The sequence below is a fragment of the Euphorbia lathyris genome, chromosome 6, assembly GCF_963576675.1.
Source record: "Euphorbia lathyris chromosome 6, ddEupLath1.1, whole genome shotgun sequence".
NCBI lineage: Eukaryota > Viridiplantae > Streptophyta > Magnoliopsida > Malpighiales > Euphorbiaceae > Euphorbia > Euphorbia lathyris.
This window is the reverse complement of record NC_088915.1, coordinates 34,457,837-34,529,925: the sequence shown is the minus strand read 5'-3', so window position 1 is coordinate 34,529,925 and position 72,089 is coordinate 34,457,837. Positions and strand designations below refer to the sequence as shown.

The window sequence follows — 72,089 nt, the reverse complement described above, 5'->3', positions numbered from 1 at the left end:
TTTGCATTAAGCAAAGAAAACAACTTTAAACTTTGTATAAATTATAAAAATGAAATAACGTAAATTCCTCTAATTAAAAGGCTTTGAACTGCAGTCAATCCTCCTACGGTCGGGTTAGATTGCTACCTTAACCAAATTAATACTCTACCGAGATATCAATTTGTCTAAATGTTCAACAAAGTTTCCTTGTAAAGATTTTGAATTCAACTACGTTTTAATGAAAACACCAGAACTCACTTCGGATCATTTACCAAAGTCATACATAAAAATCTATCGAATAGAATGAACTTTATTAGATGAAATGTGAATTTGATACAAGTTTACAGAGAACAAGAAGCATGGAAACTTTCGACGACTTGCAAGTGAACGGGTTGTCAATCCTTTCCTTGGGTTTCGTTAGAGTTTATCAGACTCCGGGGCGGATCCTCTACTAAATCTTCTCGCTGAATCTTCGGAATAGAGACTGGTCTATCTACTACCAAAATGTAAACTAATATGTGTTGAAACACCTTTCCACATGATTTTGATTCGACAAAATTATTTAAGTAAATGATAAAAAATATTCTAAACACATTAAATTTAAATGCTTTGATTTATTCACACTAATGTGTTTGTTCAATGTTGAGTTTATTGATTTATAAGACATTAAGATAAAAAGCCTAAAGGCCCATAAGTGGAAGTCAAGCCCAAGTCAACAGATCAAGACCACACGACCCAAGAGATAAAACGCAGTCATTCTAGGCAAAGCTCAAGCTCAGCATGCAGAAGGATCGAGAAGCCTTCTATCAATTGCTTCAAGATGAAGCTGCTGAGTCGAACAACAAGTACTAGTCAGCGGCAGAACAGAATCAACTTGGAGACAAAGTATTTCTACTTTGGGTAAAGTTCATAAGGCGCAGGAAGCTGTCTGGAAGACTTTGCCATAAATGTCGAAACATTATGTTTATCTGAAGAAAAACTGCCGAGCACTGCCATAGACAGAAGATGCAAGAATCTCATTGGCCAACGACACTGAGCACGTCCTGAGTGACAAAGACAGGAAGCCGTTAGCCTCCAACGGTTATTTTGAAATTCGAAATAACCGGTGCTTGAAGTGTCACTATATAAAGGCCTCTCAATTGCTTCATTCGATGCAGATCTTCAACTAGTAAAACGCTGACCAAATTCACACTTGAAGTTCTGTGAGAAAATCAAAGCAAAAATCTTACACCAATTTCCAATCACTGTGTAAAAGTCTAGAGTGATTTCAATTCATCTAAAGTGTCTTAGCAATTGTTGTTTAGGACAAACACTTTATCATTTCTAGAAGAATAGAAAGGAGAAGTTGAGTACTCGGTTATAGTACTCAGCGTTAGTTATAGGAGTGAGTAGACGTATAGAGGAAGGTACTCTTGTATACTCAGCTTCTATTGTAAAAGGTTTCGTGCTCTACCTTTAAAGAGCTCGGTAGAGAATTTAAAAAGCTCGGAACGCATTCCGGGGATTGGACGTAGGCGGAGAGGCCGAACCAGGATATGTCTGCTGAGTAACATATTTCCAACCCTTAAACTCCTTTATATATTGCTTGCTATAAAACTAACTAAGTAACGAACTCACGCTGAGTTGAGTGCACTAAGAAGCTGAGCTCAGGAATAGACTCTAAGTGCTATCTCCTGACTCAAGGAAAGAAACAAACTTAGTCATAAGTTGACTAAGCTTGTGTCTTAAAACTACTTAGCGCCGCTGTGTAAACCTTTTCTTAAGAAAAGAAGTCAGCCTTAACGGACAAAATTTTAAATAGTTCCTATCCCCCCCCCCTTGGAACTAACCTTGTCACGTTATACGGGACCAACAAGTGGTATCAGAGCTTTAAAAGCTCACTGAGCAAGATATAACTATCTTGAGCTGATCCCCACAATGGCTGAGAACAGCACTCGTTTCCTCCCAGGAAATCAGACAACTCAGATTTTACCTGAGGGACTGTCCATTACTCGGCCTCCTCTGTTCTTCGGGTCTAACTATACCTTTTGGAAGAACAGAATGAAAAATTTCATTCAGGCAACAAATATGAGTGCATGGCTATCGATAGTCCAAGGCCCATTTGTTCCTGTTGAAACTATTGACGGCCAAACGGTTGTTAAAGCTGAGACTAAATGGACAGAAGATGATCTCAAGAAGCTACAAAATCATGCTTCGGCTATAAACATGCTTCACTGTGCGTTAGATGCTGTAGAGTACAATAAAATTTCAGGTTGTGAGTCAGCACAGGAGATCTGGAAGAAACTAGAGGTCACCTACGAAGGAACCAACGAAGTTAAGGAGTCCAAGGTGAACCAGCACATGAGGTTATACGAGCTCTTTAAAATGAACGATGATGAGGGAATCTCTCTAACATGAACTCAAGATTCACAAACATAATCAATGAGCTCAAGAGACTTGGCAAGATCTTTACTGAGGAAGAGCAAGTCAAGAAGATACTGAGGAGTCTTCCTAAAAGTTGGCAAGCTAAGAAAACTGCTGTTGAGGAAGCTCAAGACTTGACCACCTACAAGTATAATGAACTCATTGGCTCACTGCTGACCCATGAGATCTCGATGAAGAACTTTGAGGTGAAGGAGAAGTCTGAGGACAAGAAGCAAAAGTCTCTTGTCATGAAAGCTGACTCCACTGATGGGAGCTCAACAGACGATGAAGAAATGGCCATGTTCACTAGAAAAATGAAAAGGCTGTTTAGAAAGAATGATAAGTATTCAAGAAAGCCTTACAATAAGTTTGACAAGTACAAAGCTGAGTCCAGCGACAACAAGTACAAAAAGGACAGCTCAAATCCCATCACATGCTTTGAATGTCATCAAACTGGCCATATCAAATCAAGTTGTCCCACGCTGAGGAAAGAAAAGAAGAACGGTAAGAAGGCAATGGTGGCAACCTGGAGCGACAGTGATGAGTCATCATCATCAGAAGCTGATGCCACTGAGTCAGCAAAGATCTGCTTCATGGCTGACGAGCTTGCTGAGCCTTGTGTTTCTGAGCATGCTGACCCCTCCATTGCATCTGACGATGAGGCACACTCAACTGAGGTAATATCACTACCCTGCTCAGAAATGAAATGATTAATGCCCTGAGTGACCTCTACACACTTGTCAAAAAGTGTAACAAGAAGGTTAGAGCACTCAGCAGGCGATGTGATGAGATTGAAGAGGTCAAGCTGAGTGACCTTCGATATCTTCTCCAAGACAACTCAACTTTGCATAGCAACGTAGAAACTATGCATAATTTTGTCTCTGAGGTCCAATCAGATTCTAAGAAACTAAGAAAGGACATCACATCTATTCAGAACCAACTTAAAGTTCCGAATAAAAGAAATATTCCTCTGAACACTCAGTACCGAAGTACTAGTCAGCAGAGATGGAATCCTCAGTGGAATGTCCAGTGTGACTTCTGTGGGAAGAAAGGACACACCACAAAGGTGTGCTGGCATGCTCAGCACTGGGGTGCTGACTAGTCAGTGAGATATCCTAAACGGAAGGTCAGATGTGACTTCTGTGGGAAAAATGGACACACTGTCCAAGTGTGTCGTCATAAGATTAAGTATGATGCTTTACCTGTTGAGCCTAACAAACAAGGACCCAAAAAGACTTGGGTACTTAAAAATAACTAGCTATATTGCAGGTAAGCCTGAGGTGCACTGAGAAGTCAAAGATGTGGTACATTGACAGCGCATGCTCGAGGCATATGACTGGTGATGAAACTCAGTTCATCACACTTGTGCGTAAACGAGGTGGAAGCGTAAGTTTCAGAGACAATAAAAAGGGTAAGATAGTAGGGTCAGGAACCGTTGGTGGTAATCCTACTATTGAGTCAGTCTCCCTAGTCAGCGGACTCAAATATAACTAGCTCAGCTATGTGATAATGGGAGAAAAGTTATATTTGATGACACTGGATGTAAAATACTCGAGGGTAAAACAAATGAGTTAATTTTAACTGCCCCTCATATTGATAATGTCTTTATGCTGAATTTGGAAAACAAATTTTCAAAAAACGTATGCTTAGTGTCAAAGGAAGAAAATTCCTGGCTATGGCACAGGAGACTTGGTCATGTGAGCATGGATCTCCTGGCCAAATTATCAAGAAAGCAATTAGTTGAGGGACTGCCAGAACTTAAGTTCAAAAAGGATCAATTATGCAATGCTTGTCAGGCTGGAAAGCAAACCAAACAATCTTTTCATAGTAAAAACATCGTCTCAACTAAGCGTCCATTAGAGTTGCTACACTTGGATCTCTTCGGACCAGTCCAGCCGCTGAGCTTGGGTGGTAGAAGATTTTCCTTGGTCATTGTAGATGACTTTTCTCAGTACACTTGGATCATCTTGCTGAGTAGCAAGGATGAAACCTTTGTGACGTTTTCAACTTTAGTAAGAAAACTTGAAAATGATAAAGACCTAAAGTTGGCTCACATCCGAAGTGATAATGGTGGAGAATTCAAAAACCAATAGTTTGTTGAATTCTGTGAAGCCAGCGGCATTGACCATAATTTTTCTGCTCCTAGAACGCCTCAACAAAATGGGGTTGTTGAAAGGAAAAACAGAACCTTGGTTGAAATAGCCAGGACAATGCTGAGTGAGCATAGGCTTCCAAAGTACTTTTGGGGAGAAGCTGTCAACACAGCTTGCTACATACTCAATAGGGCTCTAGTCAGACCCATATTGAAGAAAACTCCCTACGAACTTTGGAAAGGACGAAAGCCCAACATTGGATACTTTCGTGCCTTCGGCTGTAAATGTTTCATTTTAAATACTAAAGACAGCCTTGCTAAGTTTGATTCAAAAGCTGATGAAGCTATCTTTTTGGGCTACTCAACAAACAGCAAAGCATACAGAGTTTTCAATAAACGAACTCAGGTCTTAGAAGAGTCAGTACACGTTGAGTTCGATGAAACTAACCCTGTAGGAAAAGATAAGCAGCTGACTGAGGATGATCCATACTCAGCACTCGCTGACCAAGAAACAGCCGCTGAGTCACTGCCTCAAGGGCTGACCAAAGGTAAAAGCGAAACTCAAATTGTTTTCACTGACCAATCTACACCTGTAGAGATTGTTGAAACACAACCAGCTCAAGACATCACTCTACCAAAAGAGATCAGAATACCAAGAGGACACTCAGAGAGTGCCATTCTTGATGCTGCTGATAACACCCTGATGACAAGAAATCAACTCAGGAGATACCTCAGCAATGTAGCATTCGTCTCAGTTCAGGAACCAAAGAACTTCGCTGAAGCTGAGCACGATGAGTTCTGGATGAGTGCAAGGCAAGAAGAACTTGGTCAATTCAGAAGAAATGAAGTATGGGACTTAGTGCCAAATCCAAGAAGTCAAAATACCATAGGAACAAGATGGGTCTTCCGCAACAAGCTGGATGAACAAGGGAACGTGGTCAGGAACAAAGCAAGACTTGTAGCTCAGGGCTACAATCAGCAAGAATGTATTGACTACGGTGAGACCTTTGCCCCAGTGGTAAGGCTAGAGGCTATAAGAATTTTATGTGCATATGCAAGTTATATGAATTTTAAATTATTCCAAATGGATGTTAAGAGTGCATTCCTTAATGGAGTTATAAACGAGGAAGTTTATGTTAATCAGCCTCCAGGGTTTAAGGATCCCAAGTTCCCAAACCACGTTTATAAACTCAAAAAGGCTCTGTATGGTCTCAAGCAAGCACCACGTGCTTGGTATGAGAGGCTGACCAGTTTCCTGCTGACTAGAAATTATGTCAGAGGTAAAGCTGATACAACCTTATTCATTAAGAGGAAGGGTAAAGATACCTTACTGGCTCAGATATATGTTGATGACATTATTTTTGATGCCACTAACGAGTCAATGTGCAAGGAATTTAGTAAGCAGATGCAGACTGAGTTTGAAATGTCAATGATGGGAGAACTCAACTTCTTCCTTGGACTTCAAATCAAACAAGGGAAAAATGGCATCTTCATCAGTCAAACTAAGTATGCCAAGGAGATATTGAAGAAGTATGAACTTGATAATTGCAAGCCAATATCTACCCTTATGGGCACTGACACTGTCCTCTGTGCTGACGAGAATGGTAAGTCAGTAGACAGCAAATTGTACCGAGGTATGATCGGCTCTCTACTTTACTTAACTGCTAGTAGATCGGACATTCAGTTCTCAGTATGTTATTGTGCTAGATATCAATCTAACCCTAAGGAATCTCATTACATAGCTGTAAAAAGAATCCTTAGATATTTGCAAGGCTCAGTGAATGTAGGTTTATGGTATCGCAACACTTATGATTTCACACTCATTGGATACACAGACGCTGACTACGGACGAGACAAACTTGAACGAAAAAGCACCTCAGGAGGATGTCATTTTCTTGGGAGTTGTCTTGTATCTTAGTTCAGTAAGAAGTAGTCGTCAGTAGCCCTATCAACCACTGAAGCTGAGTACATTGCTGCTGGAAGCTGTGTTGCTCAAGTCCTCTAGATTAAGCAACGGCTAGATGATTATGGTGTTCAGACTAAAACAATTGAAGTCAAATGTGACAACAAAAGTTCCATTGACCTATCAAAGAACCCAATCCAGCACAGCAGGATGAAGCATGTCAGCGTAAGACATCACTTCATCAGAGACCATGTACTCAAGGGAGAGATCAAGCTGACCTATGTCCCAACGGATGAGCAGCTTGCAGATATCTTCACTGATGCTCGTAAAGTATATAGCATTTAATAGGACAAGTGTATCCTATCGCAACAAGTAATATTGTGCTAAGCACGAGATCGAACCACAAAGACTATTCGTTATAACTAGTAAATCTACCTAGAATGATCTAATTGTTTAGAGGGTTGGATAAAGATTTGAGTTTTTAATAACTAACTAATTGAATTAAAGGAAATAAACATAACAAAATAAAGTGAACAATTGACAGGGTAGAAGGTGAATTGACGGATGGCACAATATAGGTTGAGGATTCCTTTGATTAAATCCTAGGTATGGGTTTAGGGAGTTCAGATTTGTGTTTTACTAATGATTGAAGGTAATTGTCCTAAGTGAAAGACAAATTTGTACGGGATTTGTCTAACCTATTCACATGCATTCGGGTGACGGCTTGATTAGGCATATACCCTAGGTCATGCAAAGCATTAGGTTTATTGACAACTAAGGCTAAAGTCGTAGCCCAGCCACAAAGCCTCATTCCTAGTGCTCTCTAGCGAAGTCAGATTTACACAAGTTCGGTATAGACGATTTCGTGGTCAGGTTCTCATCTATCTATAATCCTATTTAATGTTAGGGCCACAGGCATTAAGCACATTATATACATAAACAGGCTAGTTGAGCATTATCAATGTCCATTCTATCATAAATCATGTTCCTAACAATTTCTAGGCATTAAGCATGCATAAACTGATCAATCAAAGGCCCTAAATCCCTAATCATACATATTCTTACAATCAATTTCATCCCCATCCCAAATTGGATGGGGATTAATTCATAGACAAATTAATCATAGCAATAGGCATATAAGAATAATGGGAAAAGCTTCAATTAAATATAAAAGGAAAAGATAAGAGAGAGAGATAGAAATCCAAAACCCGCTTGTCGATTCTGATTACAAAAATAGAAGATCTGGAGCTTCTTCCATCAATTGTTCTTGAACAGAAATAACAAAATAGAAAATAAATCTAATCTAGAAACAGAGAAATAAAACTGAAATAAAAGCTAAATCTACATTGTGGAGGAGAGAAAGCCCTAGCGGCTCTCCAATTTATTAAGTGGCTAATCCTCCCTCAAGGATTAGGTTTAGCTCCCTATTTATAGAGTTAGGGAGGAAACCCTAATGCCTCAAGGGTAAAAATGGGCTTTTACAAAGTGTTTTTGGTGGGCTTCAGGCCCAAATCCGCGCATTCCAGCAAAGGGGAAGGCGCTAGTGCGCCTTTCCCCGCCTCGTCTCGTCGAGACAAGGAGTGTCTCGACGAGACGAGGGCCTGTCTCGACGAGACAGGTATTGTCTCGACGAGATAGGTCCTAAATAGGGTGATTTTGCTCCTGCTTTTATCCGTTTAGGTCCCTGGATTTCCGAAAAGTGCTCTAATGGTCCCTGATGAATCCCAAAAGTGCTCTGACGGTCCCTGAATGATCCGGAAATGCTCCAATAGGCTTGGGTCTGGTTCGGAAATGCTCAAATAGGCCTAAAAACACATGAAAACACAGAAAACGCCATAAATAATGGAAAATACTAAATTTAACTAAAAACTAACAAATTAATACAGAAACTTAACTAAAAGCTAATTAAAACAAACTAAATTAATCCTAAAAACCCTATATAAATGGGAGCTATCATTCACAAAGCCACTGGCTCGTGAGCAATTCAACATACTTAGAGAAGCCATTGGTATGTTTAATCCTCTTCAGTAAATTTCAAGTATAATATGTGATATATGCATGGTGAGTTGATTACCATGCTGAGTGATTTATGCTAAATCAATATCTATTACATGCTGAGTAGATATACACACTGAATGGTTAGCTTAAACTGAGTGATTAAACACACGAATTATTCTTTACGTAGAACTGACTACTCAGAACATTAAACGTTTGGAATCCCTAACACTGAGTAAAGATCCATTGCAAAATTTAATGCAAAACACGCGAATTAAATAGCCACCTAGGATGACGTAAGCGCAATAATTAGAAAATACATGCGCCGAATGTGTCATAAATGCCAGAATCTTTGTCGATTGAGTATCTCGAGGTCAAACGGCCACCTCAACTCTTCAAATCAACTCAACACCTCTATAAATAGTGGACGAATTCCCACTTTTACCTCTTTACGCTTAGAAATTTCTGGTATTCAATTACTTTCTTCTCTAAAAATTCCCAAACTTCTCAAATCTCTCTAAGAATCATGTCTAACGATTCTCAGAACATCTCCGGAGGTGGTTACGACGACAACCACTCCGATGAAAATCCTCCATCTCCTGCTCAGCAGGAGACTCCCACCAAGTCTCAAGAAACTAGTCAGCGTGACCACTCTAAGGTCACTACACCGAGCAAGAAAACCAAGGCTGACCATGCTACCTCCTCGAAAGGGAAACCAAAGCAGGACAAGGCAAAGAAACCGGTGGAACGCACCTACTCCCTAGTCTACGAGAGCGTAAGGGGGTATAAGGTTGACCACTCTCGGTGGTTTTTGAAGGGATTTGTGGAAGCTGAGCAACCCTTCTGTGAGTGGATCTCAAAGAACGGCTGGACCGAGCTGTTCTCGATTCGAGATGCCACATATCCTGAGTTAGTGAAGGAATTCTACGATAACCTTCGAGCCGCTGATGACAACCGGGACTATATGGTCACCAAGGTTAAAGGGAAAGATATCTTCATCAACCCTTCTTACCTTGCCTCCCTGTTAAAACTGAAAAACGAAGGAGCAAAACTTCACAAGTCATGTGACCAATATAAGATCGAGTATCCCACTGAGTTCTGTAAACCTGCCGGTCATGTCAGGGAATTCTCGAGTACCTTCATGGGTCAACACCAAAAGATGGCCCACTACATACTGACGGGTAAATTACATACGTGGTATACAACTTTTACCTATAATCATACTTTGGTGTACAACCAAAATTTTGTCACACTAAACTGTACAACCTTTTAGTGACCTCTCACTAAAGTGTACAGCCGGTAAATTTAACCGATCAACATCTGGTCAACGCGCCACCTCATCACTTTTATCCAAATAATTAATAAAGTGGGACCCATAAATTATAAAAAAAATCACTTTTTATCTTTTCCCTCTTTTACCCTTATCCATCTATCTCTTTATCTTCTTATCTCTATTTCTTTCTCACTCTTCAAACTCTCTCTTTAGATTTTTTTTGCTCTCTCTCACCTCTCTTTTTAAATTTCTTTAAATTGGAGATGAAAAATATGTATAAAGCATTATTGATACAACTGAGAAGAAAGAAAAGGTTGATCAGGAAAAATAGATTTGATTTCTAACAGATCCAATAACTCCAAATTAAAATAAAAAATTACAAATCAAGGTAAAAATAATAAACAAATAGTTAAATGCAGAAAAATGAAAAATCAGCAAAACAACAATCTGAAAGAAACCAGTGCTCTCCAATTGTATTAAAAAATGTCTACCATATTCACTGTTGTCCATCTCCAAAGGAAACCAGCTTGAATCCTCTCCATTCTCTCCGTCAACTGTCGTTCCTCTCTTCTTGTCACAGCTCCCAAACAAAATCTCCCCCTTTTCGTTATCTCCGCTGATCTCTTCTTATCACAGCTCCCAAACAAAATCTCCCAATCAGAATTTTGCTTTGGTTTCCTCATCTCCTCCGACGACTCGTTCAATTCCTTCTGACCCGTACCCTAATGATCCTGGAAATTTGAATTCGAATTCGTCGTCGGAATGTGTTTTTGACGTTACGTTGTACGGTGCTGTCGGCAACGGAGAAACTGACGACACCGCCCCATTTGTTACGGCCTGGAAAGAAGCTTGTAGTGTTGAATCTAGAGTTGTTCTTGCTCCTTTTGGTTATGTTTTTATGATAACTTCTTTTATTTGCTATGGTCCTTGCAAGTCTGGATTTGTCTTACAGTTAAAAGAAAAAAAAACATTCCACCTTTTTTCAAACATTTATGAATACATTACAGTATGTGTATAAATGGTAGAGAGAGAGAGAGGAGTGAGAGAGAAATGGTAGAGAGAGGAGTGAGAAAGAAATGGGAGAGAGGGGTTGAAGGAAGAAGATGAGGGTATTTTAGTAATTTTATGAGTGGGTCCCATTTTTTTCAATTTTATAACTGAAAATTGCTGATGTGGCATAGTTGACCAGCGTTGACCGGTCACAAAAACCGGTTGTACACTTTAGTGGGAGGTCGCTTGAAGTTCGTACGGTTTAGTGTGACAAAATTTTGGTTGTACACCAAAGTGTGATTTGGGGTAAAAGTTGTACACCATGTATGTAATTTACCCACATACTGACCAATTTTCTCTTTCCAAAGGTCAACTCCACCAACTCAACGTCGAATTTCGAGCAGTGCTTCATCTGGCACATGCTGACCTACCAGCCGATCAACATGCCAGTCTTTATAATCGGTGGTTTTCAAAGAAGCACTGGAACCCTTAGGTTAGGCTCCATCATTACCAGAATCCTCAAAGACCATCGAGTTAGACTGGTTGAGGAAATCCACACCTGGGGTACAAAAATTACTGCAGCCACATTGTTCGGCTTGGTCTACGACCAACCGATTGTGCCCAAGAAAGGAAAAGGGGCCGCTGTTCAGGAAACCGGGGGAATGGTGACCCGAAAAGGAAAGAAAGAAAAGAGAGCTCAAGCTGACAAGAAGGACAGAAAGAGGAAAGCTGTTTAAAGCCCCTCCAAATACACTAAGTCTCCACCGAAAAAGATTAAGTTTATGACCAAAGGAACTAAGCCTCAAGTTCAACAAGGTCAGGTCAGACCTAAGTCAGCAAAAACCCTAAAAAGGCAAGCTGAGCCTGAGGAAGAAGAAAAAGAGGACACTGATGAGTAACCACTGAGAAAGAAGAAGAAGATCTCTTCTGAGTTAAGTCCTATCAATGCACCTCCCACTGACTTCGTCATTCCTGCTGACTCACACTTTGCACGAAGTTTTGGCATTGATATTGAGGAACCACCAGTTGAACAGGAAGAAGAAGAATTGGGTGGTCAGGTTGACACTGAGGAGACAGTGGATGTTGAGCAACATGAGACAGTGGATGTTGAGCAACATGAACCAACCAACACTGAGCAGGTTGATGAAGACGTTGAGCCAACAGCAAATGATCACGCTGATCAAGGGGCAACTTCACCTACTGACTCAATTGAGTCCATCCCTGCTGGCCCCACTCCTCAAAAGACTAAGAGATTAAGGAGACTTAAGAAGAAGGCACATAAATCCCCTGTCATTGATCTTATGGATGACTCACCTCTGCGGGATCCGATCACTGATCTCTCAGATATGCAGTTCAAATTCTTCTCAAATCCCACTGAGTCTCCACCAGAGCAATAGGAAAAGCAAGCCTCTATTTCTCAGCCAATGGAACATGCCGACTCAATTGCTACTCAAAGCCAACATAATACCGAGCAAGTGCTCGAAGTTCTTGCTCCTCGACATACTGAGCTAGCTAAGGAAACACCTGCTCAGGTCAGTGCTGAAATTTCTCAACTTCCTAAATCCAGTCAGCTTCAGCCTGACTCTGAGTAAGTACAGAATTCTGCCGATCAACCACTTCCACAACCACAAGTGCAGAATACCAATTCAAGACCAGCCACTGATAATGCTGGCACTTCCAACATTGAGCAGAACCAAACACCTCCACGATCCGGTTCTACTCGTCCTCCGGCATTTGGGCCACACATTGATGGATCCTACAACTACTTACACGCAACTGAGTTTGGTCGAAGAATTATTGACTCAGCTCAAGCTTTGCTCTAGGACCTCCATCAAACCAATGCCGATGCCGCTGGGTCAGTTTCTGTTGAGCCAACTCAGCTTTCGTCTGTCACTCAGCTTCTCACAGAAATCAAAGGTCTTAAGGATCTTCTGAGTGTCATGACTTCCTTACAGTCTCAACAACCCAGGCAGGAATCAATAACAAAACTGGCCGAACTCTAGCTGACTATGGTCAATCACTTGAACTCTCTATAGGGTCAATTTCATACTATGTCAGCTGCGAACACTATGTATGCAACTTCGGCTGAAGTTCATCAACTCTTCAACCAGCTTCACACTGAGCAAGCCAAAACCAATCACCAACTCTCTTCCTCCTCCCAATGCTCCATTGAGCAAATTAGTGAGGTTGTACGTCTATTCAACTTGAGTAAGGAAGATATGGAGACTGACCAACTCAAGACGAATGAGCTTCTCCAATACTCTCAAAACATCTTCAAACATGTGCGTCATTTGAATGCTCAACGTCAGTATTATGACTCGACTCTACTTAAGATGTTTCATCAAGCCTATGCCATGCTGACTGACAGCATAACCTGGGTTGGAAAGTCTCAAGAATACATCCTAAGTATGCTCAGTGGCTCGGCTATCAGGGTTCCCCATGAAATCTTGGATGATGGTGTGCCTGTTTTTGATGGTATAAATGAAAGCACGCGCAAGCTTAAGGCATTTTCTGCACGATTAACTCATGCTGCTATTCATGACACCTTCATTCCTCCTCGACCTGATGATGGAAAAACGGGGGAGAAAGAACAAGCTAGAAGAACTCAGCATACATGGGAAGCATCAGGAAGTCAGCAGAAATCTAAGGGAAAGGGAAAAGCTAAATAGCATCCTGTCCAGATCAACTACAAGAAAAAATAGCTTGACTAGGATAGCTAGATTTTGCCTTTAATACTTGTATTCTTTTCCTTATGTATTTTTGTTGTGCTGACTTTAATCCAAAACTATGCATGCATCTCTTATTCATACTGACCAATCTCATGTGATGCTTACTTATGTTTTGTGATAAATTTTTAATGCATCTTCATTAAATCAACTATGTCAATTGTCTACATTGCTTTATGATTGTCTGCTGTGTTGATCAATATTATGTTGATTTTTTTTATATATGTCCTATTAACTAAAACTCATTGAACAAAGATATACTCAGCACTCTCTGATATCTAAATCTTCCGCTTAAACTGAGTTAAAAAGAATATGTTCCATGAGCTGACCTTTTTCTGAAAACTGACATTAGACTTACTTGATTAAACCTTGAAATGTTTAAAGTAAAACTAAGTCAGTAGCTCAACCCTTACGGGGGAGTATCTTAAGTAATATAAGGTTAACTATCATGGGGGAGCTCAACACTGAGTTCTTCACTGAATATTTTTGCCAACATCAAAATGGGGGAGTTTGTTGAAATACCTTTCCACATGATTTTGATTTGACAAAATTATTTAAGTAAATGATAAAAAAATTCTAAACACATTAAATTTAAATGCTTTGATTTATTCACACTAATGTGTTTGTTCAATGTTGAGTTTATTAATTTATAAGACATTAAGATAAAAAAGCCTAAAGGCCCATAAGTGGAAGTCAAGCCCAAGTCAACAGATCAAGACCACACGGCCCAAGAGGATAAAACGCAGTCATTCTAGGCAAAGCTCAAGCTCAGCATGAAGAAGGATCAATAAACCTTCTATCAATTGCTTCAAGATGAAGCTGCTGAGTCGAATGACAAGAAGTATGATAACTTATGGAAAAATCCTTGATCGGAGCACTTCCCTGTGAGGCGCCGTTGGGATCGGCCGGGGACACTCCGATGCCAAAGTCAGTAATATTTCTGAGAATAAACTGTAAGCACAAAAGTAGAGAATCAGTAAGTGTACCTTTGATCCTAGGAAGCTGGGGTATTTATATAGGTTTTTGTAACCTTCAGCATTAATGGGGAAGCAGGTGATGAGTCGTGTCATTACTCATCTTTAATTGCTATCAATTCTCCATTAATCCCAGTATTTAGCATTGAAACCCTCAGAGTTTAGGTATTTGAACAGTCAAGCCTTTATTCCCCTTTAATGGATATTAATTGCCATTTAATTGTATTTATTCCCATTCATGGATGGTAATAAAGGTGCCTTTTCGTATTCTTTGATCCGTGAAGGCGTATGTACGCTCTCCTTGAGAGCTATGGCGGGTCTCCACTACTCGCTCTCATCGGGCGTATCTCATTATGGCGTATCTCGCCATGGTCCACGTGATGTGGCATAATGCTAGAAACTCCTTCCTTTTCTTCATTATTTATATATTCACCCCTGCATTAATCCTGTAATAATTGTCATTAATTCCATATTAATCATGCATAAATATCTCTTTTAGAAGGAATAATGGTTTGCCATTATTTCTATTAATTTTCCCTTATTCCTTATTCAAGAATAATTTGGGTTGTTATCAAAGTACTAGTCAGCGGCAGAACAGAATCAACTTGGAGACAAAGTATTTCTACTTTGGGTAAAGTTCAGAAGGCGTAGGAAGCTGTCTGGAAGACTTTGCCATAAATGTCGAAACATTCTGTTTATCTGAAGAAAAGATGTTGAGCACTGCCGTAGACAGAAGATGCAAGAATCTCATTGGCCAACGACACTGAGCACGTCTTGAGTGACAACGACAGGAATCCGTTAGCCTCCAACGGTTATTTTGAAATTCAAAATAACCGGTGCTTGAAGTGTCACTATATAAAGGCCTCTCAATTGCTTCATTCGATGCAGATCTTCAACTAGTCAAAACGGTGACCAAATTCACACTTGAAGTTCTGTGAGAAAAGCAAAGCAAAAATCTTACACCAATTTCCAATCATTGTGTAAAAGTCTAGAGTGATTTCAATTCATCTAAAGTGTCTTAGCAATTGTTGTTTAGGACAAACACTTTATCATTTCTAGAATAATAGAAAGGAGAAGCTGAGTACTCGGTTATAGTACTCAGCGTTAGTTATAGGAGTGAGTAGAGGTATAGAGGAAGGTACTCTTATATACTCAGCTTCTATTGTAAAAGGTTTCGTGCTCTACCTTTAAAGAGCTCAGTAGAGAATTCAAAAGGCTCGGAACGCATTTCGGGGACTGGACGTAGGCAGAGAGGCCGAACCAGGATATGTCTGCTGAGTAACATATTTCTAACCCTTAAACTCCTTTATATATTGCTTGCTATAAAACTGACTAAGTAACGAACTCACACTGAGTTGAGTGCACTAAGAAGCTGAGCTCAGGAATAGACTCTAAGTGCTATCTCCTGACTCAAGGAAAGAAACAGACTTAGTCACAAGTTGACTAAGCTTGTGTCTTAAAACTACTTAGCGCCGCTGTGTAAACCTTTTCTTAAGAAAAGAAGTCAGCCTTAACGGACAAAATTTTAAATAGTTCCTATCCCCCCCTTGGAACTAACCTTGTCACGTTATACGGGACCAACAATATGAACAAATCTAAATGCTACTGTGTTTGTAATTATTTAATAAACAATGGGTGTACATCATATTGCTTTTTACAGAACCGAACTTCTAACTCTGAATCGCTTGACTCAGAATTTCTGCATTAATTCTATACTAATCTTCTCTTCAATTTTCTATATATCTTCAACTCTGAAATCAACTCTTTATTTATAGATGTTGAAGAGTCGAGTTTAAGGAACGTGTCTGCTACGAAGAGGCGTTCTTATCCAATCGAACGGACGCGTTTCTTTGTGAACGAACGTGTATGAATAGTCTATCCAGAAATTCTGATCTTACCGAGAATAATTAATTCTCAGCCGAGAATGGGGGAGCAAATATTTAGCCTTCGAAATGTCAAGGGGAGAATCTGGCATCGCGTGTCACGACCGAGAATGGAGGATTCTCGATCGCAACACGGAGTAATTTCCACTGTCTTGACTTCGTCCTCGTCCTCGTTTCGGTGTGTTTGATCTTCGTCGTCTTTGACTCCTTTTGTAGGGTTTTTATTCTGTTTTTAACCTCTTTTCGTTCCTAATTGGATTTTACCAAATATTTAGGTACCTTACAAGAAAGAAACATATTCGAAAGTAAAAGTATTCTAAACAGGTATAAATAGTATAAACTTGAAGCAAAACTGATGTGAATACTAATGATATTTTAGGAATATTTTGGGCTTAACAACTGTCCAACGTTCCAAAGTAAAGTCGACGACTTGATGTGAGGTCGATGACCTCATATGCTCGTATCGAAAAATAATTGGGCTTCAGTCACCAACACAAGCCCTTGTTCGGTGACATGAGCCCCTAAAATGTGGTTCATACACGTGTTTAGCTCTCCGACGCTCCCTGATGCATTCCAATCACCCCTGCATCATTTAACATGTAGTGAACACTTAGATTTTCCTGTTTAGTGCCATTTTCCAAGGTTAATAAACTCATAACGATATCTAATACTCCCACATTGCTTCAAATTGAACTTTTTTTGACACGATTTCTCCCGATTACCCATTTTAGCATTTTTGGTCAACTTGATACTTTCATCATACACTGTCCCTTGAAAATAACTTAACCCCAAGTTGTTTGTTAAGTATGGTAGAAGCTCGTCTATCTTGAATGGACTTAAAGCTTTCTTATCAAACAATAAGGTCGTCATTTCCAACCACTTCGCAATAATCACTTGATAAGCATTCATCTTAGAAAACTTCTTCCACTCTTCAGCAACATAGAAGAAATCTTTCGGTGGAGGTCGCCAAACCACTCTTTGCAATCCCATAAACACTCTTCAAAGCCCCAATATTATTTTCAGTGGACCAACCCTGGACTTTCCTATCCTCCATTTCCCTAACCTGAATACTACTCACAACCTTTTTCCGCTCGTAACCGACATCAAAAGAAATATCTCGATGACACTTGTCAACCCACTTAGTAGTGATCCTATGAGCACTCTTAGAAGCTCCTTCATTGTTTTGAGTTAACCACAAAGCTTCTCTATCTTTCTCTTCACTAACCATGACACTATTCTGCAACTTATGAATTTTTCTCATCTTCTATTTATCTATTCAGATACCATTCACTTTCACCACACCACGAACTCAAATTGAAAAATCTTGTTTCTCCTCCTCAACCTAATCTCGCTTCCCACAAGTTGTTTTCTCATTATCCATCTCTTCAAGCACGTTGTTACCCTTTTGGGACATAAACACATTCGGCACATAACATTTGAAAGACTCGACTCTCACATGATTCTCCACCATTTAATTGTCCGAAGAATTGCTCAAAAATCTCTTCTCATCTCTTTCATTCCATTTTCCATTTCTTATCTAAAAGCTAGGTTGATTCTTCAATTAAGAGCTTTATCTCTTGGCTCAAACCACTCATCTTTTGATCCAAATACTCCACTATTGTACTTCAAACTTTGATGGAATCAAGTACTCGAAGAAGTCTCATCTTAGAATTGTTGTGCTCAAAGCCCCTGGTCGGCGATCTAGCCTCCCAAAATGTGGTGTCTACACCCGATTAGCTCCTCAGACGCTTCCCCAATGCATTCCAATCACTCCTGTATCGACATGTCCCGAACATTCAGATTGTCTGGTTTAGTAATTTTTCCTCAAGTTAATAAATTCATAACGATGTCCAATGCTTCCATGTTGTTTCAAGTTGAATTTCTTTGACCAGATTTCTCCGATCACCCATTTTAGCATTTTTTTTTTTTAACTTTTGTTTGTCAACTAATGCCCTCATCATAGATTTTTTTTTTTACTTTGTATCACATTAAATAATTGTAAACATTAAGATGAGACTTATTGATGTTTGAATTGTGCTAAGATGGATTTTGATGAATAAACCACTCATGCGTAGCTCACTTCCTGAGGTTGTGCCTGAGTCTAAATTATAATTATTTTTTTAGCCAAAGTTTTTTTTTTTTTTTTTTGAAAGATTAGCCAAAGTTATTTAATAATTCAATTTTTAAACTATTTTATTACATATAGAATTTTATTAATAGTTACAAAATCGTGTAGAATTTGATTAACGTTTAATTCCTGATTTTTCTGTCTCACTTCTGATTTCGTGCATCCCCTCTCTCCACTTTCTCCCTCTTATAAATTTTTTCTTATGTAAAATATAAAGGCTTGCTAAATATTTTGGCAATTCGATTTTATAGTGTTTGATAAAATTATATTGAACTGTTGCTGTTCGGATTTAAAATATCTAAAATAGACATGTTTTAAATTAATCAACGATGAAATTATAAAAGGAAAAATATGAAAAAATGTCCACAATGTTTACAAGTAGAAATAATTTTACACTTAACGTCTAAAATGGTGCAATTTTACCCATAACACTGGCAGTTAAGAGCAATTTTACTTCTAAAATTGGCAAGTTGGATCGATTTCAGATATTATTAGAAAATATAGATATTTTATTTCTTATTATACACCAATTGCACACATCAGTAGTTTTAAAAAAGAGATTTTATATTTTTTTTTTGTGATTTAATAATAAAGTTAAAAATTAATATCTATAAATTCGGCGAAATATTTGATTTTTTTTGTACGACTCATACAAAAAGAAAATATATTTTTTTATTTTCTTAAAAAAAATCATGTCTAATCATTTGTTTGCGATCTGTTACTAACGATGATAAAATGGTACACATGTGAAGTGTAGATGATAATATTCATGACCAAGAAGGAAGTTTGATAAATTATTTCTCAAATTGATACAACTTGTCAATGTTATAGGTAAAATTGATTTTGACTGCCAACATTAGGAGTATAATTGCATCATTTTAGACATTAAAAGTAAAATTGCTCCTAGTTATAAATGTTAGGGATATTTTTACACATTATCCTATTATAAAAAAAACATGTTACACAAATTAATAAAAATAATCTATATAAAAAATAAAAAAATTATTGAACGCAACAAAACCTTGTTCCTCCCGTAATTATGTTGTAGAAATATAAATAATGTTAAAGAATAAACATATTTTGTGGAAATAAGAAGGATAATTTTGTCAATAACAAATAACTACAAACAGTTGTTTATGAAAAGCTCAAATAGGAGCTTTTCGTGAAACGCTCCAGAACGCTGCAGTTTCAAAAAAATGATAAACGTTGCGGTTATATAAATCTAACCAGACGCTATATTTTCTACGTTCGGAGTAAAACACTAAACGCTCTTCCGAAAAGCTAAATAAAAAACCTTATATATATATAAGAGATCAGGTGTGACAGATTTCTTATAGTGTGACAAAGAAGGAAGGTTGTGACAATTTCGTAAATAAATGAAGATTCTAAAAAAACGTGTGGGGGCATCATGGAACAATGTATATATCTTGTTGGAACAATGAATGTATTCCGTTGGAACAATATGTGATTCCTGGTAGAAGAATGTATGTATTCTATTGGATTGTACAATATAAGAATAATATTGGAACAGAAAATAATATTAGTGTTTTTGTTAGAACAATATAAGGTTCCTTTTTTAACAACATAAGTATTCTGTTGGAACAAGAAGAGCAGTAATTAAAAAAATTCTTACTTTTATATAAATACAAAGAAAATAAAAGTTAATGAGATTCATACATGTCTAATGTAGCATAAGAATATGTATGAGAACAATGTAAATATTCTTTTCAATGTAAGGATTATTTTGGAACAAGTAAATTTTTTTTAAAAACATACTATATATTAAAGAATTTAAGTATTTCCTTTTGAACAATATGAAATTCTAGTTGGAACAATACATGCTTTCTTCTGGAATAATGGATCAGTATTTCCCGACTTGAACCTTCTATTGCCTTTCCCCATTGGAGAGAATCAACTGACCAATCAGTGCATGAGAGCACATCGCAATTCTTCTATCATAAGTCCCCTGTGAAATTTTAATTGATTTAATTCCCCCAAAATCAGTAACCTTTGCGAAGATACATGAGTTTCAAGCAAGGACTTCATCAAAATAACAGAAAATGAGGCTTTGAAACAGAGCGTGGACAATCGAAGGACCGGTAGATCCGACAAATCGCAGGTTAGCGTTGAAGAGGACCCCGATTCCGACATAGTCCTCCAGCAGAAAAGCAGCACAAGAAACCCCAGTCATGGTGGTTGGCATAGAAACAGGTTTTACTTAATCACCATGGACGCCGCGAGATCGTCGCTTGATGAAATCACACAGAAAGAGCAGCCGCAGGAGGGAGGATTTGACGCAATACGACTGAATTTATAGGAAATTGAATCGGATGAGATCATAATTGAACAGCCGAGCCATCAAGGTTGAGGCGAAGGAGAAGAAGTCTCAAAATCCCGATCAAACGCAACAGCTGTTTCCATGAGAGAGAAACGCCTAAGCCATCGATTTCAAAATCCTTCAATTATAGCTGATTTTATAGGAAAAGGAAGAGCAGCGAGTCGAAACGGTGGAGAAAGGTTGAGGAGGCGATGGAGAAGAAGCCAATCAATCTACATATTAAGTTGAGATTCCTTACCAAAACTATGTATTTTTATTATATCACACTATAAGGTCTTTTCCATACCATAAGCCATTGTCACACCAGATCTCACCCATATATATATATATATGGATGAGATCTGGTGTGACAAGGGCTTATGGTGTGGCAAAGACCTTATAGTGTGATATAATAAAAATACATAGTTTTGGTAAGGAGAGAGAAAATTGTTTTATTTTTTTTCTTTAAAATACATTTTCCCGGTCTTTCTAACCTCGTTTTTCAAAAAAATTTATATTGTTAGACTCGTCTAAATTAGACGGTCATTTTGAGATCCCTGAAGCTCAGGTAAAAAAAATTACGGTGAACGGAATCCGGCAATTAGGTGGGCATTTTCGGACGAGAAACAAATTGCCCAGAAAATTCTCAAAAAAATATAAAACATTATTATGAGAAACTTTAATTATTGGGTCAAAGCAGGATTTCTTACGGTTTAGTCCCAATAAAACTTTTTCCTTAATTTTATCAATTTTACATGCTTTAACAATTTATTGGGTTAAAACCGTAAGGAATATCATTTTGAGCCAAAAATTAAAGTTTCTTAAAATGATGTTTTATATATTTAGGAATTTTTTGATAATTTTCTGAATACGTTTTTTATCCTACCTTTTAGCACTATGTGTTGGAAAAACCAGCACATACTGCTGGATGTCAGCACGTTGTTCTAAATCAGTGTACAAGTTGTTCTAATTAGTGTATCAATTATTTCAAATCATTGTATCAATTGTTCCAAAAAAATAATTATATTGTTCCAACATAATTTTTAAATTATTCCAACAAAATACTTATATTGTTCCGACAGTGTATGAAATTGTTCCAAATCAGTGTATCATTTGTTCCAACATAATACTTATCTTGTTCCAATAGAATAAATCAATGTACCAATCATCCCAAATCAGTGTACCAATTGCTCCAACTCAGTATACCAATTGTTCCAACAGAATTAATTCTTATATTCTTCCAACATAATAAATCTGTATACAAAATTGTTTCAAATCAGTGAACCAATTTTTCCAACAGAAGAGTTACATTGTTCCAACAGAATACTTGTATTGTTTCAACAGAATTGTTATATTGTTCCAACAAAATACTTATATTGTTGGGTCGTAGAGAGATTCCTTACAGTTTAGTCCCAATAAATCATTTTCCTTAATTTTATCCAGTTTACATATTTCAATAATTTATTGGGACTAACCCGTAAGAAAACTCACTTTTAGTCAAGAATTAAAGTTTCTTAGAATTATGTTTTATATTTTTTGGAATTTTTTGGGTATTTTTTTCTCACAGAAAAACAGCCACAGGATCACCGGATTCCGTTCATCGGAAATTTTTTTACCTGAGCTTCTGGGATCTTAAAATGACCGTCTAATTAAGACGAGTCCAACAGTATAAAAAATTTCAAAAAACGAGGTTGGGAAAGTCGGGAAAATACATTTTGAATAAAAAAAAATAAAACAATTTTCTCTCTCCTGCGATGACATCAGGACTGACATCATCTTCCTCCTCCATTCTCTTATTTTTATTTGCAAGTTTGTCACTTTTCCCTACTTAATTACAAAATTGATCATTGTCACACCATAACCTCTGTCACACCATAAGATTTTTGCCACACCTGATCTCTTTTATATATATATATATATATATATATATATATGAGATCCAGTGAGACAATGGGTTCTGATGTAGCAAGAAGCTTATTGTGTGATATAACAAAACTATGTAGTTTTGATGATAATTGAAAAGTGCAATGTGACAAATTTGTAAATAAAAGGAAAGAGATGATAGAGAAAATTGTTTTATTTCTTTTCTTTAAAATACATTTTCCCGATCTTTCTAACCTCGTTTTTCGAAAAATTTTATACTATTAGACTCATCTAAATTAGACGGTCATTTTGAGATCCCTGAAGCTCAGGTAAAAAAAAATTCCGGTGGACGGAATCCGGGTGGGTGTTTTCTGACGAGATAAAAAAATGTCCAGAAAATTCTTAAAAAATTTCAGAAAATGTAAAACATTATTCGGAGAAACTTTAATTCTTGGGTAGAAGCGAGATTTCTTACAGTGTAGTCCCAATAAAAATTTTTCCTTACTTTTATCCAATTTAAATGATTCTATAATTTGTTAGGTCAAAACCGTAAGGAATATTGCTAGGCGAATTCCGCAAGTGCACGGTTTCGCTTGTAGTAATAAAAAGATATCGATCCCACAGAGAACGTATGATAATTTGATTAGAAATTATTGTCTTGATTACATTCGTTTTCTCAAGGTTTATAGGAAATCGTTAATGGTTTAAATTGGTTTCTAATCCTAATTTTGGTTATAGTTAAGAGTACAATTTATAGCAATTATGTTTAGGTTAAAATAGAATTCAAGACTTGTTTACGCAAAGCAAGAAAGCAACTTATAACTTTGATCAGATTATTAAGATGTAACAATCTTTCTACGGTCGGAACAGATTGCTACCTTAATCAAATTAGTGTTCTATGTTTGATAAGTCGAGCAATCGATCATATCAACCATAAATCCTAATTCTTTTAAGTGTTCAACAAAGTTTCCATTGAAATATATTTTGTGTAAAAAGGTTTTATTGAAAACACAAGTTTATTATTTTGAAGAACATTTGTTAGAACAGACTTCAAAATAACAACAGTAAACATAAATTGAATTGAAAAGATATATTATTAATGAACTGTGAATCATCACAAGTTAACAGAGAATAAGAAACATAGATAGCATTTTAACTAATCTGAGTTCCAGGCTGTCAATCCTTTCCTCAAACTTCGTAGGTTTGTCAGACCCTGGGGCGCTTCAGCCGTTAATTCTTCTCGCTGAATCCTCGAAATAGAGATCGTTGAATCCACTATCAGAATGTAAACTCATCTTCGAACAATACTCAAACTCTAAACGACAATATAATAACTATATATTGTATCTCAAACTATTTACACAACTTGTAACTTTATAACAAGTTTGTGTAACAAAACTATGAACTAGAACAACCATCGAACAACATTAGTTCTGAATTTCTACATCTATTTATAATGTTCCAAAAGGTGTGTTTGAAGGGTCGTATCTGTTGGTGAAGAGTCGCTTCTATCCGAATGAACAGACGCGTTGTTTCGAATTAAAACATGTGAAATCTCTGCAGGAAAGTTGTTGTTTCTGTCGAGATCCTTGGAATCTCGGTCACGGCTTTGGGTTGAGGGAGAATTATGCACGAACGTGCATTTTCATGTCTGAAAAACTCGTGTCGCGATCGAGATATTGGGAATCTCGGTCGCGACAGAGACTTTTGTCTCCGTTCGTAGATCGTTTCCCAACTCTTTGTTTCGGTCTCTGAATTGTACGTGTCTTTTACCTTGTAAATGTGATTTCTCTCTCGTTTTTGCTCCGTTTTAGCTCCTATTTGGATTTTTTCAAATAATTAAGTACCTTGCACAATAGAAACAAATATAGACGTAAAAGTATTCTAAATGAATATAAGGGTAAATTCCAAAAACAACCCATGTGGTTTCATGTATTTCACAAAAAAAAACCCATGTGGTTTGTTTTTACCAAAAAAAAGGACCGTGTTATACGTCGTTACCTGAAAAACAGAAAATGGCTTAACACCGTTAAATTGGCTGACGTGGCAAAGGGTAAATCTGGAAAAATTAATTTTTTTATTTTTTTATTCTTCTTCTTCTTCTTCTCTCAAAATCATCCCCAAAATCAAAAATCAAATCACCACCATTAATATGCATAAAATTCCAGATCATTATACTCTACTCCTTGGCCTAACCTAAAACCTATCTTCGTCGTTTTCTCCAGATCGGTCCTTTCTGTCTCCGGCTGAAAAAAAAAACATAACTAGCTCACTCACTCACTGTGCTTTTCTAGTAGGGGGGAGAATTGCTTTTGTTTTCATTCATCTTTAATTTTGTATTGCTTTTACTAAGGAGGAGGAATCGATTAGAGAAAATAATGGAGAGGACCACTCCGGTGAGGAAACCACACACTTCTACTGCAGATCTGCTTGTCTGGTCTGAGAATCTGTCTGCTGATTCTCCTGCCGTCGGCTCCGCTCCTCGCTCTGTTGCCCGTTCTCACCAGGTATTTCTATTTTCAGGTACTAGTTCATTTTGATTCCCCGTTGAATTGAATCGTAGTAACTCGTTTAATTGTTCTTTTTGTCTATTTTGATTAGCCGTCCGATGGGATCAGTAAGGTAGTCTTTGGAGGTCAAGTTACTGATGAGGAGGTTGAGATCTTGAACAAAAGGTAAGATCTGCTTCTGCTATTTTTCACTTATTTTCTTAAAAATAAAAAAATAAATAATGTTTTTGTATTTTTTGGTTTAAATTGTATAAACAAACGGACAAATAAACTGATTTTGTTTTCTTATCGCGGTTTTTTTTCTCTCCATGTTTTTTTTTCATATCAGTCTAGCATGTGAAGAAGAAGAAAAAGAAGAAAGAGAGAGAAGAAGAAAAATTAAAAAAATAAAAAAATAATAATTTTTCCTGGTTTTACCCTTTGCCACGTCAGCCAATTTAACGGTGTTAAGCCATTTTCCGTTTTTCAGGTAACGGCATATAACACGGTCCTTTTTTTGGTAAAAACAAACCACATGGGTTTTTTGTGAAATACGTGAAACCAGAGGGGTTGTTTTTTGAATTTACCCTAAATATAATTAACATGATTTTAATACAAAACTAACGTAATTATTAATGATATTTTAGGTATATTTTGGGCTTATCAAATAGCGCTTTGAGCCAAGAATTAAAGTTTCTTAAAAAATGACGTTTTACATGTTTTGGAATTTTTTGATAATTTTGTGGGCACGTTTTTTGTCCTACCTTTCAGCACTATGTGTTGGAAAAACCAGCACATACTGCTAGACGCCAGCATTTTGTTCTAAATCAGTGCACAAATTAGTCTAATTAGTATATTAATCGTTTCAAATCAGTGTATCAATTGTTCCAACAAAATATTTATATTGTTCCAACAGAATTCTTAAATTATTCCAACAGAATATTACATTGTTCCGACAGTGTTCGAAATTGTTTCAAATCAGTGTACCATTTGTTCCAACATAATACTTATATTGTTCCAACAGAATAAACCAGCGTACCAATTGTTCTAACAAAATAGTTATGTTATTCCAGCATAATACTTATATTATCCCAACATAATAAATCAGTTTACCAATTGTTCCAAATCAATTTTATTATCTATCTTCTTCAATTTCATTTTTGTTTTTTAGTATTTAATATAGTATCTTCAAATTTATATTACTTATATTATTTAGAAAATAATTCTAATTCTTATATTCTTCCAACATAATAAATTTGAGTACTAATTGTTTCAAATTAATTTACCAATTTTTCCAACAGAATAGTTATATTATTCCAATAGAATACTTATATTATTCCAACATAATTGTTATATTGTTCCAACAAAATATTCCAACACAGAGTGCGGAAAGGTAGGATCAAAATGTGTCTAGAAAATTATCAAAAAAATTTAAAAACATGTAAAACATCATTTTAAGAAACTTTAATTCTTGGCTCAAAACGAGATTCCTTACGGTTTTGATCCAATAAATTGTTGAAGCATGTAAAATGATAAAATTAAGGAAAAAGTTTTATTGGGATTAAACCGTAAGAAATCCTGCTTCGACCCAAGAATTAAAGTTTCTCAGAATAATGTTGTACATTTCCAATATTTTGAGAATTTTCTAGGCACTTTTTTTTCCCGCCGGAAAACACCCACCTAATCACCGGATTCCGTTGATTTGGGACTAAATCGTAAGGAATCTCACTTGAAGTCAAGAATTAAATTTCTCAGAATGATGTTTTACATTTTCTTGAAATTTTTTGAAAATTTTCTGGACATTGTTTTCTCATAGAAAAACAGATCGCCGGATTCCGTTCACCGGAAATTTTTTTACCCGAGCTTCTGGGATCTTAAAATGACCGTCTAATTAAGACGAGCCCAACGGTATAAAATTTTTTGAAAAACGAGGTTGGAAAAGTCGGAAAATGCATTTTAAAGAAAAAAAAATAAAACAATTTTCTCTTTTCTTTTATTTACAAATTTGCCACATTCTCCTACTTAATTACAAAATTGGTCATTGTCCACACCATAACAAAAGTTGTCACAATAAGTTTGCGTGATTAATGAATAAACTAGTTTTTGACCCGTGCGATCCACGGATTCATCTTAATATATAAATATTAGCAAAAATATAATTAATAATTACAATTAATGATATAAAAAAGGAGGAAGTGACACATCAGCTCCATCGTTACTGTTTTATATTATATATAGATATAGATATGCAAAAAATTGAGAGATTTTAGGGACTAATTTAAATTATGTAGAACTTTTAGATATAGATATGCAGAGAATTAGAGAGATTTTAGAGATTAATTTAAATTCTGTAGAACTCTTAGATATAATACGGATAAAATAATCTTTTTATAAATAAATATAATAATATAACAAAAGTTAATATATTATATTTTTTATTAGTAAAAAAGGAGGAAGTGACACCTCAGCTCCATCGTTACTGTTTTATATTATATATAGAATATAGATATGCAGAGAATTAGAGGGATTTTAGGGATTAATTTAAATTATGCAGAACTTTTAGATATAGATATACAGAAAATTAGAGAGATTTTAGGGATTAATTTAAATTATGTAGAACTTTTAGATATAGATATACAGAGAATTAGAGAGATTTTAGGGATTAATTTAAATTCTGTAGAACTCTTAGATATAGTACAGATAAAATAATCTTTTTATAAATAAATATAATAATATAACTCAAGTTAATATATTATATTTTTTATTATATTTTTTATCGGTAAAAAAGGAGGGAGTGACATCTCAGCTCCATCGTTACTGTTTTATATTATATATAGATATGCAGAGAATTAGAGAGATTTTAGGGATTAATTTAAATTCTGTAGAACTCTTAGATATAATACGGATAAAATAATCTTTTTATAAATAAATATAATAATATAACTAAAGTTAATATATTATATTTTTTATTATATTTTTTATCAGTAAAAAAGGAGGAAGTGACACCTCAGCTCCATCGTTACTGTTTTATATTATATATAGATATAGGTATGCAGAGAATTAGAGAGATTTTAGGGATTAATTTAAATTCTGTAGAACTCTTAGATATAGTACGGATAAAATAATCTTTTTATAAATAAATATAATAATATAACTAAAGTTAATATATTATATTTTTTATCAGTAAAAAAGGAGGAAGTGACACCTCAGCTCCATCGTTACTGTTTTATATAGAATATAGATATGCAGAGAATTAGAGAGATTTTAGGGATTAATTTAAATTATGTAGAACTTTTAGATATAGATATGCAGGGAATTAGAGATATTTTAGAGATTAATTTAAATTATGTAGAACTTTTAGATATAGATATGCAGAGAATTAGAGAGATTTTATGGATTAATTTAAATTATATAGATCTCTTAGATATAGTACAGATAAAATAATCTTTTTATAAATAAATATAATAATATAACTAAAGTTAATATATTATATTTTATATTATATTTTTTATCAGTAAAAAAGGAGGAAGTGACACCTCAGCTCCATCGTTACTGTTTTTTAGAGAGATTTTAGGGATTAATTTAAATTATGTAGATCTCTTAGATATAGTACAGATAAAATAATCTTTTTATAAATAAATATAATAATATAACTAAAGTTAATATATTATATTTTATATTATATTTTTTATCAGTAAAAAAGGAGGAAGTGACACCTCAGCTCCATCGTTACTGTTTTATATTATATATAGATATTTAAAGAGAATTGGAGGGATTTTAGGGACTAATTTAAATTATGTAGAACTTTTAGATATAGATATGCAGAGAATTAGAGAGATTTTAGGGATTAATTTAAATTCTGTAGAACTCTTAGATATAATACGGATAAAATAATCTTTTTATAAATAAATATAATATTATAACTAAAGTTAATATATTATATTTTTTATTAGTAAAAAAGGAGGAAGTGACACCTCAGCTCCATCGTTACTGTTTTATATTATATATAGAATATAGATATGCAGAGAATTAGAGGGATTTTAGGGATTAATTTAAATTATGCAAAACTTTTAGATATAGATATACAGAAAATTAGAGAGATTTTAGGGATTAATTTAAATTATGTAGAACTTTTAGATATAGATATGCAGAGAATTAGAGAGATTTTAGGGATTAATTTAAATTCTGTAGAACTCTTAGATATAGTACAGATAAAATAATCTTTTTATAAATAAATATAATAATATAACTCAAGTTAATATATTATATTTTATATTATATTTTTTATCAGTAAAAAAGGAGGGAGTGACACCTCAGCTCCATCGTTACTGTTTTATATTATATATAGATATGCAGAGAATTAGAGAGATTTTAGGGATTAATTTAAATTCTGTAGAACTCTTAGATATAATACGGATAAAATAATCTTTTTATAAATAAATATAATAATATAACTAAAGTTAATATATTATATTTTTTATCAGTAAAAAAGGAGGAAGTGACACATCAGCTCCATCGTTACTGTTTTATATAGAATATAGATATGCAGAGAATTAGAGGGATTTTAGGGATTAATTTAAATTATGTAGGACTTTTAGATATAGATATGCAGGGAATTAGAGATATTTTAGGGATTAATTTAAATTATGTATAACTTTTAGATATAGATATGCAGAGAATTAGAGAGATTTTAGGGATTAATTTAAATTCTGTAGAACTCTTAGATATAGTACGGATAAAATAATCTTTTTATAAATAAATATAATAATATAACTAAAGTTAATATATTATATTTTTTATCAGTAAAAAAGAAGGAAGTGACACCTCAGCTCCATCGTTATTGTTTTATATTATATATAGATATGCAGAGAATTAGAGGGATTTTAGGGACTAATTTAAATTATGTAGAACTTTTAGATATAGATATGCAGAGAATTAGAGAGATTTTAGGGATTAATTTAAATTCTGTAGAACTCTTAGATATAGTACGGATAAAATAATCTTTTTATAAATAAATATAATAATATAACTAAAGTTAATATATTATATTTTTTATTATATTTTTTATCAGTAAAAAATGAGGAAGTGACACCTCAGCTCCATCGTTACTGTTTTATATTATATATAGATAGGCAGAGAATTAGAGGGATTTTAGGGACTAATTTAAATTATGTATAACTTTTAGATATAGATATGCAGAGAATTAGAGAGATTTTAGGGATTAATTTAAATTCTGTAGAACTCTTAGATATAGTGCGGATAAAATAATCTTTTTATAAATAAATATAATAATATAACTAAAGTTAATATATTATATTTTTTATCAGTAAAAAAGGAGGAAGTGCACCTCAGCTCCATCGTTACTGTTTTATATTATATATAGATGAGAAATGGAAAAGAATATTTTATTATAAGTCTAAGTTGGGGGAGTGAATGTGAATTTGTTTCAAAATGATTTTTGGTTTATTTTATGCATTTGCAGTTAAAATTAGTTGGAAAAATTAGGAATATGTACGTTTTAGTTTGATAGTGTCCAAGGGTGTGTTCAACCGTAAGAAACTCATGCTTCATAAAATACCAATGTTATCATGCCCAGAATAGGTTAATCAACCCTCTGAAAACCGGTATGGACCAATGAATGTTCATTGGTGTGGAGCTGAGGGATTAATTTAAATTATGTATAACTTTTAGATATAGATATGCAGAGAATTAGAGAGATTTTAGGGATTAATTTAAATTCTGTAGAACTCTTAGATATAGTACGGATAAAATAATCTTTTATAAATAAATATAATAATATAACTAAAGTTAATATATTATATTTTTTATCAATAAAAAAGGAGGAAGTGACACCTCAGCTCCATCGTTATTGTTTTATATTATATATAGATATGCAGAGAATTAGAGGGATTTTAGGGACTAATTTAAATTATGTAGAACTTTTAGATATAGATATGCAGAGAATTAGAGAGATTTTAGGGATTAATTTAAATTCTGTAGAACTCTTAGATATAGTACGGATAAAATAATCTTTTTATAAATAAATATAATAATATAACTAAAGTTAATATATTATATTTTATATTATATTTTTTATCAGTAAAAAATGAGGAAGTGACACCTCAGCTCCATCGTTACTGTTTTATATTATATATAGATAGGCAGAGAATTAGAGGGATTTTAGGGACTAATTTAAATTATGTATAACTTTTAGATATAGATATGCAGAGAATTAGAGAGATTTTAGGGATTAATTTAAATTCTGTAGAACTCTTAGATATAGTACGGATAAAATAATCTTTTTATAAATAAATATAATTTTTTTTTTTTGGTAAGAAGGGAAGAAAAAAAACAAACAAACAAAAACCTAACCCGGGATCAGTCTAGGAAGACTGACCCCAATCCTATCCTCAAGAAGAGAAGGTAACAGAAAAGAAGGAGGAACGGAAAGGGTAGAAACACCTAACATCCCCCCATGCCCAGCAGCTGCCAAGCGATCCGCCACGCGGTTTTGCTCCCTATAAATATGGGAGAAGGTAAGAGAATCGAAGGCAGGACGAAGCCTCAAGATGGCTTTAATGAGATTCTGACTCTTAAGACAAACAGCCTGTCTATCCGAAATCCTGTTGATAGCCTCCAAATTGTCAGACTCCACCGAAAGTCTTTTAACACCCATGCGAATGGCGAGTTTAATGCCAGACAAGATCCCCCAGAGCTCTGCAGTAAAGGAGGAGCCCGTACCTAAGTTATGGGTAAACCCAGCCAGCCAGGCGCCACCAGCATCCCGAAGAACTCCACCAGCAGCAATTCTGCCATTACTAAGGCAGGAGCCATCCGTATTCAACTTGACAACCCCTTCCCTGGGCTTCCTCCAACCAACTAACTGGACCTCTTTAACCGGGGAGGGGTGAACCAGGGGCTCTCCTTCAAAACTCTTTGTAATAACAGAGAGTTTTTTCGAGAAGTAAAACCGGAGGTCAGGAATAAAGACAGTCTTCTCAGCAAATAACTCTTCATTCCTCCATTTCCACATTTGGTGACAAATAATAGCGAAGAGAATAGCCCTGTGCTCCATACTGGCCAACAAATTCCCATTAACGCCTTCAGAGAACCAGTCAATATCAGAGAACCCCATAAAGGAAGGAAGGATGTGGTGAGGAAGGACCCTATAACTAAAGTTAATATATTATATTTTTTATTAGTAAAAAATGAGGAAGTGCACCTCAGCTCCATCGTTACTGTTTTATATTATATATAGATGAGAAATGGAAAAGAATATTTTATTATAAGTCTAAGTTGGGGGAGTGAATGTGAATTTGTTTCAAAATGATTTTTGGTTTATTTTATGCATTTGCAGTTAAAATTAGTTGGAAAAATTAGGAATATGTACGTTTTAGTTTGATAGTGTCCAAGGGTGTGTTCAACCGTAAGAAACTCATGCTTCATAAAATACCAATGTTATCATGCCCAGAATAGGTTAATCAACCCTCTGAAAACCGGTATGGACCAATGAATGTTCATTGGTGTGGGTGCATCCCTAACCCAATGGTGGATCGACTATATCCTTCCTGCGCGTGAGAGAGCCTTTACCCTTAGTAATTACTTAAAGGCTTATAAACGCCATTTACTTATAAACTAGTTAATATTCTCATTTCTTTCCTATGTGGGATAAGAATGCTTAGTTTATTTTTATCTCTTCTAAAGCATTTCAAGTGGTTCACTTTAAGCGTCAATTTCTCATTCATCATTTGTCCGTTTTGATTTTATAATATACAGTTAAAAAGATCGCATGTCATAGAATACGTTTACATATTTCAAGTTATTCTAAATTCTATTTATCCGTTATATATTTAAGTCTCAAGTTGACAAAAAAATAACAAACCAAAAGTTGTTTATAATTTGTTTTGGATATATATAATTTATAAAAATAATTTTAAATTAATTATATATATTTAATATATATATAAAAAAATTATTTATTTATTACGTCATCCGATTCGACCAATCCGAAATGGTTCGACCAAATGACTTGTGACCCAATCACCAATATGGTTTGATGTCCGGTCCGGTTCTGATAACATTTTAAAATACAAGTGTTGATATATTATTTGCTATCACTCACAATTGGATCCAAAATGGTGACTACAAGGTATTCCAAACAAATATCTAAGGATGGGTTCAACTGTAAAGAAACTCATGGTTGGTAAAGTACAAGTGTGAAAATTGGATATACTATTGGTTATCACTCATGGTTGGACCGAAAATAGTTGGCAATGTCTTACCATGTTTGATTACGTCCCTATTCCATGATTTTGAAGCAATTGTAGTTGTAATAATTGATCAAGTATGGAAAATGTTAGGGCAGTATGCTGTCTCTTTAACTTCTAAGGAAACTATTTATACACATCCAGAATTATACGATGCTTCTTTAATTAAAAAGGAAAATTAATAACTCTCAATTCTGAATTCAGATTCATTCTCTCAATCTATGCAACCAAATTAGACCACATTCATGCTTTTTGTCTTAGATACATAAAAATGCTAATTTTGGAATACGTTTACAACTTATTATGGCTTGGCACATATTCGATGTATTTATTTATTTATTTATTTTTAGATTTAATTTTGCTATAAAAACTGTAACTTTTGCCTTTCAGCCATAACAATTTAACAAATGGCTAATTCTTTCAAACTATTGCTTCATAGTTTTAGCAGCCTGTTTCTGATATTCACTTCTAATTTGTTGAGTGTCTCAGCAAATGAAGATAGGAAGGCAAGTAGCTAATTAATCAGTGTTCATATAACAATCAGCACTTCAATTTCATTCATTGTCTGATTCCTTATAGAATTATAACTAAATAATATTGTTGTTTTGTAGCTGCACATTGTGTACATGGGTGCACTTCGTAACGAGGATTACTCACCATCATCTCACCACCTTAGTTTGCTTCAAGGAGTTACCAAGAGCAGGTACTGTATATCACTACAACAACAACAAAGTCTTAGTCCCGAAATGATTCGGGCGTACTGTATATATCACTATGGCCACAAATTTCCCATCTTTTTTTCTAATTGTCTGTTTATTTGTTTTCTCTTTTTCTGTTTCTAGCTCTGCAGAACATATATTAGTCAGAAGTTACAAAAGGAGTTTCAATGGATTTGCTGCTATGCTCTCTGATTCCGAGGCAAAACAGCTTCAGAGTACGTTGCACAACGTTATATAACTTTGAAAACAATTAATGATCATTCTAATACGTCCTGTCAAACTCTATAGGCTCAAACGAAGTAGTCTCTGTCTTCCCAAGCATAACTTACCAGCTTCAAACTACCAGATCCTGGAGCTTTTTGGGTTTCAATGAGACTACACATCAAAATCCAAGTGCTGAGAGTAATGTTATAATTGGAGTTATAGATACTGGAATCTGGCCTGAATCACAAAGTTTCAGCGATGAAGGTTTTAATCCTCCTCCCAAGAAGTGGAAAGGAAGCTGCAAAGGCGGTCTAAATTTCACTTGCAACAAGTACTAATATGTTTCTATGCCTTAATCAGACTATATTTTTCTGCTTATGATATGTATTTGATGATAGAATTCCCAAATTGCAGCAAGATAATCGGAGCTCGACATTATATATCTAATTCATCAAGAGACGAAGTGGGACATGGAACGCATACTGCATCAACAGCAGCTGGGAACAAAGTGAAAGATGCAAGTTTTCTAGGATTGGAAAAGGGTGTTGCTAGGGGAGGAGTGCCTTCTGCTAGGATAGCCGCTTATCAAGTTTGTGCAGAGTCCGGGTGTGGGGGAGCAGAAATCCTGGCAGCATTTGATGATGCTATTGCTGATGGAGTTGATATTATAACCATTTCTCTTGGATCTACTTCTTCTGTTGAATATGACAAAGATGTCATTGCAATTGGTGCTTTTCATGCAATGGAGAAAGGAATACTAACCTCTCATTCCGCAGGCAATAGCGGTCCTTATTTGGGATGGGTCGGAAGTGTTGCACCTTGGATTCTTTCTGTTGCAGCTGGTAGCACAGATCGCCGAATCATTGACAAAGTTATTCTTGGAAATGGAAAGGAACTAATAGTATGTATTTTTATGTCATTATGTTTTTCAATTAGCAGTCTCATCAAGCTTCATTCTAATGAATAATTTTAATTGAAACAGGGGAATTCTGTTAACTCTTTTGATCTAAAAGGTGAAAGTTTTCCTGTGATAAACGGAAGCGATGCAAGAACAGCAGACTGCTCGGAGACCTTAGCTAGGTAACTTCGATACCAAAATCAAAGCTAAATTCAAAGCTTTATGGACATAGAGAGAGTGATACATGTCTTTGAATGTGTTCTATTTCAGTTCTTGCATGTACGAGTGTCTAAACAGCAGTCTAGTGAAGGGGAAGATAGTGGTTTGTGATGATCAAAGCGGTGCCAATGAGGCGATGAGAGCTGGGGCAGTTGGATCTATCTTAAAGAGCAGTGGCGATTTTGAAGATATTTCCTTTACTTGGCCATTACCTGCACTAGTTTTAACTGATAAAAGATTTAGAGCTCTTGGAACCTACTTGAATTCCTCAAGGTATGATCTCCCATCCCGAAATTTGAACCAAACGCCTTCTTAGAGGTTTACTCAATGAAATTCTTAATTTGCAGACATCCAGTAGCAAAACTATTAAAAAGTGAAGAGATTAAAGATACTAGTGCACCTATTGTTGCTTCCTTCTCCTCGAGAGGGCCGAATCTGATTGTTCCAGATCTTTTGAAGGTAGATTAATCTACATTTGTTTGAAAAGTATTAACTCTGTAAACATTCTAAATACATTGATAAAATGCAATGCAGCCAGATATAGTCGCGCCTGGTGTTGCTATATTAGCAGCATATCCTCCTACGCTACCACCAACGACTAACGCTCAAGACACGCGAAGAGTTAGCTTCAACGTTTTATCTGGAACATCAATGGCTTGTCCTCATGCAGCTGGTATAGCAGCTTATATTAAGACATTTCATCCAAAATGGTCTCCTTCAGCAATTAAATCTGCCATTATGACTACAGGTATAATCATTTTGCCTGTATATTGAATTATAAGCTCATCATATCATAATATTCACCATTTACATGTCAATGCTTGTGCAGCTCTTCCTCTAAATGCAACTGTAAATTCAGGCGCCGAATTCGCTTATGGATCAGGAGGCATAAACCCCTTAGGAGCTATACATCCAGGACTTGTATATGATGCAACGAAAGCAGACTACATCACATTTCTCTGCGGCACAGGCTATAACGAAACTGCAATTCGCGCCATTTCAGGAGATAATACTACTTCATGCCCTCAAGGCGATAAGAAGGCGTGGCCCAAGGATTTCAACTACCCTTCTCTGGCTGCCAGAATTCCAGCTAATAAGTCTTTCACAATAAGCTTTACCAGAACAGTCACAAATGTTGGTATTCCTATATCTACCTACAAAGCAGAGGTTTTGACCGATTCAAAAGTTAAGATAAAAGTTGTTCCGAGTGTTCTCCCATTTAAGTACATAAATGAGAAGAAATCTTTCACTGTGACTGTTAGCGGTGGAGGTTTGGCCGGTAATCAGCTTGTGAATACTCTTTCTGCATCACTGCTTTGGTCTGATGGGAGTCACATTGTGAGGAGTCCAATTCTTGTGTATACATGTTCCAATACTTTATGCTCCTAGTGCTAACTCAATTCAATGGGTTAAATGCATGGACCTCTTAAATGTTCGCCAATAAAATCACTAAATGTATACTCTCTTTTTTCCAATAAAATCACATTGTTATGTTTTTTATACCATTTTAATGTCAATGCTCATTGGGATTGCTAGAGCAACTAAATTAGTATCAGTCAACATCGCGTGTAAAACTTGAACGGACTCTTTTCATAGTTATTGTCTACCATTTTATCCGTAATAAAGGTAAATTTCATCAATGGTGTACAACTTTCATTTTGTCTCATTAATATGTACAACTTTATGGATAACCTCTCAATATGGTGTACAACAGGTAAAAATGACCAGTCAACGCACCACGTCAGCAGTTTGACCGGTCAAAAAGTCAAAAATTGATCCACTAAATGAACAAGTACTAGAATACCCTCATTTGTGTCTTCTTCCTAAAATTACCTTTCTCTCTTCAATCCCAGTTCTGGCTTCTTCTATCTGACTCTTCATTTCTCTCTTTAAAAGAGTTGAATAGAACCAACATTTGGTTATATCCCAAATCAAAGTGAAGCAATGCAAACGAGGTTAAGAGGGTTTGAACCCATACCTTTCGCAACAAAACAAATCTCTTAACCAACCGAACCATCTTAACATATTGTTATGATACTACAAAAGCGCATTAATATATTATAATTAGGGGACTATCAAAATTCTACTCAATGGTGGAGCCGGCGGCCGGGGGGCCGGAGCCCCCCGAGCCCTGGGCTGGCTCCGCCCCTGAAGCAGTGTAAGAATATTGTAGTTAAGTGTCGCCAGGCTTTCGCATCCACAGCTTCCTTCCAGGCGACCTGATTACAAGCCAAGAAAATGTCGTCACATAAGAGTTTCATGATCAAGAAAAAGCTGGCGAAGAAGATGAGGCAGAACAGGCCCATCCCTCACTGGATCCGCATGAGAACTGATAACACCATCCGGTACAATGCAAAGCGCAGGCACTGGCACCGCACTAAGCTAGGGGTTTGAGTGGAACAATTGGTTTAAGCCTGAACTACTTTTTTCAAGCTTTTGTTTACTTTATTAAGATTGTTACTGTAACACCTAAAAATGGAGGTTTACCTTTTGCAATTCTAGAGGAATTATTTAAATGGGATTTTGATGGAAAAAAAAAGCGAACATTGTAGTTAAGTGGTACAATTTACTCATACATTTAGCATTAACGTTGAATTTGATTATGTGGTATGGAGCAAGCTAATTCAGAATCATGTTTTTGTGAATTGTGGTCACTTGGTTGGGTAAATAAACCACCTGGATTACATTGTGCCTCGAAAAATCATTGTGTATCAGGCATGTCTTTAAGTAAATGTTATAGTGGTTCTCAATATGCGCTACTAATGCCAGGCAGTTTTAAAGAGAGAAATGAAGAGTGAGAGAGAAGCCACAATTGGTTTTAGATAGAGAAAATGTTGGATTTATGATTTTAGATAGAGAAAATGTTGGATTTATGAGAAGGATTCAAGAGAGAGAAAGATAATTTTAGAAAGAAGATCCAAATAAGGGTTTTTTAGTACTTGCTTATTTGGTGGGTCAATTTTTGATTTTTTGACCGGTCAAATTGCTGACGTGGCGCGTTGACCGGTCATTTTTACCTGCTATACATAGGTCATCCATAAGGTCGTACATATTAGTGAGACAAAATGAAGGTTGTACATCAAAATGTGAAATGTTGTAAATGTTGTACACCATTGATGGAATTTACCCACATTCTAAATCTACTATTACATAAGAAAGAAGTAAATTAGTTAAGTTTCGTTATTATTAGTCGTTATTTATTATTAAGTTTTATGTCTTATTTGTCCATTTATTATTAAGTTATATCTATGGAATAAGAAATAACAATCCAAAGTATATCCTAATCTATTTTATTTTCTTCTATTCTCCTTCACTATTATTCTATTCTTAACCCTAATTTTCCTAATTCTGTACTAAAGTCCTTACTCTCCTAACATCCACATTCAATCACTAAAGTTGTCAAAAAAAATTAGTTTTACGATGAATGTGAAATATTATCAATAGTTGAGCGTTTCTAGTATATAACCTTGATCAATGTATTTGAATTTAATAGAAAATAAACTAATGAGAAATAAATGATATATTAAATATTTGTAACATTGATAGAAGGGTATTTATACTTTTTTTTTTTTTTTTTTTTGACAAAGGGGTATTTATACTTAAGGTAAGAGATTTCCTATCTTAAATTTATTAATCTATAATATTTAATAACAGTAAAATATATATTGACGAGCAAGTGTATCCGGTCACAAGTAGTATAAAACGTTCTTTGAGTCCGAGGATCGATCCGACGAGAATTGGTAGTGAAGGCAAAATTTCCAACAGCAACAATCTAACCAATCCAGAAACATGCATCAAATATAGAATTCATTCTCTTGAAATTGAATGTATGAAAATCAGATTACATTCATGCATTTGATTTCTTAGGAATGTAAGAATCCAAATTCGGAATGCCATCAGAACTTATTATTGTTTAAGCACATTTAGAAGGAAAAACCAATATATGCCTTGAATGGATTTATCTGAGAGATTTGTTTCAGCAAATTTCCCTATAAAAATCACAGCCTTTTTCCTTTCAACCATGAGAATTAACAAATGGCTAATTCTTTCAAACTATTTCTTCACTGCCTTAGCCTTTTTCTGATATTCAATTTCAACTTATCCAGTATCTCTGCAGATGGAGATAGAAAGGTCAGTAGCTAATCAGTTTTCCACAGCCTTTTAGTTTGATGTTTCCTTCACAAAATATTAATAATGATAAATTTGTTAAATGTTTTTTTTTCTGAAGTTGCACATTGTGTACATGGGTTCACTTCGTAAAGAGGAATATTCACCATCAGCTCACCATCTTAGTTTGCTTCAACAAGTAATTGAGAGCAGGTACTATAAATCATTATAGCTTCAAATTCCCATCTCCCTTTCATTCTCTGTTAATTTGCTCCCGCATTTGCCTTCTGCAGCTCTGCAGAAAATTTGTTAGTACAAAGTTATGGGAGGAGTTTCAACGGATTTGCTGCTATGCTCTCTGATTCTGAGGCCAAACAGCTTCAGAGTAAGTTCTGTAAAATCTTATCCTTTGCTGTTACAGTGAAGGAAATTATGTTTCTAATACGTTTGTTCCTTTTCGATGAACCTCTCTAGGCTCGAAGGAAGTAGTCTCAGTCTTCCCAAGCATAACTTACAAGCTCCATACTACGAGATCCTGGAGCTTTTTGGGGTTTGAGGAGACTACACATCAAAATCCTACTGCTGAGAGTCATCTTATAATTGGTGTTCTAGATACTGGAATCTGGCCTGAATCAGAAAGTTTCAACGATGAAGGTTTTAATCCTCCTCCAAAGAAGTGGAAAGGAAGTTGCAAAGGCGGTCAAAATTTCACCTGCAACAAGTACTCATGTGTTTCTATGCCTTAACCAAAGCAATACTTATATGCATGCATTTTCTACTTTCCTTATTATCTTTCAATGATAATATTCATATTGCAGCAAGCTGATTGGAGCTCGATACTATGGACTTGAATCTAGTACAGCAAGAGATGGTGATGGCCATGGAACGCATACTGCATCAACAGCAGCTGGGAGGAGTGTAAGGAATGCAAGTTTTTTCGGTTTGGCAAATGGTACTGCAAGGGGTGGAGTGCCTTCTGCTAGGATTGCTGCCTATAGAGTTTGCGCAGCGGGGTGTAGTGGAGCAGACATCTTGGCTGGATTCGATGATGCTATCGCTGATGGAGTTGACATTATTACCATTTCTATTGGATCTGATTCTCCACTTGAATATTTTGATGATGTGATTGCCATTGGAGCTTTTCATGCAATGGAAAAAGGAATACTAACGTGTAATTCCGCAGGCAATAATGGTCCGAATTTAGGATATGTTTCAAGTGTAGCACCATGGATTCTCTCCGTGGCAGCAGGCAGCACAGACCGCCGGTTCATTGACAAAGTTGTTCTTGGAAATGGGAAGGAACTAATAGTATGTACCTTTAGACCATATGACATTATATTCTTCAATTAACACTTTCCTATTGCTTCATTCTAATGAATAATTTAATGGAAACAGGGGAATTCTGTTAACTCTTTTGATCTAAAAGGCAAAAGTTTTCCTGTGATAAACAGTAGCGAAGCAAAAACAACATTCTACTTGTAAAATCAATTTCTGAATTCAAAATTTATAGACAGAAGAAAGTGTTTAATTCTGTTTCATTTTAGTTGGTGCTTCGACCAGTGCCTAAACAGCAGTCTAGTGAAGGGGAAGATTGTGGTTTGTGGTGATGTAGACGGGGCAAATGAGGCGAAGAGGGCTGGTGCAGTTGGATCTATCTTAAGAGGCAGTGTCCGAGAAGACATTTCGAATACTTGGCCATTACCTGCACTAGTTTTACCGAATGACGAAAGATTTGGTGCTTTGAAGTCCTACATGAAATCCTCAAGGTATAATCTCGCATTCACATACATTTATCTTTTTTAAGTCACGAAATTCTTACTATACATTAATTGCAGACGTCCTGTAGAAAAATTATTAAAAAGCGAAACTATCAAAGATTCTACGGCGCCTTTAGTTGCTTCCTTCTCCTCGCGAGGGCCTAATATGATTGTTCGGGATCTTTTGAAGGTAGACTGAAATAGTATAGGTACATAGTATGAATAACTTGATCAAATATTCTAAGTTAAAACAAATTGAATGCAATGCAGCCAGATATAGTGGCGCCTGGTGTTGATATATTGGCAGCATATGCTCCTAATGCACCACTATCACTTAACCCTCTAGACGAGCGGAGAGTTAAGTTCAACATAGTATCAGGAACTTCAATGGCTTGTCCTCATGCAGCTGGTATAGCAGCTTATATTAAGACATTTCACCCAACATGGTCTCCTTCAGCAATTAAATCTGCTATTATGACGACTGGTAAATTACTATAATCATTTGCCTCTTATTGAATTATAAGCTTTGCAATACTCATCATTTACATTTCAAATGCTTGTATAGCTGTTCCTATGAATGCTACTGAAAATTCGGGCGCTGAATTCGCTTATGGATCTGGAGGCATAAACCCCTTAAGAGCTATACATCCAGGACTTGTTTATGACGCACAAAAAACAGACTACTTAACATTTCTCTGCAGCATAGGCTATAACGAAACTGCAATTAGAGCCATCTCAGGAGATAATAGTACTAGGTGCACTAAAGGCGACAAGAAGGCGTCAGTGAAGGATTTGAATTACCCTTGTATGACAGCCGAAATTGGTGGTAATCAGTCTTTCATAGTCAGGTTTAGTAGAACAGTGACCAATGTTGGCATTCCTAAATCCACGTACAAAGCACATGTTTCTACAAGTTTGAAACTAAAGGTTGAAGTTGTGCCTAATGTCCTCTCCTTTAAGTCTATAAATGAGAAAAAGTCATTCAATGTGACTGTTAGCGGCCGAGGTTTGAGCAATGACCAGATGATGAGTGCATCACTGGTTTGGAATGATGGGACTCACAATGTGAGGAGTCCAATTGTTGTTTACAGATAGATATTAGGTATTGTTCTTTAAATACACTGTTCAAACAATAATTGTTCAACCAATTAATCAAAGCAAGAGCCTTGTTTTTCATTTCATCTTTTATCATATATGTTTGTTAAGATATGTCTAGAATCCTAATAGTTTGAGGGCGAGCCTTGGCGCAACGGTAAAACGTTGTTGTCGTGTGACCAGAGGTCACGGGTTCGAGTCTTAGGAGCGGCCTCTTGCCAATTAAATTGGCAAGGGAAGGCTTGCCCCCAATACACCCTTGTGGTGGGACCCCTCCCCGGACCCTCGCTCAGCGGGGACGCGTAATGCGACCGGGCCGCCCTTTAGTTGTAATTGATTTCCATGGATTGTGTTATGTGGGCTAAAAGCTTTGGACCATTACTTTTGTGGCTAGTTTGTGTTTAAAGGGAATCAAACATCAAACCATTTCAAGAGAATTGTGTGCTTTATTTTTTACACCGAAAATATATGCACACCTATAATCCGCATGCTAACTCATATGGATCAATAAGTGTATGTTGTGTGAATTTAAAGGTTAACTCGAGATGGTGATTTTCCATTAGAAAATAATAACTGTCACACCCGATCCTAAACGACCTCAATCGGCATCGGGCGTGAAATAGAAAGATCATAATCAACACTTAAGAGTCTCCAACCTCGGCGGCATCGGGCGTGAAATAGAAAGATCATAATCAACACTTAAGAGTCTCCAACCTCGGCTAATTGGTCAGTAACCTTCTCTATATCCTGTACTTTATCACCTAAAAATATTAAAACATTTAAAGAGGTGAGACAAAAATCTCAGTAAGAAACTATCAGCTATAAAAACCAACTTACTGATCATAGCTACATATATACCTTTAAAAAGGGATTTAATTAAAACCTTATAAAATATATTCAAAACCAAAGTTCATAATATAGTCAAAGTAGTAAACCAAAAACCAAAAATATAAAATCTTGTATCGATTCTTGAGTTCAAAACCTTATAAAATATTATAATCAAATAAGCGTTTTATTAAACCAAATCGTAATCAATTAAACGTAAAACCTTATATCAAAATCAATCATAACGTAAAACATAATCCAAATGAACTTAAAACATTGTATCCATCCTCGAGTTTCTCCCCTGAAGTATCAATCCATAACCACATATATAATCGAGACGTCTCTTAACATTGCCTATCCCATATGGTCTTACCCAACACTTCACTGCCATACCCAATAGGTCTTCAGACTGTGTACACAGGCCATGTCCCTCACTGAATATGGTCTTCAAATATGGAACCACCGATCCGGATAACTCCCGATGGATATAAAATCATAAAATCATAACGTGCTCAAATATCCTTTCACAATCAAATTCCAAACTATTTGATAACCAAAAATCATTTGGCTTCAATTAGCCCTTTTGTATCATAAAAATCATATTTGGATTTCAATCCAAAATAATAACCGTAATAGATTTCTCAATCCAAAACAATTCGTAAGAAATCATCAACTTGAAACCAAAAACATATACGTATATCTGTAAATCAATCAAATCAAGCCTTAAATCAACATAATCAAGTAAAATCCGAAATTCACATAGAAGCATAATCATTAGCTTCATTTGAACCGTAATATCACAATAAAAAGCAAAATCATGGAAAACCCCAAGTTTACAAAATACCCGTATAAACCCTGAAATATCAATTTCTGTAAATCCTTTGATTATATATATATATATATATATATATATATATTTATCAAACTCAAAATATAGTTGATAGTTACTTACCTTGGTCACTAATTAAAGACCACAAATCCGTTCAATTCGCCTCTAAACTCTGTCTAAGACATTTTCCTCTAAACACTGCCGAAACTCAAAAACTCTTCGGCTAGGACTTATATCTATATATAAGGATGCTATGGTTCCAATTTCGAGTGATTCGAACGGTCGAATCTCCGTAAATCAAAGAAACGGTTTAGAGAAAATTGATGATGAAAATGAAAATGAAAAAGAAAAAGAAAAGGAAATGAATGTTGATGACGACGATGATGGAGTATATCTTTATTATACTCTGGAACTTTTGAGAAAAACTTGGCAAATATCACGTTTGATTCTCCATCTTTATATAAGCTTTTAAAAATTATTCTAAACTTTTCATTTCCACATAAAATCCTCAAATTAACTCCAAACTTTTTCTATAACACCAAATAAAAATAATACACCTAATAATTATCATATATACTAATATCAAAATATAAATTCTAGAAATTTAGTCACGGACGTGACAATTCTCCCCACCTTAAGAAATTTCGTCCTCGAAATTCATATTCTCTAATCTATCTTAATTTCCTTCCGAAACCATTTTCAAATTATCAAGATTCCTCATAATCATCATAAGACCACAAATTCTAACGTTTCCTTCCATTAACTCCATGATTTATCAATATCGATATCTTTGTAACACTCATTAAATATAACCCTTAGTAACTCTAAACTTCAACCTAGTCAAATCCACAAGAAAACTTCAAAGATCATATATTCAATTGTATATGATATGATACACTTTATATTTGCATTTTCCTAACATAAACGAAATCTCACTTTTAATATAGTTAGATCTCAATTGATTCCATCAATTGCATATATATCAAATATATTTCACCTATCTCCAAATTCTATACACTTCAAAAATATTACTTTTGAACCGTTAATATGTGTGATATTGAAAACTTCAAATAATTCGAATAATGATTTGCCTCCGTATATAATCTTACTTCATCATAATAATTGTATCTATAATTTTTCACTCCAATAACTATGTATATTATAATCTGCAATCATTAGCATCAACATCATCATCACTCTTATAAGAGTCATTTCATAAATTTCAATATCAACATCACCAATATAAACCTCATTATGATGATACAATTTCCTATCAATAAGTCTAATTTCCATAAAATTTTAATATCAATATCACTATTATAATTCTCCAGTTAACTCCTTAAAATCAATTAAGGTAACCTGCTATTTTTTTATAATCACCACTATATATATCATCAATCCAACCAAATAAACTTTAATCGTTTCTCCAAACAATATAATCAAGAAATATAGAGTACCTAAATTACGACAATCAATTATGTCTTCTCCAAACTCCAAATAATATCTTTACATCCATAAAAGTCAATAACTTTATAATATCATTCAATTTTCTTATTTGACCTATAAACACTCAATTTGATCTGTATATTCCTTATATAAACTTAAACCATAATCACACAAACTTCAACTAACAATAACTTCTATTTTCAATTATCAACATATATATCCTCTTATATCATATTTATCTCTTAATTTCCTACCTCAAACTGTGTTTAAGATCAGCAAAATTTATCCTCAAAATTCATATCTTAATTATTTCCTCAAACACTATTTAAGCTTACCAAATTTTCATATTTAATCATTAAATCGTGAACTCTAATATATTCTCCAACTTTACTTCCTATTGTTCACTAACATCGGTATCTCTCGAAACATCATTTATATAACTCTCAATAATTCTAAACTTCAACCTGATAAAGTTCAACAATAGATCTGCAATTTGAATTTGGATATCATTTATTCCAATTAAGATTTCATAACTTATTAAACTCCTTTCATAATCTCCAATTTATAATCAACCTCCAAAACAATTATTGAAATCTCCACATTCTCGCTTTCTTAATCACATCTATATTAACTTCAAAACTCATCATACCATTACAAAGTCTCCTAACCTTACTTCACATCTGAGATACGTATATTTTTTAGCTAACTATTAAACTCTCAAATATCAATTCCAAGTCATACTAAGGAGAAAAATCAAAACAAAAACCAAATTCTGGTTTCAAGCTAACATGGCCAACATATGTCGTTTCCAGCATAACTTTTTCATACGGAGTCCGATTAAGGTGATTCAAAAACCCTTGGAAACGTAAGATAATAAAAAAAAAACTTTCATTTAGGACTTCATGACAGATTCGGCCTATATCTAGTCGAAAAATGCATCATAAGATTAAGATGCGGATCTGATTCTCCCGCAACACCTATATAAAAAATTCTCTATTATCTCTAGATGTTCATACACCCAATATTTTACTAACCATCAAATCTCATTTCGACCCCTCATTAGCTAGTTACTCAATCCTCGACAAATTTCAAATTATTTCTTAGCTATCACCAAAATCAATATTCCTCAATTACTATCGATTATTTCTTAGTTATCACCAAATATTCATATGCTCTAATTACTATCAACCTTAGGTCCGAAGAATTTAATCTAGAGCTCTGATACCAAACTGTCACACCCGACCCTAAACGACCTCAATCGGCATCGGGCGTGAAATAGAAAGATCATAATCAACACTTAAGAGTCTCCAACCTCGGCTAATTGGTCAGTAACCTTCTCTATATCTTGTACTTTATCACCTAAAAATATTAAAACATTTAAAGAGGTGAGACAAAAATCTCAGTAAGAAACTATCAGCTATAAAAACCAACTTACTGATCATAGCTACATATATACCTTTAAAAAGGGATTTAATTAAAACCTTATAAAATATATTCAAAACCAAAGTTCATAATATAGTCAAAGTAGTAAACCAAAAACCAAAAATATAAAATCTTGTATCGATTCTTGAGTTCAAAACCTTATAAAATATTATAATCAATTAAGCGTTTTATTAAACCAAATCGTAATCAATTAAACGTAAAACCTTATATCAAAATCAATCATAACGTAAAACATAATCCAAATGAACTTAAAACATTGTATCCATCCTCGAGTTTCTCCCCTGAAGTATCAATCCATAACCACATATATAATCGAGACGTCTCTTAACATTGCCTATCCCATATGGTCTTACCCAACACTTCACTGCCATACCCAATAGGTCTTCAGACTGTGTACACAGGCCATGTCCCTCACTGAACATGGTCTTCAAATATGGAACCACCTATCCGGATAACTCCCGATGGATATAAAATCATAAAATCATAACGTGCTCAAATATCCTTTCACAATCAAATTCCAAACTATTTGATAACCAAAAATCATTTGGCTTCAATTAGCCCTTTTGTATCATAAAAATCATATTTGGATTTCAATCCAAAATAATAACCGTAATAGATTTCTCAATCCAAAACAATTCGTAAGAAATCATCAACTTGAAACCAAAAACATATACGTATATCTGTAAATCAATCAAATCAAGCCTTAAATCAACATAATCAAGTAAAATCCGAAATTCACATAGAAGCATAATCATTAGCTTCATTTGAACCGTAATATCACAATAAAAAGCAAAATCGTGGAAAACCCCAAGTTTACAAAATACCCGTATAAACCCTGAAATATCAATTTCTGTAAATCCTTTGATTATATATATATATATATATATATATATATATATATTTATCAAACTCAAAATATAGTTGATAGTTACTTACCTTGGTCACTAATTAAAGACCACAAATCCGTTCAATTCGCCTCTAAACTCTGTCTAAGACATTTTCCTCCAAACACTGCCGAAACTCAAAAACTCTTCGGCTAGGACTTATATCTATATATAAGGATGCTATGGTTCCAATTTCGAGTGATTCGGACGGTCGAATCTCCGTAAATCAAAGAAACGGTGGAGAAACGGTTTAGAGAAAATTGATGATGAAAATGAAAATGAAAAAGAAAAAGAAAAGGAAATGAATGTTGATGACGACGATGATGGAGTATATCTTTATTATACTCTGAACTTTTGAGAAAAACTTGGCAAATATCACGTTTGATCCTCCATCTTTATATAAGCTTTTAAAAATTATTCTAAACTTTTCATTTCCACATAAAATCCTCAAATTAACTCCAAACTTTTTCTACCAAATAAAAATCATACACCTAATAATTATCATATATACTAATATCAAAATATAAATTCTAGAAATTTAGTCACGGACGTGACAATAACTCCGGTCAATAACTACTAAATCTACCTCAAACACTATTAGGCTGATGTTTGGTTAGGCAAAATTCCTAATTGTGTTTGAAGGCATTAGACGCTATGAAAACCAAGTCTAAGCTATAACCTGTACCATGAAGCCGCACTATCCGGTTAAGGTATAGGATTAACTAATATGCTAAGTTGACTCGTTTACTTGGTTAGATTTCACAATTCAACTTCTCTACCTAATTACTTGGTTAGGTTTCTTAGGTAGAGGTAAGCTATACCTTTAGTTAATTCTCTAGTTAAGTCCTACAACACAACATAAACGCCTATTAGCGATCCATACTCGTTAAGCATGTTTCATCGCCATCCTAACCTATAGTGTTTTAGCTCATGTCTGAGCTAAGATATAAAGGCATGATGGGATGGATTAAAGATGAACTCATGTTCAGCAAGTTAGGTTTATTAATTTAAGAATAAAAGACGAAGAGAATGTAGATACTCACTATCACTTTTATCTGTTTATTTTGTTTACAGTAAATCTGAATTTAAATGGATTAAAACATTTGATTCTAATAAACTAAACTAAACCACATTAAACTAAAAACAACTTTGATAAATAAATTATTTTTATATAAATGAAATGGAATGGATGTGCTTAAAGTATGTTTTTATAAATATTTATTCTGACGTTACAGGCTAAGTTAATTATAGTTTTCAATTTACTCTCTCGAAATAAATCGGAGTCTATTATAAGTTCATATGAAGCATTAATTCCTGGTTCTCACATAGAGAATTAATTTCATTGTCATATGAAATTGCAAGTATACAAGTTAACATACAGCAATCATTCAATAAACCCGGTCTCTCTAGCGAATACCGAATAATCAATTCCTTATAATCTTAGTTAGGATCAATCTCTCAATGTATTTCCTAACTTAAGAATATCAATATATGAAAAGATTGAAAACATTCATATAAGGAAACTCTATAATGGAATTTATGTAGTAATGAAGAACACTTGAATATTGATTTGATTGAAAAATTGTAATTCATAAACATCAACATAACACTAAACATAAATGTAGAGATTCAAGAAAGAAAGAATGAAGTTAAAGGGAAGGATGAGCTCTCTATCCTTTACATGTAGTCTTCTTCTTCTTCCTTGATATCTCTTCTCCAAAATTGACTTGTAACTAATGAGTTGCTCTCTAATTCTTTTGTATCAATTCTCAGATGTTTTCTCTATATCTGTATATATTTCTGATTCTGTATTTGGCTTCTTTAAGTAATAAGGAATTGAAAGCACCCTTCCATTGGGACATGTTTTTTCAAGACACCTTTTTAGAAGGACGTGTCTTTTGGGATGCGAAGATGCAACTTTTGGGGTGAAGCCTTCTAAAATATTTCTGGAATAATATGACCTTAGAATCTGGGAAGGAAATTGTTTGCTGCAGCATCTGTGAATTTATACAAAATCTGGAAATTGCACTGCCGCGCAATCTGGAATTTCATTTTTCTTCATAAGCTTGGCTCTTTTGCACTTTTTGTTGTAAGTTCATCCTAAATTTCTTAATTGCCTGGAAAGAAAAATAAAACACGTAATGGAGATATGATACTTGAATTTATTAATGAATATTTGGATTATTTAATAAAACAATTCATTATAGTACTAAAAATATGAACTTTCTAGGTTCATATCACATCCCCACACTTGAATTTTTACTTGTCCCTAAGCAAAGATGCTCTATAATACAAACTAAAAACAAATTTTGAGCAATTTATTTTTCTTTTTGATCTAGAGAATAGTAGGTTTCAATCAATCGGTGATATGAACTTGAAAATTACTACACAAAATATGATATTTTCAAGCTCAAAATATGACATTTTCAAACTCATATCAACAATGGAAAGAAACAGCAAAATAAAGTAAGGAAAATGAAATATAAAGTAAAGTATGTAAAAACAGAAAGTAAAACTAAGTTACGACTAAATTATCTAAGAACTAACCAATCTCCCCAATTACATTGTAAAGGCTACTATTTATAGTGTTTAGATCGTCCTCTGATCTCTAGTAGGTCTCCTAGCTTCCTCTGGTCGGATTAGAGTCGTAGAAGTCGGATAAGACCAAGCTCTTTCAAGTAGAGTTTAATAAAAGTTAACTATTGATTTCTATCATAGCTCACCGAGCTGCTGTGTCCATCTCACCAAGCTACCACTTATGTTCGAGTTGTGCATCTTTGACTTTATATTTTCTTCCGTTGACTCAAAAATAGTAGCTTGGCGAGCTACCTACTGACACTGCCAATTTTCTCCGTTTTAAGGCCCTAAACTACCTGAAACCGCCCAAAACTCTAATTAAGAGAAAAATAAGATACAAGTCATTCATAATCATGGGAAAATATACATTAAAGCTCAAAATAAAGATAAATATACTCTAAAACTTTATCTAAAATGGTGATAACAACAAACAATAAGAGGGCCAATTACATGAATATCATACTTAAGTACAAAATTACAACTAAGTCATACCACCAAATTTAATTCTTAATATGTCATTATTTTCTATATATTATGATTTTACATCCTAATTTAAAAATTCTAGACTTCAATTCATGAATCATAAACCCTAGAAAATATATTCTAGACTCCTAATTTATAAATTCCAATCCTTAAAATATATTAAAAGTACTGATTTTACTAGTTTGATATAATCCAAAATTATGACTTGACATAGTTGTAAATAGTTTCTCAAAGATGAATTTCTGTGTAATTTTCCCAAACTTAAAAAGGAGAAGTTTTGATAAAGGTAAAAAGGTGCACAGCTATTGAATGCAGAGACAACTGTTTAATGTACTACTTATACTCTGTTTGTGAAAAGGTGCCCTAAAATGATCTTTTTAGGACAAGACTTAAAAGGTACATGGCCTCAAATTACAAAAAAGTCAATTGTTCTTCCTAACTGTTACAAAAATGTCACTCAAAATGGCATAAAAGATGGCACTACATCTTCCTTGTGCTATCTGCCACAACTATCTTCCAACAGCTCCAAGAAAATACTTGAGTGGTCCCTATAAGCTTTAATTCTTCGGATTTCCATCTTTAAGCATCAACTAAACCAAATGATAAATATAAGGGGTCCATTTAGGGTTAATTAAAGCACTTGTACTATAAAAGACACTAAAATGAGGAGTTTTAATACATGTAATTTCAGCACACCAAATGTCGATTTGAATAATCTTAGGCCTTTTAGTAGTGTTGGTAAGATGAACGTGGTTCTAAAGAGCGATATGCCTATTAAAAAGTAGAATAAAGAGTTGGGGAAGAAGTTGCATGCCAATGAGAAGAAAGATTTTGCTCAGAAAAACAATGGGGTAAGATTATTAAGTATGATGTGAAGATGGATAAGAGAAAGCGAGTGAAAAAGTTAGCAAAGAAGTATATGAAGAAGTCTTTTATTAATTCGGAGATGGAGGAAAGTGGCCATTTACATATCTAATCCACTTTGCTTCCATCTTACTAAATTAGACACTTTCAACCATTTTGGACAAAATTACCCTAGTTCTATTCGATCAATCGATCAATCTACTCCTGCTTCTTCTTCTTCCGTTTCATCTGCTTCTTCTTCTTGTTCTTCTTCTTCTGATTCTTCTTCTTCTGATTCTTCTTTTTCTTCTTCTTCTTCTTCTTCTTCTTCGGTTCAACTTCTTCTTCGGTTCATCTTCTTCAATTTCTGATACCAATCGTTAGCGATTTTTGAGATTATTGACGTATTATGTTCAATTTCTTGTATAAATGGTATGTTTTTAGCTTATACGCTTGCTTTTCTCGTTGGTTTTGCCTCTTTCTTCATCTGTAATGGTATCGTTTCAATTTCCTCTATTTTCCATAAATTTTTTCCATTTTCCTCCATTGTTGTCGCATTTCTGACGAAATTTGTCACATTTCGTCACAAATGCAACAACAATTGTTGCATATCATTGCAAATGCGACAACTCTTGTCGCATTTGCAACGAAATGTGGCAACTATTGTTGCATTTGTGACGAAATGCGACAAAGTTCGTCACAAATGCGACAACAATGGAAAAAAATGGAGAAAATTTGTGGAAAATAGAGGAAATTGAAACGATACCATTACAGATGAAGAAAGAGTCAAGACCAACGAGAAAAGCAGACGTATAAGCTAAAAACATACAATTTCTACGGGAAATTGAACATAATACGTCAATAATCTCAAAAATCACTAACGATTGGTATCGGAAATTGAAGAAGAAGTTGAAACGAAGAAGAAGAAGAACTAGAAGAAGAAGAAGAAGAAGAAGAAGAAGGAACTAAGGGTAATTTTGTCACAAATGGTTGAAAGTGTCTAATTTGGTAAGATGGAAGCAAAGTGGGTTAGATATGTAAGTGACACCTCTTAGTTGGGCTAGATTTGTAATTAGCCCCAAATATAAGGGGTCCATTTAGGGTTAATTAAAGTACTTGTACTATAAAAGACACTAAAATGAGGAGTTTTAATACATGTAATTTCGGCACACCAAATGTCGATTTGAATAATCCTAGGCCTTTTAGTAGTATTGGTGAGATGAACGTGGTTCTAAAGAGCGATATGCCTATTAAAAAGTAGAATAAAGAGTTGGGGAAGAAGTTGCATGCCAATGAGAAGAAAGATTTTTGCTCAGAAAAACAATGGGGTAAGATTATTAAGTATGATGTGAAGATGGATGAGAGAAAACGAGTGAAAAAGTTAGTATATGAAGAAGTCTTTTATTAATTCGGAGATGGAGGAAATTGTTATGATTGGTAAATTGGAGGTATAATAATTTTGTTTTGTTTTATTTTAAATTTAGTCAATTTTATAAGTTATTTGTACATATTAATTAGATTTTTTGTGTTTTTATTTAATTTTTGTAAGTTTTGGAAGAGTTTGAGTCGAGTGAAATTTAAAGAAATTGGATTAAATTGATTTAAATTGATTCGTTTGTAAATGATATACATTAACATTTGATGTTATTATATATATATTGTTTGTTTGTTTTATTATTTTTCTTTGTATATGAAGCAATTTTAGTGAGGTTCATCCATTTTGTTTATAGTTGAATTTGTTTGTTTAAGTTATTTCATTTTAACTTTTTTTTTTTTTTTTGTCAAAATTGGGGATGCATATTTTCTCTCAAGTCAATTTAAGATTCTAATGTACAAATTGGGAATATTGACTAAATAGTAATTTAGTTTGTTCAAGAATAGTTGTTTTGGTAAGTTTCTTTATTTAGGTGATTTTACGTATCATAATAGTTGAGAGAATATGTTATGTATGTTATGTGTACATATATATATTCAAGTTGGTCATGTGAATGTGAAGTTTCAGAGAGTTTTGCTATTAATGGATTGAGTTGTTTAAATAATAAGCAATATTCGCTGGAGGATGGTAGATTGTTGATCTATAGTTATTTTGGTAGGAAGCTTTTGGTGAATGTTGATGATGTAGAATATGTTTGATTGAAAGACAATAAGATTAAACATGAGTCTTATGAGGACCATGTTAAGGTTTTTATTGTTTTTTTTTTTTAATGTTTTTCTTTTGTAGCATAGAGGTAAAAAGCATGTACTCACGCATCATTTTGAATTTTTTTTTTTATCTATGGCATCTAATTATTCAATGGGTCAACAAGTATTTGATATGACTATTCATTCTTTACAAAATAATTCTTCAACTTTGAATACTCCAACCATTTACATATTGTAAGGATGTCCTCTATTTTTCCAATTATAGTTTTATGATGTATGCTTAGATGAAGGTTTGTTTGGTAAGAGGGTGCTTTCAACTAGTCTTAGGGTGTTGAATTGGCATTCTATTAGTAAAGGAAACGGTAGAAGTTATATTTATTCTTTGTTGTTTTCAAAGTTTGCAGATGAGGTATTTCCTTGTTTATGTTTTTCTTTATGTGTTGTTTTTGTTTTTGTTTTTTATTATTTTTTGTGTTTATTTTTTAAGAGATGAAGCTGAAGGGTATTTTCTAGAAGGAATAAATATAATATTTTTAATAGGTGTTTTTGGTGATTTGAGAGAGAATATTGTTTCTATATAAGGAATGAAAGATAATAGTTTTGGTGATTCTTTTGAGCACTTTGAAAGTTTTTAAGTGATAAAAGTGAAGATAGTCTTGTAAATAAGATGATTGTTGATTTGAGTGACCGCGTAGATGTCGAAATTGAAAAGGTTTTCAAGATGTTTAATGATCTCCATAAAATATTCGATGGAGAGATATGTTGTTTGTGTTGAGATTTGGATTTTTTGTTTAAAGTTGTTTTTTTTACCAAGTCTAGTTTACTGGTTCCTGAAAATAAGTATTTTATTTTTGTTAGTGAGATAGTAGTGGCTGACAAATAGGATTTTATTGTTTTCTCTAAAATATTTTTTCTTGTTGCATTATAATCCTTTAAAAAGACCAACAATCGGTATGTTTTCATGTGTGGATGTTGGGGTAAATTTCACTAATGGTGTACAACATTTGCCCTATTTCACATTTTGGTGTACAACCTTCAATTTGTCTCACTAATATGCACGACCTTATAGGTGACCTCCCACTATGGTGTACAGCCGGTTAAAATGACTGGTCAACACCTGGTCAACACGTCACCTCATCATTTTTTCATTCTACTCATTTAAAAATTAGGACCCACTCCTAAAATTACAAAAATACCCTTATTCCTAATATAATTACTAAAATACCCTTATACAACTTCTCTCTCCATTGTTTCCCTTTCCCTCCATTCATCTCTCTCTAACTCATCTCTCTCTCATTTTTATTTCTGTTAATTTTTTTTAGATCTCTCAATCGATCAACTACTTTTAGATTTTTGTTCATTTTTTTAGGATTCTTGAATGGTATGGCCTTGGGGAATAAACTTGTCTTCCTCGTGATACTCATCATATTCCTCTTAAACCAATGCTTTTTTCTGACATCAATGTTTTTTTGCGAAAACTGGGTTGAAGCCTAAATTGTAATTTCTAAATTGCATGCTTTTCTCTCCTACGCCATCTCTTTCTACTATGGTTATTAATAAGTACAAGCTAAGAAGCAACATTAAAAGCTTCAATCTTTCTAGTACGGGATGTAGTGCTGGGAAAGTAGGAATTAATTTATTTAAAGACTTGATGCCCATAGCAGGTGAAGCTTTGAAATAATAAAAATTACAACAATTGGTCCCTTACTTCTTTTGAGATGTTAAGTTTATTAATGTTCAATTAAGTTTGCATATCCAAAATGTTCTGCAACAACTTCTTCAGTGGAGGAGAAGTTCGCTACGGATGCGGCGTTTGTATCTCAGACATCTGCAATAGCTTCTTCAGCAGAGTAGAGGTTCGATATGGAGGCAGTGCTTGCATCTTCGACGTTCTGCAACATCGCCTTCAACGGAGGAGAAAGCATAGCTCCGGCATATTGGTAAAAGAGGAGATGATGAATTGTGTTGGATAGGTATGGAATTTGATCACTAAAGGCAGGCAATATGAATATGAGGTTTCAATATGAATTGGGTTTGCATATGGCAGAATATACAATAGAGAGAGAAGTTAGACAGAGAGATAAGTTGGGGGAGGAAGAAAGATGGTTTTTTAATTAGGAGAAAATAAAAGGGTATAAAAGTAATTTTAATTGGTGGTCCCATAATTCAATTTTTTGGGAGTTAAAAATAGAAGTGGCGCGTTGACCAGATATTGACCGGTCATTTTAACCGGATGTACACCATAGTGGGAGGTCACCTATAAAGTCGTACATATTAGTGAAACAAATTGAAGGTTGTACACGAAAGTGTAAAATAGGGCAAAGGTTGTACATCATCAATGAAATTTACTCGTGGTTGTTGACTTTCAAAAGATTTTCAAGATATCTGAAGATCTTCATAAAATATTGTTTGAAGAGATATGTTGTTTGTGTTGAGATTTGATTTTTGATTCAAAGTTGTTTTTTTACCAAGTCTAATTTACTGGTTCTGAAAATAAGTATTTTACTTTTGTTAGTGGGATAGTGGTGGCTAACAAATATGATTTTATTTTTTCCTCTAAAATCTCTTTTCTTGTTGCATTATAAGCCTTTAAAAATGTCATCAATTTGTACGTTTTCAAGTGTGCAAAATATTGACAGATTCATTTAAATCTTTAGCCCCATTTTTCTTATTATTCTTTCATACTTTTTCTTAAAAAAACCAACAATTGGTATCAGAGCTTCATTGATCTTTAAGGTGTCTATGAGTATTTGAAAGCAAAACCCAGCCATAGCTTCCAACCACTCATCAATTCTTTCTCCTCCAATTTTTAATGGTGAAAATTACCAAATTTGGATTGTCGAAATGAAAGCTCGTCTGAGAGTTTCGGGTTTATGGCAATGGTTATTGTAGTCTATTTTGGTTCCTTTGAGGATGCCAATTCTAATTGACCCTCTTCAAGGCTGCAAAGAAATCTTATGTAATATGTTTTCTCTACATCATATACAAGTCCCATGTTTATTACTTTTAAAGGATTTATATGTCCTGATCCATACGCGAATTCTGAATCACTAGTTCCATTCATAAGAGAAGCTACATTGGTGTTTAGAAAAATAGTGTTCAGTAAGAGGAAAATGATTTATGCTTCTAGTTATTCCATGTGCGAAAACACTTAGATTACTTGTAGTCATTATAGCAGATTTGATTGCATAAGGAGACCAGTCTGGGTGAAATTTTCTACATCGATGGCATAAGGGTAAGCCATGGAGGTTCCAGATAGTATATGTGCAGAATGGAGCTTGTCGCTTGCCTTTTGGGTTATCCGTGGGTGGAATATTAAGAGGATATGTTGCTAGTATGTCTATATACGGTGCGCTTATATCCGGCTACATTAAATTTCAATTTATATAAGTAGAAAATGTAGTAAGAATTTTATACTTGATATGAAATATTTTTAGATATACACACTTTCAAGATATTCGGAACAATCAAAATAGGTCCTCGAGACAAGAAGGAAGCAACTACAAGAGCACTAGTATCCTTAATTGCTTCACTTTTCAATATGTTTGCTACAGGATTACTATCGCAAGTGTAAGAATTAAATTATCTTATTTACGGGGAACGAATGCTAAGAAACAAATCTGTTTTATGACAAACATATTTCGAGGAACTCATGTAGGATTCAACAACAACAACGTAACTTTCGACTTTTAAAAGTAGTGCATGAAATGAAACTACAAAAGAAACATCTTCTATGCCTCCAATTACTGCAATAGCCCCTGCTTTTGCAGGCTCGTGGATTCCCTAATAATCTTCACAGACTACAATCTTCCCCTTCATTAGGCTACTTTTAAGGCAGCCTTGAAAACAAGAACTGAAACAGAACATATTTTAAAGTTACATCAGTCTATGTGTTCTGTAGATTTTAGAGTAAGATTGATTTCGAGGGAAGAATGTACCTAGCGGACAAATCTGAGCAGCCTGCTGATTTCGCTTCAATCCTTTTTATAAGAGGGAAGTCTTTTGCTAGAGAAAAAGAATTGATAGAGTTTCCATACTCCAAATAAACTAGTAATTAGAATTTGAGGCATGAAAAATTGTATCACATAGAGAATCTCGATACATATAGTTAGTATCTTCTGATTTCCGAGAACAACTTCATCAATAATGTGGCGGTTTGTGGTGCTTGCTGCTACAGAGAGTAGCCATGGTGCTACACTTGCCACAGATCCTGGTTGAGAATCGTCGTTCCACGCTAAATGAGAGGTGAGTATTCCTTTCTCCATAGCATGGAAAGCTTCAATTGAAATTACATCATTAAAATAATTAACCGCAGAACTAGATCCAGTCAAAATGGTTATAATGTTGACTCCATCAGCAATAGAATCATCGAATGTGGCCAAAAGGTCTGCTCTGCCACATCCATTCGAATTGCAAACTTTATAGGCAGCAATCCTAGCAGTGGGAATTAAAGATGTAATTTGGAAAGACAAAATCAAATAGAGTTATTTGAGAAATCATGTTCCAAATAGACCTGTTAGCAGAAAAAACATAGAACAAAAAAGAGCGATTGTGTTCTAGTTTGGTGGAGAAGGTGGGAGAGATATCAATGAAATGGGGAACTGCAAAGACGTATTCAGAAAGACCAAATCATATAAAGTTGTTTGAGATATCGTGTTCCAAATAGACTTCTTAGCGAAACTAGTTTTTTCAGAGTGACAAGTGATACTGCTAGAGAAAGAGTTCCCACTGCCAGGATTGCTACCTATAAAGTTTGCAATTCGAACGGATGTGGCGGAACAGACCTCTTGGCAGCATTCGATGATGCTATCGCTGATGGAGTCAAAATTATAAGCATTTCAATTGGATCTAGTTCTGCCATTAATTATTTTAATGATATAATTGCAATTAGAGCTTTCCATGCTATGGAAAAAAGGAATACTCACCTCTCATTCAGCGGGGAACAACGGTCCTCAACCAGGATCTGTGGCAAGTGTAGCACCATGGCTACTCTCCGTAGCAGCAAACACCGCATACCGCCACATTATTGATAGAGTTATTCTCGAAAATCAGAAAATACTAATCGGATGTATCGAGATTCTCTATGTGATACAGTTTTTTCATGCCTCATTCTAATCACTAGTTTATTTGGAATAGGGAAATTCTGTCAATTCTTTTTATCTAGCAAAAGACTTCCCTCTTATAAAAGGGATTGGAGCCAAATCAAGATTTGTCCACTAGGTACATTCTACCCCCGAAATCAATCTTACTCTAAAATCTACATAACATATAGATTGATGTAACTTTAAAATATGTTATGTTTCAATTCTTGTTTTCAAGGCTGACTAAAAAAGTCTGGTGAAAAGGAAGATTTTAGTCTGCGAAGATTATCGGGGAATCAACGAGCCTGCTAGAGCAGGTGCTGCAGGGGCTATTGCAGCAATTGGAGGCATAGAGGATGTTTCTTTTATAGTTTCATTGTCTACATTACTTTTAAAAATCGACAGTTACGCTGTTGTGGAATCCTACATGAATTCCTCCAAGTATGTTTATCATAAAATAGATCTGATTCTCAGCATTTGTTCCCTTTAAATAAAATAATTCAATTCTTACACTTGCAGCGCGAATCTTGTAGCAAACATATTGAAAAGTGAAGCAATTAAGGATACCAGTGCTCTTGTAGTTGCTTCCTTCTTGTCTCGAGAGCCTAATTTGATCGTTCCGGATAGCTTGAAGGTGTGTATATCTAAAAATATTTCATATCAAGTATAAATTCTTACTACATTTTCTGCTTATATAAATTGAAATGTAATGCAGCCAAATATAAACGCATCCACGGATAACCCGGAAGACAAGCAACAAGCTCCATACAGCATACTATCTAGAACCTTCATGGCTTGCCCTCAAGCTCTCTTGTGTTCCTCTAATCAAAACCAGTAACGTTATTTAAGAATGACTTTATAATATTTTATATATTTATATATATTAATAAATAAATATTTTTAATAAAAATATTTTCAATTGAACATAAAAAAAAAATTATACATGTATTCCATTACTTATAAAAACTATTTTAAATAAGAATGAATAATAACTATTTGGAATAAAATGTGCAAGTTAAATGATGCACAAAAATAAAGAAAATATTATTTCCCCTGGATTTGCATGTCTTATTTATATGCCACATTCTCCTTTCCCATTTCTGTGGGGCAAAAAAAAAAAATGTGTAAGTGAAACCATCCCTATGAGAATGCTTTCAAGGGCAAAATAGATATTGTACCTATATGAGGAAAAAGCCATGCCACATACAGCAGCATCTGCACCCTAGGTTAATTGGGATTCTATGCAGCATGTAAAATCCACTATGGATTTATCTCAAATTCCTTTTCAGATTTGTAAAAAACCAGAGTACTTCCAGTTCACTGGTTTTGTTCCAGTTGGCTGGTTTACTCCGGTCCATTATGAGTTAACGTTATTGATTTGAAATTAGTATAACCGGACTGGACACATGACCAATAGTTCAACCGGCCGGTTCGGTCCGGTTTTAAAAACTTTGAGCTAAACCCAGTCAATGATTGAAAATGCAAACATGGACCTCTTGAGGTTCACATAATTAACAGTGTGAGGGATAGTTAGGCTAAGAAGAAGGAATTAACAGTGTGGTAATTGCTGTCAAAGAGCTTGAAGAAAGCTAACATAACAAGGTTAATATTAACACTTGACAATAAATAATAACAAAGTTACATCATTTAAGAACCAGGTTCCATATGCTATCAAGTCAAATTGTTCAAACTTTAATCAACTGACATTACAATTTGACGAAATAAAAAATATTGCAATGCCACCATTCCGTTAACCAAGTGTACAAATCTTATGCTCTATGGTCTTCCTGGGCAACAATGTCACCATTTGATATCCCTACCTGCCCAAACCCAAACAAAGGCAGAATGCTTGCTCATTTTCCAATATATACTTAACATGAGAATTTAACAGTTAAATCAGAACATAAATAAATGCAGTAAGTTGATTTATCAGGCTTACAGGTTTTAAGACCCAAGACTCTAGCAATGTAATTGGATCAAGTATGGAGATAATTAGCAGCCATCATCAGCTCTAGAGTAAGCTCTGGTTCAATAGGAAATTCAGTTTCCTTTCCCCTGAAAGAAGAAATATAATGCCTTGTCAACAAACATGTTCAAGGCCCAACCGAATGTTAAATAGGATCCTGCTTAACCAAAACCAATAATTAGATTTCATTAACCCTTCGTCAACTTGTGGATGCAAAAGGGGGGAAAACAAGTGTGCATATGAATTGGGAATGCAAAACGAAAAATAAGGATTCAATAAATCATCTCCAACGCAACTATAGAATCAGCATAACACCATATCTCAGATAGAAAAGAAAACTGCAAACAGCCTTGAGGGTCAAACGAAGCAAACTAAGTTCATAATATTCAGAGCGTGCAGGGCAGATTTAAGATCAGAACAAAAATATGATGAAACAATAACTTCTAAAGAAGCCTTCAATTTCCGAAAAAGAGTTTTTCAGAATATTGAGAGCTAGAAATAGACATTAAAGAGTCCTCAAACTTTCTCATTCTTGGGACCCTCAAACATAAACCATATTTTGTCAGCATAGCTAGAAACCATTTCATATTTTGCAATGGAGATAATTCCAGAAAAATCAAATACTTATCCTCACACATGCCAAAAAACATGGACTATGCTGATTATAGATACATATTCTGAAAATAACAATGTATAAGTTACAACAAGTAGCCAACTTGAGTTCTGTAAATAAATTTAAGCTTACATTGTGTAATTGGTAAAGAGTTTGTAACTAATAACCTACTTACAAATAGGAAATAAATCTCAGGAAATTTTTGCATTATTTCAAATTTCCTAAAAAGCTTTGAAATATGTAAAACAGCTGAAATGTGAAATGTACAAGAAGTTGAGTAATAACTAATAAAGTATACCATCCAAATAAAAAAAAAAATAGAATGTAAAGCTTTATAAAAACTTTATGAGAAAGCTATATATAACATTTTCTTTAATTTAATTGCAGATAAATCAACATATTTATTTTTGAGATCTATCTCTTCTCTTTTAGATCTGTTGTCATGGTGAAGAATTTTTATGAAGATTGAGAGTTTTGAGATCTATCTCTTCTCTTTTAGATCTTTCTCTCTCTTTTAGATCTATCTTCTCTTTTTCAGATCTATCTTCTCTCTCTCAGATCTGTTGTCATGGTGAAGAATTTTTATGAAGATGGAGAATTTTGAGATCTATATTCTCTCTCTCAGATCTATTTCTCTCTTTTAGATCTTTTTCTCTCTTTTAGATCTATCTCCTCTCTTTCAGATCTCTCTTCTCTCTCTAAAACACAGGATCAATTTTATAACTCAATTTTTTCTCTCTCTCTCTCTCAATTAGTTATATCTAATAAAATAGACTCCTCCAAATACGAGTCTTTTTCCTTTTCTCTCTCTCTCTGTGGCGATGACGAAAGCGACTGCGAAGGGAAGGGTGGATTGGTCGGTGAAGGCGGGCAGAAGGCCGGTGTTGGATCTGGCGAGTCCGGTTGCGGGGCGCGGGCTGGGTGCAGATCTGGTACAGGAGGAGGCTTGGGCGGCTGATGATGGGAGATCGGAAGGATCTCCTCGGGGTAGACGGCGGAGTAACGAAAGACCGAGGGATCGGTCCAGGGATCGTAGTAGATCGGAGTGGGCTGATGGTGGGGAGGCGGATCTGGTTAATTCGGTGCCTGTTTCGGTGGTTGGGGTGGCCGATCTGGATCAAGGAAGGGAGGGTTCTGCGGCTGCCGCGTCTGGCGTTGGGGAAGGAGAAGGTCCGATGTTTTCGACTGTGGACCGTGGGGTTGAGCAGAACGTTGTGATGGGGGGACGCGTCCTGCGCTTGGTGCTCTGGGAGTGCCGGCCGCGCAAGCAGGGTATTCTTTGCGGCTTGCGCAGGCCGTGCTTGCCGCGCAGGCCACGCAGGCAGCGCAGGCCGCGCAAGCCGCGCAGGCATTTGTGCCGGGGGACTTAAGTCTTTTACTTCCGGGACAAACTATGGAAGGTGTTTCATCCCCAGGCACTCGGGTTACTCAGGGCCAGCATGCCCAAGGTTATCAAAAGGATGGGGGAGCTCCCTCCTGGAGGGATAAGTTGTTAGGGGTGGTGGAGGAGGAACCCATGATGGAGGAGGATACTTTTGAGAACGATGATGGGGATTTTCTCTCCGATTCCGATTCTGAGGATGGTCAGCCTGAGAACCCTTTGTGTCCTAGGATCCGTCTTTCCTCAGAAGACAAGCGGGTCATGAGATCCAAGTGGAAATTGGCATTAATTGTCACTGTTTTGGGGAAAAGAATCAGTTTCAACTACTTTGCCCAGAGGATTCAGGCTCAATGGGCTAAGAAAGGGAAGGTTACCATCACTGACCTTGATAATGACTATTATGTCATTAGATTCACAAGGGCTGAGGATTACAATGCGGTGGTCAATGGTGGACCGTATATTATCTCCAATCATGTTTTGGCTCTGAGACCTTGGGTCCCAAATTTTGACCCCCATGACTGCTCTGTTAACAGAATCCTTACTTGGGTTAGGTTCCCAGGCATTCCTCTTGAATACTATAGTGATAGATTCCTGAACAAGATTGGTAGCCTGGTTGGTAAGGTCCACCATGTCGATAAGACTACCATTGGGGCAGTAAGAGGCAAGTTTGCCAGGGTCTGTATTGATATTGATCTTGCTAAGCCTCTTCTTTCTCAATTCTGTATTCAGAATAAGGTTTTTCATATTGAATATGAAGGTATACATAATATCTGTTTTGAATGTGGTATGTTTGGCCATACATTTGAGGGATGTCCTAAGAAGAGGAAGGAGGCGGAGGAGTTGATGCAACCTATCATAGGTGGAGCTGAGAAAAGTCAGGGGGAAGAAAGGAGTTTTGGGCCATGGATGCTGGCCAAGAGGTCAGTGAGAAAGAAGCCAAGTGCTAATGTTAGTTCTATTCATCCGCCAGATATTAGTCGGAAGATGACTACGCTCCAGATTGCCCCTGAGATCAAGGTCAGACCCCCGGATATCAAGAAGAGGAGTGAGGCTGGTGTGGTCTCAGCTTCTGGCTCGGGGTCTAGGTTCGGTGTCTTGTCCCTGGAGGAAGGTCGGGAATCGGACCCTTCCAATGAACAGATTGATTTGAGCATGCCTGGTCTGGAATCGGTCGAGCCTGTTTCTAGTCGGGGTAAATCTATTAATCCCCTCTTTGTCTCTGATGCTAAGGATAAAGGGAGCTCCCAGTCTCACCTTTCTACAGGGGAAGGGTCGAGTAGTAAGGTTGTTTCTCTGAATCCTCCTGTGGATGCTCCTATTGGAAAAGCTATAGGAGTGAGTAAGATGAACATGAAGAAACTTAAAGTGAAACCTAAGAAGAACCTTAATGGGTTAGACTCTTGGGCTAAAAGGGGACCTTCTGGGACTTCCTCTAGGCTCTCAGGAGCCCCGAATAAATACCTGATCTAGGGTTTGGGCTTGTGTTAGTAGTCTTCCTTTCTGATGGATTTCTTTGTTTGGAATGTTAGAGGTGCGGCGAGCAAGGCAACCCGCATTCATGTTAATGATCTTATTAAACAGTTTAACCCCTCCTGTTTTGTTCTTCTAGAGACCAAGGTCAGTGGAGCCAAAGCAGACGAGGTGGTTAGAAAGTTTAAGAATTGGAATTGTGTCAGATCGGAGGCTACTAGCCGGGCTGGGGGGATTTGGCTCTTTTGGAAGCCAGGTCTTGTTAATATTGATATTGTTAGTATGGACTGTCAGTTCATTCATAGTAAGGTGTGCTACCCTGGTAATAAACATTTCTTTGTTACCTTTGTTTATGCCGATCCTGTTCTTTCTAATCGTACAAGGTTGTGGGAGATCCTTCATTCTATTAGCTCTAACATGGTGGAGGCTTGGTTGGTGGCCGGGGATTTTAATGATATTGCCCTTTTAAGTGATCAGAGAGGAGGGGGTAATCATTATGTGAACCGGTGCCTTAACCACAAGCGTAGTATGGATCTGTGTGGGCTTTCAGACCTGGGTGCTGCTGGCCACAAATTTACCTGGAAAAGAAATAGCTTGTTTGTGAGGTTGGATAAGGTGTATGCTAATGTTGCGGCTATCTGTAGGTTTCCTGAGGTCAAGGTGCTGAATCTCCCCTTCCGTCACTCTGACCATTGCCCTATCCTCATTAATTTGGTCAAAGGTAACCGGCTGAAAGGTAACAGACCCTTTAGATATCTTGTGGCTTGGGATTCTCATCCCGACTTTAGGAATTTCGTGAAAACCAATTGGCATCCCCACTCTGATGTTCTCCTCGCTGCTGAGGAATTCAGAAGGAAGGTGGTTGTTTGGAATAAAGACATCTTTGGCCATATTATCAGGAGGAAGAATAAACTCTTGAGGAGGATGGAAGGCGTTCAGCGTTGCTTGGAGGCTCGTTTCGACCATAGCTTAAATGGTCACCTTAGAGCTCTCCAGAACGAGTTGGAAGCTGTGCTTAGACAGGAAGAGCTTCTTTGGTTCCAGAAGTCTAGGAAGGCCTGGATTCAAGACGGGGATCGGAATACCAGGTTTTTTCATCTCTCTACGATCATTAGGAGACAGAGGAATAGGATTGATGCTATCAAGGACGCTAGTGGCGAGTGGATTTTTGAGGAGGAAGACATTCGTCGCTCAGCCCTTGATTTCTACAAGGACCTGTTTAGAGAGGAAGCTGTGGACTTGGAGAGTGCCCACTCTGGTATTTCCTTTCCTCGTTTGGGGGAGGAGGCTATTAAAGATGCTTTCCATCCTATTGACCTTAAAGAGATTGATCTGGCCTTCTCTAGCATAGGGTCCACTAAGGCTCCTGGGATTGATGGTATCCCCGCTAGTTTCTATCATAAACACTGGGATACTGTTAAGGAGGTCATATACAGTTTTGTGTTAGGTGTTTTTGGTGGCTCTAACGATATCAGGTCGGTTAATAAAACCCTCATTGTCTTGATTCCTAAGGTTGTTAAGCCTTCCTCCTTCCTCCAGATGAGACCCATCAGTCTTTGTAATGTTTTGTATAAAGCTATTACTAAGATTGTGGCTAATAGAATCCGGAAGATCCTTCCGGATATAATTAGCCAGAACCAAGGGAGCTTTGTTCCTGGTAGACAATTGATGGATAACGTTGTTATTGCCCAGGAGGTTGTCCATTCTATGAAGATTAAGAAAGGTAAGAAAGGGATTGTGGCCCTCAAACTGGATCTGGAGAAAGCCTATGATAGATTGAACTGGAGCTTTCTTCTGGATAGTTTAGCCAAAGCTGGCATCCCGGAGAACTGGAGGATTTTGATTGAGAAGTGTATCTCCTCTCCTGTTTTCCAGGTCATGATCAATGGCGACATGTCGGATGAGTTTTCTCCCTCCAGAGGAATTCGCCAAGGAGATCCTATGAGTCCCTTCCTCTTTGTTATTGCCATGGAAAGACTGTCTCACCTGATCCAAGAGGCGGTGTGCAAAGGGACTCTCCACCCTGTTTCTATCAACAGACATTGCCCCCCTATTACCCATTTACTCTTTGCTGATGACGTCATGCTTTTCGTTGAGGGTAATGAGGAGCAAATTAAAACAGTTATTCCTTGATTGTTTTTGCGAGGCTTCTGGCCAGAAGGTTAACATCCAAAAGTCTCGTATGCTTTGTTCCAAAAATATGGACAATAGCTTGTGCAGAAGACTGAGTGAGCTCTCTGGCATACCTCTGACGAACTCTTTGGGGAAGTATCTTGGGGTTCCTCTTCACAGTGACAGGGTTTCCAAAGCCTCTTTCAAGGATATTTTGGACAAAACTAATGGTTTGTGTGCTAGCTGGAAAGCTAATTCTCTTTCCCTTGCAGGTCGCCTTACCTTGATCCAGTCAGTTAACTGCGCTGCTCCGAACCACATCATGCAGGCCTGTAAGCTTCCTGAGCCTGTCCTTAGTGACCTGGATAAGATAAATCGGCGTTTCCTGTGGGGTGAGTCTGGAGATGGGAGAAAGGTTCACCTGGTCCCGTGGAAGGAAGCTTGCCAGCCTAAAAACAGGGGGGGTCTTGGTATTAGGCAGGCAAAGGACAATAATAAAGTCCTGTTAATGAAACTTCTTTGGAGAATGTGGCAATGCCCCTCCTCTCTTTGGGTCCGTCTCTTGTGCGGGAAGTATCGGAAAGATAGAATCTTTGGTGGCCCGAATGAGAGGGTTGTTAGCTGTTCCTTCCTCTGGAAAGGGCTCAGTGCCGTGTTTGCTGAATTCTGTACGGGGATTGGCCTGGAGGTGGGTAATGGTAGATCTATTAGCTTCTGGTATGACACCTGGATTGGTGATAAACCGCTGATTGATGTGTGTAATGCCCCTCCGTCGGCTGATCTCCTTTCCTGGAAAATTGCTGATGTGGTGGACTCGGAGGGAGACTGGATCTAGTCAAAGTTCGACTCTTTCTTTAGTCTGGAGACCCTTCTTAACATTAGAGGAGTGAAGATTAGCAATCAAGAGGAGGATAAGGATAGACATTGTTGGGCCTTGACGAATAATGGTACTTATTCTTGTAAATCGGCCTATGAAGCTTTTACCCCTAATAGGGCTGATCCTCCCTTGGAGATTTGGAAGTCCATATGGTCCCTCAAGATCCCTTACCGTATCAGGAGCTTCCTTTGGCTGGGTATCAAAGACAGGCTCCTTACGAATGCGGATAGGCACAGAAGGCACTTGACTGAGTCTAGTGCCTGTAGTAGATGCAGAGGCAATGTGGAAACCTTGTGCCATGCCTTGAGGGATTGCCCAAATAGTAAGAAGATCTGGGAAGGGATCCTCCCTCATCACATCCTCCCTTCCTTCATGGCCTTTTCTGAAGGGGACTGGTTCTCTCAAGGAGCCAAGGGGAACTTGCTGGCCAACATGGAGCACGGTGCCATCCTCTTTGCTATTACTTGTCACCAAATCTGGAAGTGGAGGAATGAAGAATTATTTGCGGGTAAGGCTGTCCTTATTCCTGATTTACTGTTTTTCTTCTCGAAGAAGCACTTTGTTATTACTAAAAGCTTTGAAAGAGATTCCCTTGTTCGCCCCTCCCCGGATAAAGAGATCCTGCTAGTTGGCTGGAGTAAGCCTAGAGAAGGGTTTGCTAAGTTGAATACTGATGGCTCCTGCCTTAGCAATGGCAGAATTGCTGCTGGGGGAGTTCTTCGGGATGCTGGTGGCAATTGGATGGCGGGGTTTACCCATAACTTGGGGACGGGCTCCTCCTTTTCTGCGGAGCTCTGGGGTATCTTGTCAGGTATTAAACTCGCCATTCGCATGGGTGTTAAAAAGCTCTCGGTGGAATCTGATAATCTGGAGGCTATTAACAGGATTTCAGATAGCCAGGCTGTTTGTCTGAAGAGCCAGAATCTCATCAAAGCTATTTTGAGGCTTCGTCCTGCCTTTGAGTATCTTAATTTCTCCCATATTTTTAGGGAGCAAAACCGCGTGGCGGATCGCTTAGCAGCTGCTGGGCATGGGAGAATGTTAGGTGTTTCTACCCTATCTGTTCCTCCTTCTTTTCTTTTGCCTTCTCTCCTAGAGGATAGGATTGGAGTCAGCCTTCCTAGACTGATCCCGGTGTAGGTTTTTTGTTGGTTTTGTTTTTTTCCTTTCCTTTCTTACCAAAAAAAAAATTGCAGATAAATCAAGAACTAGAACTACACAGAAGCAAGAATTTTGCTTGTGATTTTTTTTGACTTTTATACAATTCTTAGCAACAAGAACGTCTTTCTTGAGAGAACAGCTGAAATACTTTATCAGATTGGAGTTGTTCCGTCCAAACACACTTATCTATTTAGATTGTACATAAAATAAATTTATTGAAAACCATATCATTCTACAAACCACAAATTAGTTCATTATGTGTACATTCACCTGAAGCAAAATTGCTGTTATTACTTACTTTAAGTACAAAATAAGATAAATTTTGGAAGAGTTTTAAATAATTAGATATTACAAGAGTGGAATTTAAATTTTCATTTTCTTCTACATTAAAAGCCATATTTAAGGAAAAAGTAAAAATCCAAGAAACCAGATATTTAGAGATGAACAATTTAGTGAATGCCTAATTATAAATCTCAATCTTTTGCTTTCATAGTACCATAAATTATAAATAGATATAGTAACAAAGCATAACATAAACATCAGAAGTGCAAACACCCAAATTCAATAAAAACACAGCAATTAAACATAAATATCAAATGAAGTTAATTCCTTAAGCCTTCTAAAAACAACAACAAACTACTTGCCGCCCACCCCAATTTAGTTCAGCTTTATGACTGTTCGAAATCAAAACCCAAATTTGAGATGCAATATTTATTGAACTCAAACTTGTATGTAAAGAAACTTGAATTGAGTTCCCAATTAACAAAATCACATAATTGGAGCATAGCATAGCACAAGCAAATAGCAAAAAAAAATATGAACAAGGGAAGGAATAGAACAGAACTTGGCATACTGAAGAGACCAGTAAAAATACTGGCAAATTTTCTCTAAAATGGTAGTGCTGATCTCCGGAAATGTAACTTCTCCATGCTGCGTCTCAGCAAAACTCCCTGTGGCATAATTGCAAAGCACAACCCCAATTATAAAGACAAAATCACAATACTTCACAGAATCGTAAAACCACAAATATGCTCCTAAATTTCAGCAATTCTCAACCCGTAAGCTGAAACCCCAGCAAGAATTGCCAAATTACACAAACTCTTAACAGATAACTTTGATAAACAGATCAACCATACACAATTAGCCAAAGCATACAATTAAATTATTAGCCAACTCCAGGAAAATTAAGCAAAATTCAAACAATGATCGAAACAGAAAAACGGAGAGAAATGAGAAAAACGGAGAGAAAAATACCAGGAGAAGTAAGCATATTGCGAATTGTCTGTGAAACCATAGCGGCTTCCTTGTCGATCACGAACTCGAAACCCTCGGCGCTAATCAGCTTCACAGTATCTTCCTTTCTCATCTTTTTTCTTTCTTTGAGAGGCTGTAGTTTTGAAGCCTCTAGGTCGACCTGAGAAAATTGAAATCGAACGAACTTTGGAACTTTTTGTGGTATTTCTGATTCAGTTGGCCGTTTATATTCAGCGGCTATCCAACGTGTGTTTGGTTCGCACTCCCAACGCATGTTGCTGTATCGGGCTAAGCTGGGCCTAATCTATTGTCCATTGGACAAACTTTAAAATTTACAAGGAATTTAAATTTTAAGAATTTAAGATCATTATTATATTCTTCAAAAAAAAAAAAATCATTATTATAAATAAATTAACTATTTTAAGAAGACTGTTTTTATTCCTGACCTCCGGTTTTATTTCTCGAAAAAACTCTCTGTTATTACAAAGAGTTTTGAAGGAGAGCCCCTGGTTCACCCCTCTCCGGTTAAAGAGGTCCAGTTAGTTGGTTGGAGGAAGCCCAGGGAAGGGGTTGTCAAGTTGAATACGGATGGCTCCTGCCTTAGTAATGGCAGAATTGCTGCTGGTGGAGTTCTTCGGGATGCTGGTGGCGCCTGGCTGGCTGGGTTTACCCATAACTTAGGTACGGGCTCCTCCTTTACTGCAGAGCTCTGGGGGATCTTGTCTGGCATTAAACTCGCCATTCGCATGGGTGTTAAAAGACTTTCGGTGGAGTCTGACAATTTGGAGGCTATCAACAGGATTTCGGATAGACATGCTGTTTGTCTTAAGAGTCAGAATCTCATTAAAGCCATCTTGAGGCTTCGTCCTGCCTTCGATTCTCTTACCTTCTCCCATATTTATAGGGAGCAAAACCGCGTGGCGGATCGCTTGGCAGCTGCTGGGCATGGGGGGATGTTAGGTGTTTCTACCCTTTCCGTTCCTCCTTCTTTTCTGTTACCTTCTCTTCTTGAGGATAGGATTGGGGTCAGTCTTCCTAGACTGATCCCGGGTTAGGTTTTTGTTTGTTTGTTTTTTTTCTTCCCTTCTTACCAAAAAAAAAAAATAAATTAACTATTTATAAATTTTTAATATTCCAAAATATGTCAGAGTTTAGTTAGTTTTTTAACTGAATTTAATAAAACTAAAAATAAAAATATGAGATTTTAATATATTTATAAAAAAAACCATAAAATTATAACAAATATATAAATTATCTATAGTTTTTTCAATTACTTAGTTATGTGAAACCTAATAAGACAGTTAAAAAAATAGAAAAATTTACATAAGAATTCACTTTTAAAAAGACTATTTACAATTATATCAAGTTATAATTTTGAACTATGTTAAATTAATAAAAATTATTATTTTTAATATATTTTAAGGATTGGAGTTTATAAATTAGAGGTCTAGAATGTATTATCTAGGGTTTATAATTTATGAATTGGGGTTTACAGATTTTAAATTAGTATTTAAAAATATATTTTATTTGTTATATATAAAAAATAGTGATATAATGATAATTAAGTTTGATAATGTGATTTAATTATAATTTTATAGTTAATTATGTAGTTTTATAATTAATTATGATATTCATTTAGTTGTAAGTTTGAAAAAGTAAAACGACTAAAATCGTGTGAAGCTAGATCAATGTAAATTTCTCCTGGGCTCAATAATACTATTATCGCCTTAATCCAAAAATGTGATGACATTTGCTCTATAAAAGATCTTAAACCTATTGCTTTGTGTAATGTGATTTTTACAATTGTCTCTAAAGTGTTTGCAAATAGATTAAATGTCCTTCTTCCTGATACAGTCTATTCATGAGAATGTCTTGATTGCTTTTGAGATCACTCATAGTATGAAGCGCAATGTTATTAAGAATAAGGGGGATGTGACACTCAAAATAGATATTAGCAAAGCTTATGATAAGGTGGATTGGATTTATTTGGAGGAAGTGATGTTGAAATTGGGATTCGCTGATAGGCGGGCGCGTCTTATTATGATGTGTGTCTCCTCGGTACAATATATGGTCAAGGTTAACAATCAGTTGGTTGGCCCGGTTATACCATAGAGGGTTCTTCGGTAGAGGGATGTTATCCCTTTACATATTCTTAATTTGTGTAGAGGACACTGGCATGACCTCCTCAATTTCTTGTGGATCTAGTTTTGTTCTCGTAGCATCCTCAGCTTCAGATTTAGGAGTTTGTGAGCTTTGAGCTTCATCGAGTTCAAAATTGTTCCAACTGCCTTCTTTGGAAAGGAATTCCTTCTCTAAGAAAACACTCCTTTTGTCTACGAATATTTTATTCTCAGCCGGGTTGTAGAAGTAATAACCCTTAGTTTCCTTATGGTAGCCCACAAAATGGCATTTTGTAGATCT

General features: G+C 35.6%; 4 protein-coding genes across 4 annotated transcripts; 3 read left to right on the top strand and 1 right to left on the bottom strand.

The window, feature by feature from the left end:
* The first annotated feature begins 33,705 nt into the window (after positions 1 to 33,705).
* On the top strand, positions 33,706 to 36,896 carry LOC136233299 (subtilisin-like protease SBT4.4). The gene is made up of 10 exons (XM_066022922.1): positions 33,706 to 33,788; positions 33,894 to 33,985; positions 34,125 to 34,216; positions 34,290 to 34,536; positions 34,620 to 35,106; positions 35,188 to 35,285; positions 35,374 to 35,595; positions 35,670 to 35,781; positions 35,857 to 36,070; positions 36,152 to 36,896. The coding sequence occupies exons 2-10, from the start codon at positions 33,909 to 33,911 to the stop codon at positions 36,709 to 36,711; spliced, it is 2,109 nt and encodes a 702-aa protein (XP_065878994.1). The 5' UTR covers positions 33,706 to 33,788; positions 33,894 to 33,908; the 3' UTR covers positions 36,712 to 36,896.
* Positions 36,897 to 37,529: 633 nt separating this feature from the next.
* LOC136233648 (large ribosomal subunit protein eL39z/eL39x-like) lies at positions 37,530 to 37,874 on the top strand. Its single transcript, XM_066023371.1, has 2 exons — positions 37,530 to 37,710; positions 37,776 to 37,874. Exons 1-2 carry the CDS (start codon positions 37,561 to 37,563, stop codon positions 37,872 to 37,874), a joined length of 249 nt encoding a protein of 82 aa, XP_065879443.1. The 5' UTR covers positions 37,530 to 37,560.
* Positions 37,875 to 39,550: 1,676 nt separating this feature from the next.
* On the top strand, positions 39,551 to 42,281 carry LOC136233647 (subtilisin-like protease SBT4.3). The gene is made up of 9 exons (XM_066023370.1): positions 39,551 to 39,642; positions 39,723 to 39,814; positions 39,904 to 40,150; positions 40,248 to 40,737; positions 40,825 to 40,907; positions 40,974 to 41,195; positions 41,265 to 41,376; positions 41,457 to 41,670; positions 41,752 to 42,281. The coding sequence occupies exons 1-9, from the start codon at positions 39,566 to 39,568 to the stop codon at positions 42,279 to 42,281; spliced, it is 2,067 nt and encodes a 688-aa protein (XP_065879442.1). The 5' UTR covers positions 39,551 to 39,565.
* An 18,148-nt stretch (positions 42,282 to 60,429) lies between these two features.
* Positions 60,430 to 69,968, bottom strand: LOC136233111 (uncharacterized). Its single transcript, XM_066022678.1, has 4 exons — positions 69,669 to 69,968; positions 69,259 to 69,364; positions 60,774 to 60,889; positions 60,430 to 60,654 (listed from the first exon to the last, which is right to left on the bottom strand). Exons 1-3 carry the CDS (start codon positions 69,940 to 69,942, stop codon positions 60,811 to 60,813), a joined length of 459 nt encoding a protein of 152 aa, XP_065878750.1. The 5' UTR covers positions 69,943 to 69,968; the 3' UTR covers positions 60,430 to 60,654; positions 60,774 to 60,810.
* Positions 69,969 to 72,089: the final 2,121 nt, after the last annotated feature.

Excerpts from the sequence above, each read along its gene's own strand:
- LOC136233299 (XM_066022922.1), top strand. The coding sequence starts at position 33,909 with ATGGGTGCACTTCGTAACGAGGATTACTCACCATCATCTCACCACCTT. Across the intron at positions 35,596-35,669 it reads ACCTACTTGAATTCCTCAAG|ACATCCAGTAGCAAAACTAT; the intron begins GTATGATCTCCC and ends CTTAATTTGCAG. Across the intron at positions 35,782-35,856 it reads TTGTTCCAGATCTTTTGAAG|CCAGATATAGTCGCGCCTGG; the intron begins GTAGATTAATCT and ends AATGCAATGCAG.
- LOC136233648 (XM_066023371.1), top strand. The coding sequence starts at position 37,561 with ATGTCGTCACATAAGAGTTTCATGATCAAGAAAAAGCTGGCGAAGAAG. Across the intron at positions 37,711-37,775 it reads GGCACCGCACTAAGCTAGGG|ATTGTTACTGTAACACCTAA; the intron begins GTTTGAGTGGAA and ends TACTTTATTAAG.
- LOC136233647 (XM_066023370.1), top strand. The coding sequence starts at position 39,566 with ATGGGTTCACTTCGTAAAGAGGAATATTCACCATCAGCTCACCATCTT. Across the intron at positions 40,151-40,247 it reads CAAAATTTCACCTGCAACAA|CAAGCTGATTGGAGCTCGAT; the intron begins GTACTCATGTGT and ends TTCATATTGCAG. Across the intron at positions 40,908-40,973 it reads GCAAAAACAACATTCTACTT|TTGGTGCTTCGACCAGTGCC; the intron begins GTAAAATCAATT and ends GTTTCATTTTAG.
- LOC136233111 (XM_066022678.1), bottom strand. The coding sequence starts at position 69,942 with ATGCGTTGGGAGTGCGAACCAAACACACGTTGGATAGCCGCTGAATAT. Across the intron at positions 69,365-69,668 it reads CAATATGCTTACTTCTCCTG|GGAGTTTTGCTGAGACGCAG; the intron begins GTATTTTTCTCT and ends ATTATGCCACAG. Across the intron at positions 60,890-69,258 it reads TGGTCTCTTCAGTATGCCAA|GGGAAAGGAAACTGAATTTC; the intron begins GTTCTGTTCTAT and ends TTCTTCTTTCAG.